Source organism: Eptesicus fuscus, chromosome 21 (genome assembly GCF_027574615.1).
Source record: "Eptesicus fuscus isolate TK198812 chromosome 21, DD_ASM_mEF_20220401, whole genome shotgun sequence".
Lineage (NCBI taxonomy): Eukaryota > Metazoa > Chordata > Mammalia > Chiroptera > Vespertilionidae > Eptesicus > Eptesicus fuscus.
Window position 1 is genome coordinate 3611372 of NC_072493.1, and position 72089 is coordinate 3683460.

The following is a 72089-nucleotide window of genomic DNA, read 5'->3' on the forward strand; positions in this document are numbered from 1 at the left end:
AATCCCTATCCTTGTTTCTTACATCTTCATGGTTTATTATTATTCCCAGTTGACAAAGGGAGAAACTCACCCAAGGTCACCTGGCCAGCGACTGGCACTGCCCGTGCTCTCCATCCTCTGCCACACAGGCGCCTACGTCCCCAGGCTGCCTTCAGAGAGGGTGCCAGAGCCGGGTCTTGTCCCCATTTCACTGATGGGTACAGTGAGGCTCAGAGGCTCTTAGTGGACCTGGCCAGGCTCACAGGAAGAGCTAGGAGCAAAGCTGGAGCTCCACCTTGGGTTCTGAGCGATGATTAAGTCTTTTCATGGTAACATTCTGCCTCCAGGGCTTAGCACGCTATTAGGAGGAGGGAACCCCTCCCTGCATGGCTCCTAGTGATGATGATGGTGGTGATGACGATGATGATGATGAGGATGAGGCGATGATGATGATGGTGATGACGATGATGATGGTGATGATGACGTCACTTCACATGATTATCTTATTTAATCTTCACTACGCTGTGAATTATGCGGTTATTATTTCCATTTCACAGGTGAGGAAAATGACCCAAAGAGTCATTTTTCCAGGGTCACATGTCTAGGAGACGAGGAGCCAAGGGCTCAGCCAGGTTTCCTGATACAAAGCATGTGAATTCCACTCGAGTATACGAACCTCTATCTTCTCCTCACGCTCGCAGGGAGAGCTGTGGGCATTGGCCCAGAAAAGCACTTTTCTTAATGTAAGAAGCACCTAATTTTTTTTTTTTTTTTTTTACCTGTGTTGTTACAAAACAGGTTCAGAATTGTGGTGAGGAATATCCACTTGCCAGAGCCACTTTGACTAAGTGTTCATTCAGTACACGAGCCAAGATCAGGTGATACTAAAACATAGAAATAAGCAACGTGCCTTTGGCACCGCCTCCTGCCGCACCTTGCTCTTCTAGTTGGAGCAGACTCTTGCCTTGGATCCGGTTTCTGCTTATTTGTAGCCATATTTCCAAAGGATATATTTTTATTGGAGCAGTAATTTCCATCATAAGTTGAATAATTTGGTACTTTGCCTTTTGCATGAAAGGGGAAAGAAAGCCCTGTATTATTTAAATGTGACCTTGTCATGTCCGCCTAAGGAGCTCTTCCATGGGATCACCTTTTCAATGGGCCTCATCCTTAGCGTCGTCATAATCTATGTTAGGAGCAGGGTTTCTCATTCCGATGCTGTTGACATTCGGGGCTAGATGGCTTTTTGTTATGAGGGACTTCTGTGCATTGTGGGATGTGTCACAGCATCCTTGGCCTCTTTCCACTAAATGCCGGTACTGCCACCTCCCCACCCTCCAGCTGTGATAACCAAAATGTCTAGAGACATTGCCAAGTATCCCTGAGGGCTGGGGGTGCAGTCGCCCCTGTTAAGAACCCTGTTACGAGTGTGGGGTAGGAGTCAGAGGGTCTGCATTCTGAACACAGCTTGCGCTCCATGAACTTGGGAAGCGCCCGGTTCCTTTGAGACTAAACTGGGCAATGGAAATGACCGTGATGCCCACCTCATGCCGTTAGCTGTCAGCTGCGATCATGTGAGAAATGTGTGATGGTGGCGCTGGCTATGTGTCCACTAACTTTGTGTCCATCTTATTCCTGGACACAAAGCCCATCTACGTGTCTCAGCCTCCCGTGTAGTTAGGTGAGGTCTAATGACTGTTCTAGCGAATGGGATCTGAGTGGACGTGATGCGGGGCAGGTCCATCAAAGTCCTCGGACGCGGACCGCCCTGATCTTTCCCTGCCGGCCAGCTATTTGTAAGCTCTCCCGGGCTCTAGGGGAGGGGCAGCCACAGGCTAAAGAAAACCCTGTCTCTCTCTGGCTGAATGGGGCATCACCAAACTCTCCACCTGCTATTGCTGACTGTCCTTAAGGAAGCAGAGCATAAGCTTTTATTATGTTAAGCTCTACTGAACTGCCGGGGTTTATTTGTTACAGCAGCTAGGATGACACAAGGACTACATGTGCATAACAATACGTTGGCCCAGAGGACGTCTCACTAGATGTTAGGTGATGCCTTTATGATTGGTAATGGGTGAATCCTAGCGTAGTTTCCTGAACTTGACAATCAGCAAGGGGAAGAGAGGGGAGCTGAGCGGGCTGACATGTGTCACAGTGTGTTTCTCCCTACACCATGACCTGTGATGGACAAATGGGTCAGCATCTGCTCATTTCTGACAGTGATTTTTCAAATGAAGAGGGCTTCTCTTTCTGGAATGAAGAAAAGCATTCTGGGACACTTGCACTCCTGAGATGGCCATCAAAGTCAGGAAAGATTTCGAAAAGTTGCTGATAACACACGTTTTAAGTGCCTGGCTAGAGGCCCCACCGCACCCCTCAGCATTGGTTAAAGCAATGTCTGCATCTCCAGGTTGAATTCCCACCCCTGCTGAAAGGGCCAGGGCTCCCTTGCCTCCCCATTTTGCTGCTCACCCGGTTATATTTGGGCTGAGAACTTCTAAGAATCGACACGGAGCACAGCTCCGTCAGCCCTCTTTGCAAAGATGAGCTCCATGGATGCAATTAATCATGGTGACTAGTTAGTGCTCCTACCGAGGGCGAGTGTCGGGCTCTCCTATGCAGCAGGGCCTGCGCCCTGGTAGCATCTCGTGCCTGGTATGAGCTGTCGGCCCCTAGGCCCTGGCCCTGGCCCTGGCCGCCTCTGCCCAGGCTTACAGCTTATTCGGTTCCCGCGGAGTTGACCTTGAGAGCCAGCCAGGCCATTTCCTTCCGCTGTGCTGTCGGATGGGGAAGATGCCAGCGAGAACCTGCTGGTCCCCTGAAAGTGACTCCGAGAGGGTGTGTCTGACTCGATTCATCTTTCCTAATCCATGCCGACCTGTGATACTGGGACTCAAGGCCTTCCTCCTTGCCTTGCTGTTTAAATGCTCTCTGGTTAAGATGACTCTCCAGCATTCGTGTGGGGGCTGGTGTAGGGGTGTGTGTGTGTGTGTGCGTGCGTGCGTGCGTGTGTGTGTGTGTGTGGTGGTGTGGTGGTTGGGGGGTAGCCTTCCAACTGGGTTAGGAATCTGTACCCCTTGCTCCTCCCCTTTGGAGAGCAGATGTTGACATTAGAAACAGGGTGGGGACATGGAGCCGGCACTGCGGGAAGCTCTAGGCTTCCTGCCTGACACGCTCCGGCTGTGCTAGGCCAGGCTTTGGGACAGGTTTGCGTGTTCACCAGTGGTGCTTGCCCAGCGTTCCCTCCTGCGTGGTCCACATACAGACCCATGTGGCGAGGGAGCTAATGGATGTCATACAGCCAAACGGGTGACCAAGGTGAAATTCCCCCCAGAACTTCTCAGAGCCTTTGTTTTTGCTCCTCTGTGCTGGGATCCTCCAGAAGAAGACACGGCCTGCAGCATGTCTCAAACTTCCGTGGCAATAGGCTAGGTCTGTGTGGCAGCTTTATTCCCTCCTTTTGTGGATGTGTATTTGGTGCTGACTGCATACGAGGCCCTCTGCCATTGTGAGAAGAACAGGCTCAGCTCCCCGTCTCCCTCCACTCGCCTTTCAGGGAACCTCTCTGGGAATGGGCCCTGGCCCTTGCCCTTGTCTCAGGTCACCGGGGTTCCATTGTGGGGGGGGGAGTTTGCCCTATTCTGCTTGCTTCCAGGAACTCATTTGCGCACTGAAATGAAGCCTTTTGAGAGAGAGGACAGCAGATCTTGTGGGGTAGCATCAGGGTCCGTGTGTGCTGGCTAGCGGACCGAGTAGCTATTCTTGGCTCTCTAACTAGGTTTTAAACGCCCTGGAAGTTGAGATCATGGCCTGTTTTATTTGCTATTTTATTTCCCCTTCTTTGTTAGCATACTTTGGTTTGCAAGGAATAGGAACCCAACTATAAATAGATAATTTCTTGCTTTTAGAGCCCAACAAGGAAAGAGCAAAAGTGAAGCTGGCTTTAGGTAGGACAGATCCTGGGAATCAAATGTCCTGGACACATTTTCCCTTCATCTCTCCACCTCTCTCTCATATGTACATAGTAGCATGTGTGTGCGTGTGCATGTACACACACACACACACACACACACACACACACACACACACACACACGGTTCTCTGTGTGTCCCTTTCTCTCCTCTACCTGCTGGGAGGGGGAGCCCTGAGAGCCCAGCGTCTCTGACCAGGGGATAAAGAGAAACCTGGGCATCGTGTCCAGTGAGAACGCCGCCGAGCAGGGCTCTGTCAGGGGTGTCCCTGTGCCTGTCACAGACCATCCCTCCGTCCCTGTGGGCCTGGCACGCTGGGTGGCCCACTGTCCACGCCCGTGGCCACGAGCACAGGCTCCGTCAGCAGAGGGAAATACGCAGTGGGCAGTCCAGACAGCACCCTCCAGTCCCGCACCTTCTCGGATCACTGAGGAGCCCGAGGCACTCAGCACCTGTTGGGTAAAAGGAACAGTGGGACGTGGAGGAGCAAATGGCTCCACAATACTGAACAGCACCAGGGGGATTATTTGTAATTAAAGAATATATTTCTTTTTGAAATATTTTTATTGGTTTCACAGAGGAAGGGAGAGGGAGAGAGAGAAACATCAATGATGAGAATCATTGATCAGCTGCCTCCTGCACGCCCCCTATTGGGGATCGAGCCCACAACCCGGGCATGTGCCCTGACCAGGAATGGAACCATGACCTCCTGGTTCCTAGGTTGATGCTCAACCACTGAGCCATGCCGGCCGGACTTAAAGAATATATTTCTCCCTTCCTAACACAGCCTTGGACTATAGTAGATGCTCAGTAAAAGTTTGCATACCGAGGGGGAGGGCATCTGTTTTGGTTTAACATACTAGAAAGTTCTATTGCATTTGTTTCCTTTTCTTTGAAAGCCTCTGAACTTAACATTGTGATAAAAGTTTGTAGTTTCCTTTTTCTTTTTTTTTTTATTGGCAAATTTTGAGGAGCTTCTAACAAGTTTCTGTTCCCAGTTTCCCTCCTTTTTCCCTGGTGCTGAGAGCGCTTTCTGTTTCTCATTAGCCTCCCGGCTCTCCGGGTATTTGCTTCTTCACGTCTCATACAGAGAGCCAGCCTTCCCTTTATCACTCCCTTTAATGAGGATCCACATGGCGAAACGGGCCTGCATACATTCTCCTAATTGCAGCCCGAGAAGCGTCACGCCATCGTATAGGTGGAGGAAATGCAGGTCAGGAGGGCCCGGTGGTGGCTGAACGGTGACCTGGAACTGGAGAATTCCAGCAGAGGGTCCATGCACTCGGCTCTCCCCACCCCTGTCTTCTGAAACGCAGCTCTGTCCGATCTCCATTGCAACAGCTGTCTTATTAGGGAAGATGGACTTGAACACCTGTGTGTCCACGCACGTGGCCTCGCCCCCCAGCACCAAGGCTGCCTTCTCTTTGCTGGCTTTCTAAGCTGCAGAGGGTTAGGCGGGGTTGGAGCAGAGAACAAGAGTGCAGCAGTCATCCCCATAGCAGGGACTGTTTCTTTGAGCACTCACTGCATCCCAGCCACTGTGTGAGGTCCCGCACACCCACAGCGCCTTCAGTCTTCCGTCATCGGGGTGTTATTTTTTCTAGGCTACAGGTGAAGAAACAGGTTCAGAAAAGTTAATGTTGAGGGACATGCCTAAACTCACAGTTAATAAAAGTCTGAACCAGGTTTGAGCAAAGGAAGTTTGACTTCAGAGCTCCTTCTCCCGCATTCTCTGCCCACCCTGCACCCCCAACGACGTCACTAAACATGCACACCCCATCTTCGTGTGAAGTGAGAAGAGAAGGGGCGTGGATGCTGTGCCAACCAGTGACCTGAGAGCACAGTGCAGGGGAGGGCACGGTTGCTTAGCAGGAGCTGGAAAGATGCTTACATGGCGAAGAGAGCACAGACTGTGGGAAAGATGGGTCTGACTTTAAATCCCACCGCTGCCACCAACCAGAATTTGAGGATTAAGTTAACTCTCCTTTATGACCCTGAATGTCCTCCATGTTAAAGCCTCCTGTTTCTTAGGGTTTGTTGTGAATATAAATGAGACACCATACAGGAGAGCAGCCAGCCTTGTTCTTGGCACATCATAGAGACACTAGGGAATTAGGGATTTTAATCAACCTCCCCTCTCCCCCTTCTCATAATGTCACCCCTCCTGAGGTTGTTTGCATTTTAAGAGGGTGCGAACCTCTAAGCTATAGTACCAGCTTCAGGAAGGAACTTCCAGCCGCTCAGGAGGAGGGTGTGTGGTGTGGAGGCGGAGGGGGGCGGCAGGGGCGGGGTCCAGTTCCTAACATGCATAAATGATGGCTCTTCGTAAGGGCATGGCTCATTTTTGTTAGGGAGCTCCGTCACCTGTTAACCACCAAACTCAGAAATCTTTCTGTCCGGGGGAAAAACCCTCTAGCCCAGGGGAAGCCAGGGAGGGAGCCGGGGTGCACACCCCGCGGCGGCGAGGGCGTGCATTAACATGTTCCCACGGAGGTGACCCTGCACACCGGTCCCCAGCATGTGGGTCCCTCCCAGAGGTGCCTCCATGCTGGGGAGAGGAATAAATTGGCTTGTTCTATTCCTAGATCTAGGAGATAATTCATAAAGGCCTCTTTTCTTTAAAAAAAATTTTTATTGTTGAAAGCATTACAGATGTCCCCTCTTCCCCCCATTGACCTTTTCCAGCCCGCCCCTGCCCCACCCAGGCCTTCCCCACCTACTGTCTGTGTCCATGGGTCATGCATAGGTGCATACGAGGTCTTTGGTTGCTCTCTCTGTAGACTCAGAGACACAGAAGCAGGGAACAGACTGTGAACCTCAGAGGGATGGGGAGGGCGGGGGAGGATGGTGGGTAGAGAGCAACCAAAGACCTCTTTTCTCTTTTCAAGTGCATTCCTGCCGGGCCCCGAGGAAGTGCTCTTCCTGTAATAGCTTTTGGAGGGACCCATCTCGCCCTTCCCACGGCTTCCCATCCTTCAGTGCCCCCCTCCATTCTGGCCCCGCTAGAAACACGCAGGACTCGTGTTCATGAAGCATGTGTTGAATGTTTACGACGCCTCTCCGCATTCCTCAGTCATTGCAGTTACGTCTAATTCCATGAGATTCCGCATTTCCGTGCTCCCTCCACTTCATCAGCCAGCCGCTGTCTCCCACCTGTTGCTAGGACAACCAGCGCCGGCTCTGGCCTGGGCTCGGGGTCCAGGCGCAAGCGGTGTTAATGAACTCCCTGAAATCACAGGCCAGGCGATCAATGCCCAGTGTATGGGCCTGCTGGAATGTTTTAATTAAAGTTACAGTCACTTTCCTTGCAGCTTCGCCTGCAATCTGCAAGGCGGGCCGTGGGTTTCTATTCCCGATACAATGTTCTGTTCGCGAGCTGGGCCATCCCTTCTCCTGCGGGCCTTTCTCTGGCAGCCGAAATGCTGTTAAAGGAGGAGTGGCCACGGCACGTTACCAGTTAACATAATAATGAAAAATAAACTTTAGACTATCAGGAGGGCTGAGCTTCTGCCAATGAAGTCCCCTACCGCCCCTCCCCCGGCTGGATGTGTTTTCTGTGGGATGAACCCAGAAGTCGGGGATCAGTAGGGCCCTGTGGGAGACATCTAGGTAGGGAGGGTAGGAAACAGGGTACTGGGTGTGCACCCTCCTCTGTGCTGCTCAAGGTAAAGACGCAAGCAAACGCCCTTCCCCACCCGTGTTCTTGGGAAAGATGTGTCCCAACAGAATTGAACAGTGTGCTCTGTAGAAGAACTCCCCCAGGCGCGGCCGGCGTGGCTCAGAGGTTGAAAACCGACCTATGAACCAGGAGGTCCCAGTTCGATCCCAGGTCAGGGCACATGCCTGATTGCAGGCTCCATCCCCAGTGTGGGGGATCAGTGATTCTCTCTCATCATTGATGTTTCTACCTCTCTCCCTCTCCCTTCTTCTCTGAAATCAATAAAAAATTTTTTTAAATGATGAAAGAAATCCCAAGTAGGAATTCACTAGATATCAATGCATGAAGGAAGGGAGGTATGAGCAATTTAGGGAGATAACCAGGATTCCAATTGTTCCTTCAAAATGGTGGAGAGGCCGCAAGCCACTTACTCATGTGCTTCCAGAGCCATTTCCCAAGAACGCGGGTGACTCCAACGAAAGCCATTCTTGGCCGTGGGAGCCTGGAATGCCCGTAGGGGATATGAGGGGGATTTTCTTACGGGGAACACCTGCCTGAAAATCCCGCCTCTCTGTCCACATCTCACATTCCCAATAATCCGAAACTGAATGAGAATACATTCATTTCCCTTCAGAGGCAACGGCACAATATTGTATTGGAAGAGCTTCAGCGAATGGGGAAAAAAAAGTGTCCCCCGGAGAAAACAGAGTCGTCATGCTGGAATGTGAGGGTATTTCCCTTGACAATAAAGTTAATATATATATATTATTTTTATTGCTTAAGATGATTTCCTGATGGGAGACACTGTGTCTGTGGAGACACTTTGGCTAATTTATTCGAGTCCAGTTAGAGAATTGAGTCTAGTTCATTGTAGCTCGGGGACGGCTGGCCCTTCACAGCTGCTAATCCTCTAGTTGGGTCATTCGATAAACACTCCCTCCCACTCACAGTGTCTTCACATTTGTCGCGGCTTCTAGACTGACACGTTGGGCAGAAAGTGAAATCTATGAAGGAGAAGTGATGGCTGAGTGACATGAGGCCCGGTTGGCCAACCTTTTCGGTAGAGAGGAAGGAGTGTCACAGGTGAAGAAGGGGTCGAGACCTCATGCCAGAAAACCCCCACCTCAAACCTTACCCCCACCCCCACCTCAGGAGGCCTGGCTCTAGGCTGGGCAAGATTTCTGGAATCTTGGGGAGCTCAGAATTGTCTTAAAAGAACTCTAAGCTGAAAACAAAAATTGTGCAACTTGTTGGTCCTTTGTCTTGTCCTTGCCTTTTCATGCACATACATGGTTTCACATGATTTCCTCTCCCTTTCTTAACTGCCGGAGCACCAGCCCATGTGCATTCGCCAAGTGCACTTGTTGCTCTGTCCTTATGACCCAGTTGAGTGTGGCAGTCAACACCCTAACCGGATTCTCAGATGCAATAGTGACCTGGGAGCGTTTGGGGTGGGCTCAGGGCTCATCTCCACAAACCGGGCAGAATAGATGCAGGGGTAATAAAATAGCACGTGAGGTGGGTATACAGTGCCAACCACGGACAAGGCACTAAGTCCTTGTGAATGTATAGCTGACCCTTGAGTCGACACGGGTTTGGGCTTCCATATCTGTTTATCTGAAGCACTTGAGAACATTTGTTAAAAATAGATTTAAAAAATTATGCAGATTTTGATTGAGCAGGTTTGGGATGGGGCACAAAACCCTGCAAGAGGATGATTCAAAACCCGGACCTAGAGCCCTAGCCGGTTTGGCTCAGTGGGAAGAGCATCAGCCTGGTCAAGGGCACGTACCTCGTTTGCAGGCTCCTCCCCAGCCTGGGCCCTGGTCAGGGCATGTGCAGGAGGCAACCAATCTATGTGCTTCTCTCACATCTTTGTTTCTTTTCTTTTCTTTTCTTTTTTTAAATATATTTTATTGATTTTTTACAGAGAGGAAGGGAGAGGGATAGAGTCAAAAACATCAATGCGAGAAAAACATCCATCAGCTGCCTCCTGCACACCTCCCACTGGGGATGTGCCTGCAACCAAGGTACATGCCCTTGACCGGAATCGAACCTGGGACTTTCAGTCCACAGGCCGACGCTCTATCCACTGAGCCACACCGGTTAGGGCTCACATCCTTGTTTCTCTCTCTCTTTCCCTCTCTCTTCCACTCTCCCTAAAATCAATGGGAAAATATCCTCAGAGGAGGATGAACAACAACAAAAATAACCCACAAAAACCCTGGAGTAAAGCCTCTCTCCTGGGAGCCTGTTAAAGTTCGAGTTCTGCTCTGTGAGCTGGGACGAGGCACAAGACTCTGCATTTCTGACAGGTGCCTCAGCGGGATGCTCCTATGCTCTGGCTGCGAGGAATTAGAACAACCGGGTGACCAGCGAGGCTCCTTCCCCGTCCTGTTCGACTTCTTCTGGAGACATGAACCTCTCAGCCACGCAGGCGGTTCCTACCATTGGAGAGACGTTTCAATGACCAGCAAGGCCTTTCTTTTATCGAGTCACGGTCTCCACATCAGGAACTTCCAGAAGGCAGTGCCGTGGCGTGTGGAAGAGGGAGCTCTGCAGACAGGGGCCTGGTGTGGCTCTGGGCTCTGGCGCTGGCCGGCTTTGTGACTTTGGGTGAACACACGGCCTTCTCGTGTTGATTGCCCCGGGCAATGCCCACCTGGAAGGATCACTGGACATTAAAATAGATTCATCCAGGTTCCGATCGAATAAGGTCAGGGCGATGCTGGGCAGGAGTAAGCACTGGAAGTCTTTGTCAGCGGCGCCCTTGCAGTTCACGCAGAACCGCTCTGACATCAGTTCTCTTTCATTTCCCAACCGGAGCCATTGGCCAGGCAGCAACCCACAAAGCGCTGCGAAGACAGGAGTGGCGGCGTGCCCTGGCCAGCATCCGCCCCCTTTGCCGACCGTCACGCCCTGGTGGGTGGGCGTCCCCATGTGCTCGGCCTAACGTGGCTTAGGACAGACAGACACAAATAAAGCACGCAGTTCGTGGAAGAGGGATTTTCTTCCAGGGACCCAGCAATTTGGTGGCAAGCCATGGTGGTTTCATAGTAAGCCTGGGAATTTCAACCCCCGGACCTGAGCAGAGGAAGCTGAAAGCACTGGGTTTTCTTTTCTTGTTAAAAAATTACCAAATATTTTGGACATACAAAAACAGACAGTGAATATTACAACAAATGCCTACATACCCGCCTCCAGCGTCAGAAATAGAATGTGGCTAATACTTAAAGCTCCCTGTGGGTCCCTCCCTAACTTCTTTTTCAAAGGCAACCGCTATTCAGAATTTAGTATTTCCCATTTTCACATATTTAGATTACTCTTTAACTCTAAACATATGTATTCCTAAACAGTGTGAGGCTTTATTTTACATGCTTAAATTTGTATATTATGTATACTTCTACAGCTTTCTTTTTCCTCCCCTCTGCATTATAGTTGTGAAATGCATTCAGGTAGCTCCCTGTAGCTCTATTACTCATTTCCACTTCGATTTAGTGTTGCATTGTATTTATTTTTCTTTCTTCTGCTTGACAAACTCTTAATCCCTGTGGAGTAGGGCATTTCTCAGTCTATCGTTTATGGCTTGAATTTAGTACTTGGGGTCTTGATTCTGGAATTAAAAAACCTTTGGTTTTCTGGCTCATGTAGTTGAAAAGTGATGGCTCTCAATATTTTTTTTTTGTTTTTGTTTTTGTAGTCTGTCTCTCCCCTCCTTCCATCCCTCTCTCCATCCCTCCCTTTCTCTTCCTTCCCTATACATTTAAAACATGTATTCAAAACTTCAGTTCACTTTCCCCCAGGCTGTGTAAGCCTTCTCTTTCACCCACTAATCAGTTATGTCTCTTGATGAATGAATCAGAAGAGTGATGGATAGGAGGATATGGGAAGAAAGGATTAGATAAGCCCTGGCCAGTGTGCTCAGTGGTTAGAGGGTCAGCCTCACACTAGAGGGTTTCGGGTTTAATTCTTGGTCAAGGGCATGTACCTGGGTTGCAGGTTCCATCCCTGGCCCCAGTTGAGGAGCATGAGGGCGGCAACCAATTGATGTGTCTCTCTCATGTCGATGTTTCTTTCTCTTTCTCCTTTCTCCCTCTCCCTTCCACTCTCTCTAAAAACCACTGGGAAAAAAAATGTCCTTGGGTGAGGATTAAAAAAAAAAAAAAGAAAGGAAAGAAGGATTGGCTGAGAAAAACAACCTCAGCCAATTTTTGGAAATACTATCGGCCACACTGATGAGGACAGATAAACTGGCACCGACGACTCCGGGTGTAATGAGCGGTGGGTAATGTCCCTCACACCTACTGCATGTGCCTGTCACCTAGGGGTCCTGTCGGCCTCTTACCATAGGCCTGGGTGCGAGTTGAGATTCTACATCCTCACCAAGGTCCCAGGCGATGCAGGGCTGCTGGGCCTGGCCCAGGCTTTGAACAGCAAGTGTCTACGGCCCAAGCACACATTTGTCTCCGACCCGAGATTGAATCTTGGCTTGTTGTTTCATTCTCTCAGGGGATCCTGGGACAATTATTTTCCCGGGCAGGGGCTCTGATTCCTGGCTGCACCTTCCAGTCATCTGGATACATTTAAAAATCCAGTACCCAGGTCATACTCCAGCTTAATCACATCAGAGTACCTGGAGATGGGACCCAAGCAGCCATCGTCGTAAAACTGTGCAGGTGACTTCGACGTGCAGCCAAGACTGAGAAGCACTGCTCCAGGCGGGGGTTCTCCTGCTTAGCATCCGTCAGAACCCCCTCAAGGGCTTATCAGAACAGACTTCCCGTCCCTCCCCCAGAGTTCCTGACTCAGTAGGTCTGGGGGCGCCTGGGAGTTTTCCTTTCTAATAAGTTCCCAGGTGACACTGTGTTGCTGGTCCTGCTCTTAGGACTTAAGTTCTCATCAGTAAAATGGGTATAACCCATCTTTTATGACCTATTGGAGGATCAATGAACTAAAGTGCTGAGTATGATGTTTGGTACTTAATAGACAATCAAGGAAGAGTGGTTGCGTTCTATTATTATTATTATCAGTAGTAGTAGTATGTCCGTGCTTCAGTTAGGTGTTTAGGTAATCATTAGATATTTCACCCATCGTGTTGGTGAGGTTACGCTCACTCACATCTTGGTGTCATAACTTCTTAAAGAATGACTCCCAAGTGTGGTTAAATGTGTGCCATCCCCTCTCAGAGGGATTTAACTCGTTCTCTGGTTACAATGATGTTCTTCTCAGGGACTAGCCTTGTGTACGTTTTCCAGACCACGTGGATACATACCCAGGGCTTAAGTAGTACACAACCTGCCCTAGCCGGTTTGGCTCAGTGGATAGAACATCAGTCTGCAGACTGAAGGGCCCCGGGTTCGATTCCAGTCAAGAGCACGTACCTTGGTTGCAAGCTCTGTCCCAGCTTTGGTTGGGGCGCATATAGGAGGCAACCAATAGATCTCTCCTTCCCTCCCTCCCTCCTTCTCTTCCTCCCTTCCACTCTCCCTAAAAAATCAATGGACAAATATACACAGGCAAGGATTAGTAATAATAATAAGAAGTATATAACCTATCTGCATGTGTCTGATAACTCTGTCATGGTCCTTTTTTGGTTCCTTTTCCCAAGAAGAATGCTACAGGCCATGCCCTCCTGGGGGCAGAACCAGAACCCCCAGGACTTGTATTCCAGCTGGTGGCCTCCAGGTGGGCTGCAGAGAGGAATGGGAGGGGACGGAGGAGCCGCCCCAGGCCTGATGCTCGGGAGTGAGCACTGGTCCCTGCAGGAGCTCCATTGTGTTTCTCTCCTGAAAGCTCTGTTTGCAGGAGCTCTTTCCCAGGAAGAATGGTTCCCAGGGGTATCTTCTGGCCCCAAGGCTGCAGCTTCATTATCCTCTTCCTTAACCTGAGAACACCACCCCACCCCCACTAGTTCTGCAGAGGAGCGCACCGTTCTGGCTACATTCACTGTGGGGTGAGCTGCAGCTGCTCATCTTGCCTCAGCATGTGAGTCATGCAGGCAGTATGGTGTCCGGGCGCCTTCTCCGAAGACTGCCCCCCGAGTTTGGACTTGAGCTCCATGCACACGGCACTATAAACATGCCACGCTCGTACTGAAAGCACTTGGGGTAAACATTTGTGTTTGAAAAAAAAAATGTCTTTGAAGAATTGGGGTTGTTTTAAAGCTTTCCTTGACCCAAAAGCATTGGGGTCCTTCGTGTCTCACTTATCCGTTCCTGGTCCATTGCTAACATTAAGCTTCAAAAGGAGAATTGGAGTGAAAAGGTTAATTCTTGTTTCAAATGGACACGTGTCCCCTCTGAAGGATAAGAGTTCCATCGGCAGGATGCTTGACTCTAGACTGGAGGTTTTGGCTTTGATGTGACTGTGGTATCGCAGGTTTGTTGTCTAAGAGAAGATGGTAATTATCACGAAGCAATTGCTGGGTTAATTAGGTTGGTCAATAATTCAGAAGGCACTTGGAGCCAAGTTGAGAGAGGCTTAGAGCCGAGGCGTGTTGCTGTTGTGTGAAACCATCTGAGATAAACGTCGCTGAGGTCACTAACTCCGACGTGGGGGCCATTCCACCTCTGGAGTTCAGGCAGCTGCCCCCGGTAAAAGCTGTGTGTTTATGAGGCTCCGCTTTAATGCCGTAGGACATTAAAGTCTTCACTGTTCTGAGCTGGGAGGAACTGCCCATTAAGGAGAGATTAATGCCGCATATCCATTTGAACACTCGGTCTGTATCTACGTCACAGTAACCAATGTTGTGGCCACGTTTATAAATGGCTTTTTAAAGGGGTGATAGAATGCTGAATGGCATGTACACACCAATACTGATTTTTAAATAATGTACAAGGAGATGCTTTTGTAATAATAATAGTATTAACAATGACCATAACAGTAATAACAGTGATTCTTGTATATTGAGTATCCCCTCTATGCCAGGTCCTTGTATATGTGATGTCCAATGCTCACGATGACTCATGGTGACCAAAATAATAAACGAAATCATCTTGAAAAAAAAATAGTGTTGGAGGACTCACACTTTGATGTTACAGCTGACTACAGAACTACAGTGATCAAGGATGTCACACCACTTCAGCCAGGGAAGAATAGTGTTTGACAAATGGTGCCGGGACAGCTGGATAGTCACATGCAGGAGAATAAATTTAGACCTTTACTTAACAACGTATTCAAAAATTTACTCAAAATGGATCCGAGACCTAAATGTAAAAGCTAAAACTTTAAAATGCTCAGAAGAAAACATGGGGATAAAACTTTCTGGCCTTAAATTAGACATTGCATTTTTTTTTTTTTGACATGCACCAATAGCACAAGCAACAAAAGAGAAAAAAAAATAGATAAATTGGCCTGCTTCAAAATTTTGCTTCAAGGATCACTGTCCAGAAAGTGAAAAGACCACCTACACAATGGGAGAAGATATTTGCAAATCTCATGTCTGATAAGGGGCTTGTATTTAGAATATATACAAACGCCTACAACTCAATAACAAAAAGACACACAACCCAATTGAAAATGGGCAAAGGATCCGAATAGACATTTTTAGCTTCCAATAAACATACAAAGTTCTAAATGATATGATCTAAAGAAAATGTTTCGCCAGACCAGCATGGCTCAGTGGTTGAGCGTCGATCTATGAACCAGGAGGTCAGGGTTCAATTCCCAGTCAGGGCACATGCCCAGGTTGTGGACTTGATCCCCAGTGGGCGGGTGTGCAGGAGGCAGCCAATCAATGAGTCTCTCTCATCATTGATGTTTCTCTCTCTCTCTCTCTCTCTCTCTCTCTCTCTCTCACCCCCCTTCCTCTCTAAAATAAATAAAAAAATATATTTTTAAAAAAGGAAAATGTTTTCATCGCTCAGCGATAGTTTTAAAAATGCACAGGAGAAAGGGAGTCCTTCTCAGTTTTATGGCCCAACACGGGTTCTGTCTTGGTTTCTGAACATCTTCCAAAGTGAGTCACCCTGGGGTGAATTTGATTAAGTAGGCACTGTGCTATATATACATTGTGGAACTGCCGAAATGTAAGTGTCTTGATAGATCACCTCCTTAGTCCTTGAGACAAAAAGTGATGATGAAGAAGAAAGAGTTTTTAAGACTTGTGAAAATCGAGTAAGAAACAGAAAAGGCAGATCTAGCCACTTCATTAAAAAAAGAATGAGTGGCTTTCTTAAGTGAGAAGACTTCCTGAGCTGCCCAGTTAATGCATTTCCACATGGAATAAAGGGCACACACTTATTTTATTCTCACTCAGACCTCGGCCACAGGACAGTCTGGCTGACTCCCTTTTCCCTACATGGCTGGCGGTGGTAATACGTGGCAGTCAGGAACTTCTGAGCTTTTTCATCTGTACATACACACCTAATGAGGGTCTGTCTTCCTTCTTTAATTGCCTCAGCGATAGACATTAGATGGTCCCAAGGGAAAGGCCGTATTTCATTACTGATGCCACGGAGAGCTTTGTGAGGAAACAGTTCCTCGATGGGCCTTATGGATGTCCAGGCTCCGTCCTGAGTATCACTCATGCAGTAAGTGCCCAGGGGACAGAGGGCTGAGCAAGGCCATTCAGTGATGTGGTAGTAACCAGGAATCGAGGCCACTGCCTTATTTCCAAGATAAAGCCCCAGGTAGGACGCCAAGGACAGATGGAGGTCATCCAAGTGTCACCAGGTTGATGACAGGTTGTCCCCTCCCCCACCAGAATGAAGAGGGAGGTGGCAGTGACTTCAGGTTCTCCTGGTACAAAAAGGAAGAAAAAAGGAACGTGGAGGCTTGGAACCCCTCTTAGGATTTTGTTATTATCTTTGTTTAATGTTTTACAAATACTTTAAAAATATACATTTTCATTGATTTCAGGGATGAAAGAAAAGAGAGAGATAGAAACATCAATTATGACAGAGAATCATCGACTGGCTGCCTTCTGCATGTCCCACACTGGGGATCAAGCCCACAACCTGGACATGTGCCCTGACCGGGAATCGAACCGTGACCTCCTGGTTCATAGGTCGACGCTCAACCACTGAGCCACTCGGGCCGGGCAACAAATACTTTTTAAGGATTTGGTTTTTCACATTGTGAAAAACTTGACAACTAGAAAATAGTTGACAATGTAGAAAACCCCTAACACCCTGAGGCAGTCACTGTGTGTGGCATATGTTTCCTTTCAGTCTTTTATTTTTTAAACATGGCTGATTATTTTATATATAATGTGTATCTTCAGTTTCACTTCGCAGTCTTCACAAACATCACCAGAATGCCTACAAAACAGATTCTTTAGATATGGCTTAAGTTAATTATTCATTTCCTTCTCAATGTTCATTTTTCAAGAAAGCGGTAACGAAGGTTTTTTGAGTGCTCATCAAATAGTGATAGCGTACCTCTTTTTTTAAAAAAAATATTTTTATTGATTCCAGAGAGGAAGGGAGAGGGAGAGAGAGTTATAAACATCAATGATAAGAACCACTGATCAACTGCCTCCTGCATGACACCTACTGGGGATAGAGCCTGCAACCCGGGTGTGTGCCCTGACCGGGAATTGAATGGTGACTTCCTGGCTTATGGATTGATGCTCAACCACTGAGCCACATCAGCTGGCCTACACTTCTTCTTTCTATTGCTGAATCTACACTCGTCTAAATACCCAAAACCGTCATTGATGTTTTGTTAAGGGGGGGAGCTTTGCACAAGAGATGCAGCATCCAGAAGGGGAGACCTGGGGTTAATAGTGGACCGAGTTTTATGCATTTTAATTACTGGAAGACACAAATTAGATTCTCAGATAAAACAGCATCAGGTATTAACAGGGGCCAGGAGGTCAAAGGTGCCAGCGCCCTGCCAACTCTCCCAGCCGTCAATGCTCTAATTGATTAAAGCATCACAGGGAATGTTTTCCTAAGTGTGTCCACATTGCTGCTCGTTAGATGCCACATTTTCTTGCTCCTGTAAAACATGCTGAAATAATTGGATTACTGAGGGTCACGGGGAAAAAGAACATCTTCCATGGGTTTGATGTCCAAATATTTTAAAGGAAAACATTCAAGACACTTCTTTAATAGCCTGCAAAGTTTCTGTCTTATTCTTTTCCTTTGTTCACTCTCTACCTCCTCGCTGCATTGCTAACAGGCAGAAAGGAGTCTGATTTCTCTGTGGTGTCAACTGAGCAATACTTGAATGCCGAGGTAGCTGATACGTTTCCCTGGAGGTCTTTAGAGATGGAACAGCTATATGGAGATAGATATGGAATATCAGAGTGCGGAAGCTTGTTCAAGAAACTATAGATGTCACAGCTTTATAGTGGGAGCTGTGGGGATGAGAGAAGGAACCCACGTTGGAGACGGTTGGTTTTAGGGTTCCATTTCCTGCCTATGTTGGTCATCTACCTCCACCAAGCTTTACTTTCTTTATCTGTAAAACTTAGGAAGTTGAATTACGATCTCAACAACCCCTTCTTGGTTCAGTTTGCTGTGAGAAGAAAACTTCTCTCCTGTTGTTGCCTGGAGAGAACAAAAATCTTATACATTAACTAGTAGCCCATTTGCAGGAAAAATCCTGCAAGCGGCCGCATGCGCTGCCGCTGCTGCCGCTGTTGCGGCCGCCACTCCTGCACCCGCATGCCGCTGCCACCCGCCCCCCTCCGCCCTGCTCCACCCTGCCCCGCCCCGCCCGGGCTTTCCCTCTGGCAGCCATCTTGCTTTCTGCTTTTCCTCCGTCTTCCTTCTAAGTTGTCTTCAGTCTTCACTAATCCCTCCCTCAGTGTATGCAAATTAACCGCCATCTTTGTTGAGTAATTTGCATACTCGCCCTGATTGGCTGGCGGGCGTGGCTTTGGCTGGTGGGCGTGGCTTGGGCGTAGTGAAGGTGCGGTCAATTTGCATATTACTATTTTATTAGGTAGAATTAAAAAAACACACACCATGGAACCATAGAGGATGCACAAGTACCTATGGGTGAAGGGAAATACGACCTCAAGAAAGCGAGGAAGCTGGTGGAGGTTGCCTCTTAAAAGGCTTGGTGGTCATTGACTGGTGGGAGGGAATGGAAATTAATTGACTTGCTTGTTGCTCCCAATGGGAGAGCCATGAGCGATTGCCTGTCTTGTTCTTAGGTCTATCTTTTGTTGCAGGAACTATTCTAGGCACTAAAGTTGTCAATACATACATGTTTAGAAATGCACAGGTCGAGGGGCTGAATAATAAGTAGATTTGCCAGTGGGAGAAATTTATAGTATGAGATGCAGGTCTCTCCAATTCCTATCTGTAGAGAGGAAAGGCATCCTTGGCAATGGCCCTCACATTTTAAAAATATATATATATATTTTTATTGATTTTTTACAGAGAGGAAGGGAGAGGGATAGAGAGTTAGAAACATCAATGAGAGAAAGAGACATCAGTCAGCCGCCTCCTACACACCTCCTACTGGGGATGTGCCTGAAACCAAGGTACATGCCCTTGACTGGAATCGAACCTGGGACCCTTCAGTCCACAGGCTGAAGCTCTATCCACTGAGCCAAACCGGTTAGGGCAAGGCCCTCACTTTTTAATTGCCTTCATGCCCAAGGACTGAGGTGGAGGTGGGTCGATGTGATGGTCCATTATGAACTAGTGTTATTTTTTAATTGACTGGATGGCAACTAGATTGACTTTCAGGGATGCAGTCCAGGCATTGAGAAGATTGGCAACACGAAATTGGGTCTACTCTCCATTTTAAGGTTCCTCACCTAAATAAATCCTAAATCGTGTTATTCACATATCTATCTATGCATCCTTTTTTTTTTTAAAAAAAGAGAGTATTTTTTAAGTACAGTTTCAGATTTACAGAAACCTTGAGAAGAGAGTACAGAGGTCCCCATATTCTCCACCTAGTTTCCTGTGATTAACCTCTTACATTAGCATGATGCGTCTGTTGCAACTGATGAACCCATATGGCCACATTAATGAAAGTCCATCGTTTATTCAGATTTCCTTAGTTTACACAGGGTCTTTTCTCATGTCCCAGCATTTCTTCCAGGCGACCACATTACAGTCACTGTTCATGTCTGTAGATTCCTCAGGGCTGTGACACTTTCTCAGACTTTCCTTGTCAGTGACCTGGACAATTTTGAGGGCTCCTGGTCAGACATTCTTCTCGAATGGTCCCCAGGTGGAGTTTATCTGATATTTTCTCATGATTAGACCAGAGCTATGGGTTTGGGGAAAGGAAGACCACAGAGGGAAGTGCTGTTTTCACACACAATATCAAGGGTACATATAACTAACATGACTTAGGGCTGTTGGTGCTGGCCTGATCACCTGGCTGAGGTAGTGTATGGCAGGTGTCTCAGCTGCAAAGTGCCTTCCCTGCCCCCATTTCTTTCTGATTTTTAAAAAATATATATTTTTGTTGATTTCAGAGAGGAAGGGAGAGGGGGAGAGAGATAGAAACACCAGTGATTGGAGAGAATCACCGATCGGCTGCCTCCTGCACGTCCCACACTGGGGATCAAGCCTGCAATCCAGGCATGTAGCCTGACCGGGAATTGAATTGTGACCTGGTTCATAGGTCGATGCTCAACCACTGAGCCACACCGGCTGGGCTGTGCTCCTTTCTTGAGGGCAGAGTAATTACATGAGTGATTTGCAATTTTTCTGAATAAGAAATCTGTCTCTTCTCCCCCATTATTCATGTTGCTCAACCATTTATACCAGTATAGACCAGGGATGTTTATTTTATACTTGGAGTTATAATAATCCCATAGTATTTTATTTATATTGGCTATTGGGAGCTCATTTAGTTGGCTCCCGTGTGCCTTTGATATGCCTCCATCCATGTGGGTTTTTGTTTTGTTGAGCCATTTCTTAGTTTCCGCTATTAGGAGATGCCCTAGCTCAGTGGTCAGCAAACTCATCAGTCAACAGAGCCAAATATGAACAGTACAACGATTGAAATTTCTTTTGAGAGCCAAATTTTTTAAACTTAAACTTCTTCTAACGCCACTTCTTCAAAATAGACTCGCCCAGGCCGTGGTATTTTGTGGAAGAGCCACACTCAAGGGGCCAAAGAGCTGCATGTGGCTCACGAGCCGCAGTTTGCCGACCACTGCCCTAGCTTGTCGTGTATATTTCCTAACACCCCCTCTCTCCCATCCCACCCTCTTCCTTGAATCAGTTACTTCTCCAAAAATGGACGTCCTTTAAAAAGTCTACTTTTTTTTTTCCTTCCTAGGGAATGTTTTGGGTTTTATTTTCAGCCCTAAAGCTGTGCTCAAAACCCTTTTATTGTTCACGTCTCTGTGTCAGTGCAGAGGCGCAGGCCTGAGAAGGAAGTTTTCAGGTTCCATCACTGAACAAAGAGTTTAGAAATAGACTTGCGACTTCTCTTCTGAGGCTCCTCGATCAGCCGTGGCAAACGCCGTAGCTTGTTAACAAGAACGCGGCTGCCCGGAGAGGGCTTAGAAACGCCAATTAGAGTCAGATCATTTATTTATAAGTGGACGCATCCATTTCCCGGTGTATCATGGGGCAGAGCCTGCCTGGCCCCTTTCACAGAGGAGATTAGTGAGCTGGGCAGACACATGACATCTTCTCCAAATGACATTTCTGGCTTCCACAGTCACTCCCCCCACCCTAGCCCCCCGCCCCCCCATGGCTCCCACCTCTCTTGGATTCACAGAGGGCGGGCTCTTTATTGCATTTAAGGACAGTTTTCCATGGGAAGAAGAATAGCTGGGTTTTCCTTGGTTCGGTGATGGGTGTGAAGAGAGCAGTTTAGGCACATGAGGAGGATCATTTCAACCCTGGGCAAGTTCTTGTGTCGCTTAATTGAGTGATATTTTTAAAAACGTGGCAAAATAGGAACACACATTCTTTCCTAATCATTCTGGGTCTAGGCCTTGGGCGGGAAGCCTTTCCTTGGTCACGTGTAGATTTTGAAAGAGCCAAGATAACCTCCGACGGGATTCTCCGGGGGTCCTGTCCGGCTAGGGAGCAATTTCTTTTGGCCTCGGGCAAAATCATACATCCAGATTGGGGACAAAGAGAGGCCACCTCTGGCGGCCGCCTTGCTTCCGGGGACCTGGGTTATTAGTATCCTCTTCGGTGGCAGCTGGGACTGCACCTCAGTGGACTGGCTAGAAGAAATGTAAATCCTCCCTCTTCACCCCCAAATCAGGCAGCAAGTGAGTTATTCAAGGTGAACTCAATTAACAACACCGACACCTGTCACAGCCTCCTAAACACGCTTGGTGATTGAAACACTGGGAGCAGCGGCAAGACAAACTAGGAAAAGGGAGAGAGAGGTTCCTGGTTCCTACCAAGACATCTGATTGGCTTTTCAGTAGCTGTCACAAGCATGGTTTTAGTTTCATAGACACTTTGAATAAACTTGAACTGTGTGTATATGTGAATGTTCCTTTAAAGAAAAAAAAAAGACGAGATTTTTAAAAAAAGATAAATTGGCCCAGCTGGCATGGCTCAGTGGTTGAGCATTGACCTATGAACCAGGAGGTCAGGCTTCGATTCCCAGCCAAGGCACACGCCCGGGTTGCTGGCTCGATCCCCAGTGTGGGGCGTGCAGGAGGCAGCTGATCAATGATTATTCTCATCGTTGATGTTTCTGTCTCTCTCTTCTTCTCCCTTCCTCTCTGAAATCAATGAAAATATATTAAAATAGTAAAAAAGATAAATTGTTTAAAACACCAGAAAGCTATTGATCTGGGTTGATTGAGATCCGCAAGCTCCACAGTCACGCTGCCTGTAGCATCCTTTAAACACTTCTTTTCGACCTGATGAGTCATCTGCCATAATCTTCCAAGTTTCTCTCCATATACAGAATGAGATGCCATTGCAATGGGAATTGCTAGCTGCCGCTTGATGGGGTAAGCTCCACTGGTCTAATGAGATTCCACTCAAGCTGGGAAGTAATCACTAGCTCTGACCTGGGTTCAGGTGAGCTCACCTTTTTGTGAACAGCCACTTCGTTATGGAGGGCTTGCTTCTCAATGAACCATCCATCAGGGGACATTTCTGGTGACATCAGCTTTCTGGGCTTCCTTCTCGAGAGTTCAAGTTCACGGGTCTCCTCGGCCTTGGGTGTGGGGTGGGTGGATGAGATGTGATGAGCGGCGGGGGTCTCTCACCATTCCCACTGAGTGACCTCGCGGGTGGAGTTCAGTGGCAGGGCTGTTCAATGAAAGGCCTCCCTTACAACCCGCCCATTCCCAGGTAGAGCTTGAGAGTCACCCACATTAAAGCCTTCTCCGGTGGAATGTACATTATGGCACAAGGCAGCGTGTGTGACAGTCTCCTGGCAGGGTTCATCCATCATCCAAACCTTGTTTTTTTGTGGGGATAAAGGGCTCTGCATGACTCGAGTAAGAGTTTATGTCCTGGGAATCTTGGGTTAGTAGAAATATATCCTCTGAGTTATTTTTTATTAATGGCTCTTTGGGGAGAAAAGGTGGTAAGAAAATTCCCCCTCTTGGACCATGGATTTATTACTAAAAGCCCATATCGAATCTCTCGATCCGTTAAGTACTCTGTGTTACTATCAATCATAGGTGACTATCTTTAGGGAAACAGTGACAGAGTGCATAAGACAGACAATACTTTGTGGATTGAAGCCATTTAGTACACTGTACCGGCATCTCATGTTTTGTTTTGTTTTTCACCAAGAATGATCATGCAGTTAAATATTTGGTCAACTGCTGTTTATGAATGTATTTGCTAATATTTTAGCAATTTTCAAAGAGTAAAGAACAATGAAATAGTCACACCTTTAAATGACCCCAAATTTGCAGCATTCCTTATAAGCTAAACGTAGCTAATATTTCCTGGCCGCTCCTTATGCTCTAGACACCCTATTAACTGCTATAGGCACATTATCTCACTGATTGCTCTCCATCTTCCTCCGAGGTAGGTGCACATATTGGTTTCAAGTTAATGAATTGATAATTGAGACTCGGAGGCATTAGGTATTTTGCCCCAAGTTACACAGCTATTCAGTGGTGGGGCCATGATGGGACATCGATGTAAGAGAGACACACCGATTGGTTGCCTCCTGCATGAGCCCCGACCAGGGCCTGGGCCAGGGAGGAGCCTGCCATCTAGGTACGTGCCCTTGACCAGAATCGAACCCGGGACCCTTTAATCCACAGGCCGACACTCTACCCACTGAGCCAAACCAGCTAGGGCTGCCTATGCTTTTGAGTGTTACTCTACACTGTCTGCCAAATGAAATAAATTGCCATGGTGGTCTAGTATAGCCGTTCTCTAATATTGTGGATATGGGCCAGCTTCTGCTTCAACACATCAGACTAGAATCTCTCTGAGTCTGAAGGTAGTCCTTTGTTATAAAACAATCATTTTTTATTATCGAAAAATCTCCCCTCTTGTCACTTTTATCTGGTGCTTCTGGTTTGGTCTCTGAGACTAGTATATATGGAAATCCTTTGGGGACAGGAGAGCCGGGTGTGGGGATTGAGTGGTTTTGTTTTCATCATTATTCTCGGAAAGGCCCATCCTGCTGTGTGGGAGCCCTGCATGCATTTAAGGTCACCATCATGGCCCTTCAGCCCCGCCCCTCACTTATGCAGGCTGAGAATCATCAGTCCCTACAAGGATCTGTCACAGGAAGTCATCGAAATAGTCAATATGAGTCAATATCAGACCTAACAAGCCACTGAGTCCTCATGGAGACACTGTCACAGGGTTTCCAGTTTCCAGTTGGGACGACTGAAGTTCAAATTGAGCAGGTTACCTGCTCGGGCCTGGTATAGTGTAACCGTTCTCTAATATTGTGGATATGGGCCAGTTCAAGACGGCAGACTTGAACTCCAAACACGAGTCCGTCTGACTCCAAGCCTTCACTCCCACTGCGATGCCCCTGCTGGCAGCCCTCTGAAGGTCTCTCTGTTGTTGAGCCCCAGACCCCCTGTCAGGTGCAGGCCCAGGTAGTTACCCTGTGCTGTCCTTTTCCTGCCTGACTGTTGGTCCTAATGCCCCACCCTCCTGACTTCTCATCTGGATAACTACTCATATTCACTGTGTGTCTGTGTGTGTGCGCGTGTGTGTGTGTGTGTGTATAGGCGCACGCGCGCACGCACGCACGCAGAATGGATGCCAGGCTCTTAGCCACTGTACCTTTGCTCTGTCATTCCTACAGGGAACCAATGGGAAATCAAAACAATGCAAGAATATCCTTAGAAGGGTAGTCTTCTGTCTGGGAGGATGGTGACTGATTCATTCCAGTTTTCCTGAGACTGTCCCAGTTTTAGTACTGAGAGACCCGCATCCCAGGACAGCTGGTCACCTGGGAATTGGTCACCTGCACAAGCTCTTAGAGCAGAGGGTCTTTGGATGCGCTGTGGCAGGAAAAGAGTGTAAATGAACTTCTGAAATTGAACAGGGAACTGTGTATTGATTAAAGAGCGGGTCATCGTCATGTTGCCAGTAAGTGGCAGCCCCAGCTTTCCGACCCACGTCAGCCTAAGTCCAAGTTAGGAAAGGTTGTGCCCTCACCACACTGACCCTGGTGAACACTCTCCCACGGCCAGGGGTCAGCAGATTACCAAAGGCATTTGTAACCTAGAAAAGGGAAAGTTTCATGAACCTGTATATCCTTGAGTTAATAACATTTCTTTGCAAGAAAATATTCCCAGAATATAACATTTCAGACATACTCTGAGTAATAAAAGCTATGACTTCTAAATTTGTTCTTCTAGGTACTGTCTTTATCAATGTCCTTAAGTTATAGCCATACCTTTGGGAAGGCAGCCACCTTGCTCGACTATATGAGATCAGCTAACATCTATTTTTTCCCCATTTGAACTAATACTAATCTGGATACCTGTCATTTGTATTGTTCTCCCCACTCTATTATTTTTTAAAAACCCTCATCCAAGGATATTTTTCCATTGATGTTTTAGAGAGAGTGGGAAGGAGGAGAGACACAGAGAAACATTGATGTGAGAGAGATACATCAATTGGTTGCCTACTTCATGCACCTCAAGTAGGGCTGGGGAACAAGCCTGCAAGTGAGGTCCATGCCCTTGACCAGAATCAAACCCAGGACCCTTCAGTCTGCAGGCCAACCCTCTGTCCACTGAGCCAAACTGGCTAGCATTCCACTCTATTATTTTTCAGTGCCTGAAAAAATACTATTGTAATTATTTCAGATTTCTGAGTATTTGTTTGTATTCTAGATTTTCCTATGATTAGCATCCGTCTATGCATGTGGCTAGCGATACTGCAAAATAACAGTTGTTACAGCTAGAAACCAATCACATGTTCCCTAAAATTGTAGGTAATTGCATGGTTTGGAAACTTCTTGCCTTTTGCAATATGACAACTGCAAATGAAATTTAATGTGAATTCCTTAGAAGTTCGATTTTGCCATCAAGAAACATTGATTTTGTTTCTTGCTGCAATAATAACAGTTAAACTACCCAGTTATCCAACCTATTTCAACCTGGGAAAGAGTAACAAGCCGGTATGAGCTCACATGTGTGTGCTAGAGGCAGACTCACATAGGAATGTCATTAAGAAAGATTTCTCACAAGTAATTTTTTTCCATGCAAATAAGAACGTGGCTTAACCCTTTGCATACGTTGTCTTGTTTGTTCTTCACAACAAACCTATACTCATCATTCACATTGGTGGAGTGCTTGCTATGCGTTGTACACTGTTTTAAGTACCTTACTGCATGATCTCAATGATCACAGCACCCTGGGAGGAAAGGTGAGGGATACTTCCTCTCTAAACAGGGCCAAATGTTGCTGAAACTGGTGAGCGTACTCATCATTGGCTTTCTAAAACATCAGGCCTTACCAGAGCTCGGTGATGTCCCGAAGAACTCCTCTCTCTGCCAGCATCAGGGTGTACTCAGTGTATTGACAGATGTCTGCACAGTTCTGAGCATCAGGTCTTCCCACAGAAACACCCGGGCAGGGGGCACCAGAGGAAGTAGCAAAGGGCCGTTTCGCAGTACCGTTCTCTCGTTTTCAGTAAGGAAAAGCCCTCCTAGAGGACCGTTCTCAACTCCTAAGTGAGAGCGAGGTCATACCAACGCCCTCATCTTCGGAAGAGCTGGTATGCAGGGTTGCCTTGACTGGCTCCGAAGAGTGCTTCTCAGTGCTTTGGCCTCAGGGTCTGTTTTCACGGTTAAAAACCATTGAGGACAAGGCATTGCGTTGTTCCTAGCACAGGTCCCGGTACCTCGAGGATGCTCTCCACTGTTTGTTGGGTAGGATTTCACCCACAGTGTTCTGGTGCACAGAGCATGGGGCATCTTCTTGAACGCCTGAAACAATCTATTCTTTCATTGGCCGGACATAACGGAGGAAATTAGGATTGCTTTTCATGCGTAGTCCTCATTAACTTGACACATGTTCTGTCTTCTGAGAGTTGCTGCATATCGGATGTAAGTGGCTAACCATCCATCCCATCTCTTTGATCGTATTTTGATTTTATTTTTTGTGTTCTTGAATATGGTATATTTAATTCACACCAACATGCATGATGAAGTGAGAGATCACTGTTGGATTTGAATTCTCGCTTGACTCAGAGTCTTTGAGGAGGTTGATATGAAAATTCGGCACAGGTGTGATTCTTCTGCTAATTTAAGTTACTGTCTCAAACTCAATGCCGCATGCAAATGAAATATGCTAAATTGAATTTAAGTTACTAAATAAAAAATAAAGCTCTTTCTAGATCGTTCCTCCTAAAGGCTTGATGATGAACCTGTTGAGTAACTTGCACACCTGTAGTAGCAGGGTTGGAAATTGGAGGTGGCAGAGTTAGCTTCACCATGACCCCAAAGAGCATTTATCAAGTACAACTGCCTCACTCGGGATTATACCGGGGAATTTACGGAAGGAGGGAAAACATGAGAGTTAGGGAGTGGCAAACTTGTTCCCAACACGTTATTGAGGTATATTTTATATATGGTGAAACTCATCCTTTTCAGGTACAGTCCTATGAGTTTTGATAAATTTGTCTGGCCACTACCATATTTAAGAAATTCTTCCTAGTGTTGCTCAGTGGTTGAGCGTCTACCTATGACCAGGAGGTCAGGGTTCAATTCTGGGTCAGTGCACATGCCCAGGTTGCAGGCTTGATCCCCAGTAGGGGGCATGCAGGAGGCAGCCGATCAGTGATTCTCATCATTGATGTTTTCTATCTCTTTCTCCCTCTCTGAAATCAATAAAAAATATTTTAAAAAGGAAATAGAACAGATTATCATGCCAAAATACTTCCCCTTGCTTCTTCGTACTTAACCCCTCCTACACCCTGAGCCCTGGGTGTCCACTGATCCATATTTTTGTCTCTATAATTTTGCCTTTTCTAGAGTGTCATATAGATGAGATCACACAGGGTATGGCTTTTTGCCTCTGGCTTGTCTCACTTACCACAAAGCATTTGAATTTCATCCATGTTGAAATGGGTATGAGTGGTTTCTCTCTTTTATTGCTGAGTAGTATGCCATTGTGTAACTAGGCCACAGGTTTTTATTGACTGGCCACTTGGAGGATATTTGTTTTTAGTTTGAGGCAATTATGAATAAAGACACCTGAAACATTTGGGTACAGGTCTTTGTGTGAACATAAGTCTTCATTTCACTTGGGTAAATGCCAAGTGAAATTGGAGTGGGGTTGTTGGGTCATGTGGTATGTTTAAGTTATGGCATGTTTATATTTATATAAGGAAAAGTATATGTATGTATAATAAAAAATGTTCCTTATAAGAAAATTCTAATTATTCATGGCTATTGAAGTAAGCAGAATCATGGATCACCTAAAACAGTAGCTGGTAATGTTGTTGTTTTGTTTGAATAGACATGATGCAGTAGCTTTGCCGGAGATTTATTTTACTTAATTACATTTTGCTCGGAGCTGATGTTTAAATTAGTCACTGTTCCCTGGGCACCCACCAGTGTGGCAGCCACGCAGAAGGCTGCAGGCCAGAGAGGAGGCAACCCATGGAGGCTGTCAGCTTGGCCACAGATAGTCCACAACGCGGATAACAAGCATGGGGACCATCGATGGATGCCTACAGGGTTCTAATAGTTACAGTGACTGTTGCCCTATTTTGCTTCTGCAGGATATTGATTTTCTTTCTCTCAGACTGCACTGTGAGTCAGGACCATCCCCATTCCTTCAAGTGAAAAAGTGAAATTTGATTCTTCCCAAAAGGCCTGTCCCAACTTCCACCTCATCCAAGTCAATCAGCGAGTGTCCACTGAGCGCCACTCTTTTTCTCTACTCTCTGAGGGTTGCCAGGGGAGAGCTAGGCATGTGTAAATTGGTGTTTGTCCCTGTTGAAATGGCCAAAATCTAGAACACCGTTAAACACCAAATACTGGAGAGGACATGGACCAACAAGAACTGTCATTCATTGCTGGTGGGGAGGACAAATGGTCCAGGTACTTTGGAAGATAGTTGGACGATTTCTGACAAAACTCAACAAATTCTTACTATACAATCTAGCGACTGTTCCTTGTTACTTACCCAAAGGAGTTGAAAGTACACCCACACAAAAATCGGCATGTGGTTGTTTATTCTCACATTATAATTGTCAAAAATGGAAGCAACCAAGATATCCCTCACTAGATAAATAAACTGTGGTGCATCCAGACAATGGGATGTTATTCAGTGCTAAAAGCAGACGAGCTACCAAACCATGAAAAGACATGGAGGAAACTTAAGTGCCTATGACTGAGTGAAAGAAGCCAGTCTAAAAGGCTACACACTGCATGATTCCTACTATATGACATTCTGCCAAAGGTGAAATGATGGAGATAATAAAAAGGCCTTTGGCTTCCAAGGGTTGGGCAGGGTATAGCGAGGGAGGGATGAAGAGATGGAGCACAGAGGATTTTTAGGACAGTGGAAATACTTTGTATGAAACTAACTATGCGTTTCATAGTTCTGTAGCCCCAGGTCTTCTCGCTCACCCTTGGGGTTTTCCATTTCTTCTCAAGCACTTACTCTTTTGCAGACCAAGCTCAAATATTTGAGGTTGGTCTTCCTAGCCTTCGTCCATCTTGGAACTTGAAAGAGGAACTTTCAACCATGACCGCACCCCAAAGAACCCTGCTTCTTCAGAGAGGAAGGGGGAGGGAGAGAGAGAGAAACATTGATGATAAGAGAGAACCATTGATCAGCTGCCTCCTGCACACTCCACACTGGGGATCGAGCCTGCAACCCGGGCATGTGCCCTGACTGGGAATCGAACTGTGACTTATTGGTTCATAGGTCAACGCTCAACCACTGAGCCACACTGGCCGGGCAAGCATGAGAATCTTATCCAGTTTGGCTGGCAAAACAATAATTTGGAAGACTTGAAGGTTGGGAGATTTTACGTAAGATTCATAATTGCAGCATCTCTTTGAGAAGACCAGTAGCCGCCAGCACTGGCAGTGCAGTGCATCAGGCACCATTGGCTGGAGCAGAGCGCTGGCTTCCTAGTTGACACGGGGGGAGAGGGGGGAGGGTGCTTTCTCCAGTTCCCCACCATCTCCAGCCTGGAGCCTTCTCCCACACCCACACATGTGGTCCCCATGGTCAGTGAGTTCCTCTTCCTCACTGAAAAGGTTTCCTTTACTGAGAACACGAGCTTGAGTTTTGCCATCATAGAGTTTAGCTTTTTATCATTTCAGATTTTGAATTTCTTCTCCCTTGTCAGAGAAAGGTTTTGTTTTTCCTGCAGCAGGTTTCTCTCCGTGAACAGCTTGCTGGCTCGCAGAAAGGGAAGAAGCAGGGCTCTTTGGGGAGCTGTTAGAAAGAGCAGATGCAGCCCCAGCATGGTGCCCCCATCCCTGCCAGTGGCACCAGAGCACTGTATTTGTAAAGAGGGGGGCAGAGAACTCCTCTCCACCCCATGTCTCTATTTGCATTTCATTAGGCACCCAGTAGGATGGTTTGCATGTCGCCCATCTTCACTCATATCTCTCTCTGTGAAGCCCAGCCTGGCAGAGAGGAAAACACAGGGCTGCTCAAAACAGGAAGGCATTAAAGGGAATCAGAAAATGCAGCTCACACAGTGACTTTATTTTTCTTTCAAAGAGTGCCTTTTGTCTATCAGACTTCTGAGGGAGGGAGGTGGTTGCTAGTATCAGGTAAAAGGAGGCAGGCCATGGTAGGGGAGAGAGGCAGAGGGCCTGGGGTTCTGCACTTAGCACCTCCACTTGCTGGCTGTGTGCTTTGGCACCAGTGACGTCCTGCCTGAGACTCACTTCCCATTTAACCGAGTTGGCCTGGATGCAGTGGAGCACCTCTGACTTCCCTGACCTCCTCCATCTTCTTCTCTCCTTCCTCTTTGCCGTTTCCCCTCTCCAGGGTCTCTCATCCTAAATGCGGCCTCAGGAAGCTCCGGGAAGGCCGTCCCGTCCCAGAGGAGCTTGGCTTTACTTATGAACTCAGTTGATGATATTACCTTGGTCACTAAAGAGAACTCTTGCTCTTTCAACAAGAAAAAAAACACACACACAACGATTTTGTTCCAGAATTTTATGAACTAGAAGGTGGGAAACTACTGCATGCAACCATGCTTACCTTCATCTGGGGAAATCTTTTCAAAAATGGAAGGAAGACCAAGGGTGGATGATCAGAAATTTGGTTGACAGGAGGGGTGAAGGGAAAGTGTGAAGTGGAGGGAGAATAGGTTACGGTAGGCACTTGTTATTTGTCCCTCTCTTCTTCCACCTTCTCACAGCCCCTGACTTTGTGTATGGACCCCATGGTTCTGGAGAAATTGACTCCACTTCTGTTTCCAGGAGTGGATCCCATGACCTAAGTCAGTCATCCCATCCCCCGACCCCTCACCCCCCATCATGGTTATAAATTGAGTCTCTCTTTGATCAGTACCATGTGCAGATGGGAGGCCCAGAAGTGCTGCATGAGAGAAGCCATCTTGAGAATGACGCCCACGTAGAGTGGGACATAGTCAGGGAATTCGAGAAAAATGGTGAAAGAGATCTCCAGATCAAACCACACCGAAGCCCACTCCAACTCCGAATTTCTCGGTCCCGTGGTACACTAGCTGCCCCTCTGAATGGGGCTCTCTGTGCCTTGTGCTGAGATGTGGAGCTGACTGGAGAACGCTGGCCAATCAGAGGGGAGGGTTGGCATTGTTGAGGGAGGGGTGGCGGAGGGCTGGTGTTGACTTGCTGAGGTGATACTCAGTTCTGGAGGGCTGTGAAAGCTAGGCTGAGGCCGGTGTGTGTGGATAGACACCAGTGCCCTTGCTTGATGATAGGAACATTTTGCTGACATTTTATAAAGATGTGAGGATGGTGCTGGCCACTGAAACTCAGGGTCAGGCATCAGATAATGAGCCGGGAAGGCTCTCCTCCTGGCCTTCAGTTCCTCTTTTTCCCCAGAAGGAAGACCCACTGGGGCCAATTAATCCTTCCCCGAGCCTGTATTTTTCCAGATGTCATCTCTAGACCAGGCTGCTAGAACGGCTCCCATAAGTGTAGAAGTTGGTGTGGGTAAATAAATGTGTTTTCTTACATTTGCTCTATTGTTCTGTTTGAAACAAAAATGTGTTTCCGAAATTATAAATATGACGTTTAGAAAATAGCGTATTTCTTGCTAGGGATGTCTTCCCTGAGACATCGTTTGAAGTTTGTTTTCCTTTTTTTTTTTTTTTTTTTTTTTTTTTTATCTCTGTTCCTTCAAAATGGTGTTTGTTTTTTCCATTTTTGCAAGATTTGCAGCAAACCTCTCTATAGTGTTTGTATATTATTCTTTAGTCAGATAAGAAAACATTTGAAGCTTTATCTAGGAACTTTCATAGTGAGTATCATTTTAAAAATTCAAATAACACTGGGAAAGGGACTAACCCTCAATAGGCGTGAGCACTGTTTTTTTTTTTTTTAAATATATTTTTATTGGTTTCAGAGAGATATAGAAACATCAGTGATGAGAGAGAATCACTGATCGACTGCCTCATGCATGCCCCACACTGGGGATGGAGCCCACAATCCAGACATGTGCCCTGATTGGGAATCGAACCGTGACCTCCTGGTTCACATAGGTTGACACTCAACCATTGAGTCACGCCGGCCAGGCAATAGGTGTGAGCACTGTTGTTCATAGAAAAATACAACCTAGAGCAGATAATGGATGGTCGGGGTCACATAATTTCAAACTAAAAGTCTGTGTGATATTTACATTTTCAGGTTATATTGCTTAATAAATAATAAGGAATATGTGTCCTTTGTGACATATTTTAAAACAGACTATTTCCGCTGCACATCATTGCTTTGCAGGGGGCGGGGCACCGGTGTGGTTTCCAAGCACCTGCCACCAGGATGCTACTTAACATGCCTTCCTCTGAAGCGCATCCCAGAGTTTCAGCTCGAGGGCCTCTCAGAGGAGCTATTGACCTTGGAGGGTTTGGGCTGGAGAGCTGAGCATTAAGTTGAGTGGAGCATTTAGTTTAGTTTTCAGGGGCAAAATCAATGATTGAAATTCAATTTTCTGAGTCTTTTTTTTCTAAATAGAATTCTTTTCTATACTTTCTGTAAGGAAACACTAGTGATTTTTTTTTAATGGGGACCAGGGATGGCCTGATGGATCCAATGAGCGGGGTTATCATAAGGAAACATCTGATGAGGGGGCACAGATTGAAAGCAATTCCACCGTTCACTTAATCATTGAGTCACCAGTAACAACATAGATTGAGGGCTTAGTTTGTTTTGAGAATTAAACCATGTCCAGCAGAGCCCCAGAGTCCTAAACTTGGTAGCAATCCAATGCTCAGTTAGACTAGAGTCTGGGGGTCCTCTCAAAGGGGGAACCCTGGAGCCAGAAGTCAACAGAGATGATGTCAGATGAAATGATTCCCTGGGGATAATCTCTCCTTGTCTGCAACAGTATTTTCCAGCTGGTAGGTCATGCATGCAATACCAGTGCGTTAAAAAACACACGAAAACTTGAGTGGTGGAGGAGAGCCCCTGTCCAGTCCCTCCATAGGCTGATAACTTCGTTCAACTTGATAAGCTTGCCATATATTAATATTTATTTGATTTAGCACAGCATTCCTCAAAGTAGGTTTCATAGAACAGGACACCCTGGCTACGCGATGCTCGTCACCTCTCCTTGGGCCTCAGTTTTCTCACCTGTAGGCAGGGAGGGGTAGCCCCTTTGAGATATTTTCTGGTCTTAAGCTAACTGTGATCTTTGTGGTGGACTGTTTAATGAATTACAACCTTTCTTGCCTTGCTCCTGGTCCACCTTTGTTTGAAGACCCTTCAGCGATGGGAGTCCATTGACTCGCTATACTCATAGATGGGAGTTTTCTACTTCCTATAAGTTAAAGTCCATTTTTCTCTAGAGCCCATAGTCTTTGTGGTAGAGTTGAACAAAGAGCTGTTGCAGTATCAGACTGGGGTGATTATTATTCAGAACTTTCCCCTCTGCCATGCTGTGTGGTCTTTTTCATATTTATAGGACTTTACTGTTTTCATTGGACCAAATGCAGTGAACTTAAGGCATTCTTTATTAATTCTGCTTTATACAACTGTAACAAATTCTATCTCCTCTCCACTTGATGGTTTTGCACAGATTACTAAATACTCAGGCTTTTAAAACATGTTTCAGGGCTATTGCCTATTATATTTTAAGTTGGTATGAGTATATTTTAGAAATTACAAAATTGAGAAACTAGAAAAATATAATTAACACATGTATCCACCACCCAGAATGAACTGCTAGTAACATTTTTCTATATTTGTTTAAGGTCGACTTTGAAAAATGTTAATAAAATTATTTCAGATGAATGCAAAATTTTCTTTCATCCTTACCAAAAGCTCAACCTTCTACCGTACACCCATTTCCAAATTTGAAATGCATCCATTTTAACAATATTTACTCAAATTAAAAACATTTAATGTGCATGTGCAATAAGTAGACTTTCATAAATTGTATTCGTATTTGGTGTTTAAAAACTTTTTAATGAATACCAAAAAAATAAGTTTGAGAATTAAACTTCCATCAAAGGGAAACAAGTGAACGAGGATTGAGAAAATGAACCAAGGCCACAAAGTAACAGGAAAAGTGGGGGGAATGGTCTCGTGGCCACGGGATCATTCCACTGGATGTGGCTCCTGGGTTACTTTCAATTGGCTGCTCCTGTTCTAACCTGGATGTTGCCTTGTACCTGTCAACCTAAGCTGCGGGACTCTTTATCTTTCCTTTACCTTCAGCTCAGTGTCCAGGTTGTCATCTCATTGAGAGGGCTACTACTCAGAGGGTGAGATAAGGCTTTGCTTTCCCTATGGAAATGGAGGAGGGGGATTATTTGTTATTGTTTTGTTTCTATCCTCCAGAGCTAGGGAATGACGGACTCGAGTGATTCCATCTAGAGTCTGAATCTTGGGTAAATGTAGAAAGGCTCAGGGACAGTTGAGAAACAATTCATGATTGGGTTTGCAAGAATAATAAGGGTTGATGATTTCTCCAATTTATTTTTAACAGTATGTGCCAGGCACTGTTTCTTGTAGTTTATAGACACTGTCTCATTTGATACTTATGGTAAGTTCATGTATTGAGAACTCCTATCTTGTTTTCCATGTGAGGAAACGGGTGCTGTGATCCTAAGAAATTTGTCTCAGTTTATTAGATACTGGATGGAACCCCAGGCATCTTGACTTCATAACCCAAGCTTAGCACCTCGATCAAGCATCTTTAACGAAAGTCCATAAACAACACACGTCATACTGTTCCTATTGTGTAACCTAAGTCATGTTTTTCATGTCCATTCTCTCTTGGTTTCTTCCCAGAGTCAAAGCTGAGCCCTCCAGCCCCCCGATGGTTTGTTGACCTTCACTGAATTTCTTTCCTCCTCGAGTTAGCTGAAGTTGGACTCCTGTTGGTCTATAGGCTCTGCTTCCAAGCTCTTAATTGTGTAACACTAATCTTGATTCACTTCCATAAAAATGCTTCCACACCGTATTAGGGACCGAGCTCGACATTCCAGGTTAGATTTACGTGGTGTGGTTTTTTAAGCTCTTTCTTCTATTCTGTATACTCTCTTTCTGAGGAATGCCTAATTTCAAAAGAGAAATCAATTCTATTTCCATCTTATTTTGACAAACAACTGCTAGTTGATGTGGTGGGTGGAATGTCACCCTAAGATATTTCTATCTTACTCCCTAGAACCTCTGAGTGGTATTTTATATGGCAAAAGGGCCTTTGCAGATGTGATTAAGTGAAGGATTTTGCAATGGGGAGATGATCCTGGATCATCTGAGTGGATCCTAAATGCAGTCACAAATGTCCTTGGACAAGAGAGACAGAGGGACCTTTGGCTTCCAAAGAAGGGAAGGCAGGGAGATGACAGCAGCAGCGATTAGAGGGGTGTGCTTTACAGGAGGAGGAAGAGCCTGCCTACCAAAGAATGCCAGCATTCTAGACGCCAAGGAAGGCAAGGCCACGGATTCTCCCCTCTGAGCAGCCGGAGGAACCAAGGCTGTCAGCACCTTGGTCTTATCACTACAAGATTCATCTGAGACTTCTGACCTCCAGAGAATAATTGTGTTGTGTGGTTGTTGTTTTTTTTTTTTTTTTTACAAACCACCAAGCTTATAATAATTTGTTACAGCAGCAATCGGAAACTAATCGTTGATAAAATGAGATCATTTTGTAGGCTTATGCTTGGTTTGGAGAACAGCACGTGTTGACTCCATTATGTTTTGGGCCTGGGGAAGATCAATGGCAACTCACACATGTGCTTTGCACAGTGGTCAGGCAGTTAGTGGGCAATTGCATCATGATTTCTGCTGTGGAGAAGGCAGTGCACTTTTATGGGCAATGAATTTTATTTGGGGGAATGATATGAAAAGGCCAACAGGCATAAGCTTGATTAATGGCACAGGTTTCTATCTCAGATAATCTTAGGATTTTTTTTCCATTAAGTGTCATCAACAATGGTTCTCTCCCTAGTGTTTGCAATGTTGGGAGTCACTGAGGGTAGATAGGAGCAGCAGCAGGAATTAAGTTTGGCTGCAGCTCTAACAGAATGTGTCCTACATCTAAAGAAAAATCCGAGGGAAAATATCTTCCCAAAATAAAACTCCTTTTTTATTCTCAGAGCATGGAAAGATCAATTAATCACTGTGGCTGAGTCATTTGAAAGATTACAAGGCTTGTATAGTTCCTGCGAAAGCTATGTCCCTCAAAGATGCTATATACCTGATAAGGTTTTAGAAATTTAATTAAAAATGTTATAAAGATTTTAAATGACTATAGGATCGTTCGTTGGGAGGGAAAAAACACACCACAGAGCCCTGTGATTCTTTTCAACAGGAGAGAGAGAGAGAGTGAGAGTGTGTGTGTGTGTGTGTGTGTGTGTGTGTGTGGTGTTGAGGGTAGTGGGGTGGAGTGAATGAATAACTGTTAGAATTTCTTTGAATAATGTCTCACTACATTGCCATTGTTAATAAAATTATGGTTGGTGCACCAAGCAGAATACATTTGAAATAAATAGCTTCTAAACCGATATTACAGGGATTTCCAATACCAACTTGTTTCATTTTCACAGTGTGTAGATAATAGGAAGGGAGACACATCTAAAGGTCATTGCTTTTGCTGTGGGTATATGTCTTACAATGCCTGACTGATGTTTTTAAAAGAGTGGCTGAATACATATACCATCCAGGATGGCTATTCTCTCGGATGCTGACAGACACATATCTATCTAGATAATGGAACTGATTCTTTTTTTTTTTTAATGTATGTTTGTTTGCATCAGTACAACACAAAGAGCATTCAGCTGTGACTCATGAATAAATCTCAGAGATGCATGAGAAAACACAGCATTCAAATTTTATTTTCAACTAAAAGTAAGGGGATAGGAGAGGGAGATCATTCTATCGGAAAGAACGCTGTTATTGAATTCCTTTGGATCCATTGGGGAGGTAAGGTTGTACATCATGGAGAATTTACAGGTCTTAGATTCAAACCTTGCTCATAAAAACCAACACATTTTGTCATTTTTGCTGGTATTGTTACTCTTGTTACCATCATAATAGCATCATGACCTTTGACACTAGCCAGAGGTCATTTTGCGTAGTCAATTTAATGAATGGATCCACATTGAGCACCTAAAGTATGCTAAGTTTTGTTCTGTAGGATTAGAGAAAAGTAACGGTTTCTTTCCACAAGAAACAAGAGAGGTAGAATAGAAGAGGTATAATTCTTCATTAGATCAGCCAAATGTGGCACACCTACTTGCCCCTTTCCTATCCAGTGTCCATGACATACTTTGCTAATCACTCAGCCTTCTCTCTCTCTCTTTTTTTGAACTTGGATGTTGCTTCTCTTCTCAGCATCACACGCCAAAAAGCCACTACCCATGGATTGAAGATGACATGCTCAGTAAAACTTATTTGCACTGCTTGTTCTCAGCCTTATACAGGTGTCTGTCTTAGTCAGTTTGGGCTACTATGGCAACCACAGACTGGATGGCTTAAACAACAAACACATATTTCTCACAGCTTTGGAGGCTGGAAAGTCCAAGATCAAGGTGCCAGCAGATTTGGTGTCTGGAAAACGCCCCCATCCTGCTTCACAAAGGACCATCTTCTGTTGTAGTCTCACAGGGCAGAGGGTACCGTCTATCAAGGGCATCTGTTGCCTCCATCAGAGTCTGAGTACTTCTGCCCACTGCATCTTGGTAGTAAAGTCACCAGTGAAAACTCAAGGCAGTCAAGTGCAGAATGGAGTAACACCTTACTCACATAGAAAGGGACGGAGCAAGACCAGCTTCAGTGATGGGAGTGGGTTCCCCATGGCCAACGGGTCCCTCCTGGCAGCCAACACAGGGCATTTGGTCTGTTTGCACTCCTCTTGTGCCACAACATGACCTTGGTCACCCTCCAGAGAGGACAGATATAGCTGTGGGTTTGAGCAGGTGGCATATGACACACACTTGAGTCTGAAACAGGGAAAGATATTCCTACATAAGGCAAGGAGTCCAGCACAGGCTGTGAGGACTCTTTATCTCTTGGTAAGGAAAGGTTGCAGTGTGGCTCAGTGGTTGAACATCAACCTATGAACTAGGAGGTCATGGTTCGATTCCTGGTCAGGGCACATACCTGGGTTTTGGGCTTCATCCCCAGTAGGGGGCATGCAGGAGGCAGCTGATCAACAATTCTCTCTCATTATTGATGTTTCTCTCTCTCTCTCCCTCTCCCTTCCTCTCTGAAATCAATAAAAACATTTTTTAAAGAAATATTATAGGTCCAAGGTCCATTTTTATGTGGTCAAGTGAAGGCCAAAAGGCCTCATGGAAGAGAATGCATTTCCCAACAGACACTAAGCCCGTCACAGGGCTCCACCTCATGATCGAATTACCTCACCTTCTGATAGCCTCCCATTGAGGCTGAGATTTCAGTCTGTGAATTTCGGGGGACATAAATGTTCAGTCCATAACAATAGTCAATCCTATCTCATCAGTTAGCCTTATCCATATCCTGGAAAAATGAGGATAACAATCTCTATCCTCAAAAGAGCTAGTGAAATAGAACAGGTCAGAGTTCTGAGAAGTTGAAAGGCCAGACAAAGGTAGAAGCTGGCTGGATGAGATGTGCATATGTGATCTACATAATAGTTAATTATGTATAATATCGTGATCAGTAACAGCTTCTGGTAGGCGTGAAGTTAGTTTTGAGCCCAAATCCTACCATAAAATGGGGAGATTTCCTCTTTATTTGCTCATTCATTCATTCATACATTCATTCGATAACTCAACAAAGAGCTCACCTACAATGGGCCAGCGTCTGTGCCTTCTGAAGAGACTTCAAGCTAGCTGGAGGAGAAACACCCGTGCTGCGCATTATTTTGTGTCTTGGAATTGTCTGCAGCTCTGGGACCAATTAGCATTTAATGTCAATAAATGTGGCAAAAAGCTCTCTGTACTCACTCAGTTTGTTGTAGTCCTAAGCTCACCTGCCTCACAGATCTTCCTAGAAAGAGAAGAAGATGCTGGAAACACCATAGTATTTGCAGCCCAGCTGGGGCACATGCGACTTTGTAGCACAGAAAATTCAGCAATTTTTGTTAAGGCATCGTGACCATTCCTGGGGGGAAGAATTCCTATTGGGCAGATTGGAAATAGCCCTATGTAGCACTTTTTTTTTTTTTTGGCACATGCTAATTATGCAGGGCTCTTGATAAATGAGCATTTTGGAAATGACAAGTTCAGAACAGTAGACACCAAATAGCTTAAGTATTTTCTTGTGTTAGACAGCTGGTGCTTATGGAATCTTGACTGAATGACCAAAATGGTATTGGAATTCATTCTGTGTGCTCACATAGTTTGCTCTCATGATGCAAGAATGGCAATTCCATTACAAATATGCCTGTGAAATGATAAAAATTGTATTTGATATTTTCCGATGGAAGTGGAGATAGGAGACATGAGATAAAGAAAGGGGGAGAGAAAAAAAGCACATGTAAAGAACAGTCATTTAAAAATGACAAAAATTACCAGCTTGCTCTCTCATCAATAGGGATTATAAAATCTGTTTGTTTTGCTGTACAGAATTGTTTTGAGGTGCATATTTGTAAGAGACTTAAAATTCCTTGGTGAGTTAGAAAGCATGGGGTGTGTTCTGTCATCCCAGTTCTAGCTTAAAGTAATGTAAAATAATGTGTTTGTAGTCACAGAAAGCCAAATGGTCTTTAGTTTATCAGGAACATCCTGGTATATTTGGGGGGACCTGAGTCATTATCCAACAGTGCACTTATTTAGATTTACACGGCACAGAATTCCAGACATTACCAGTTTGATACAAGTAGAACACTGATTTTGTGTACTGGATGAATTGAACCTTTGGGAACCACAGTAACTGTAGTACAGTAACTTGGAAAGTTGTGTTTCTTTAACATGACAGCATCTCTCGGTAGATGCTAATTTTCATTTCTGGTAAGTGCTTGCTCAGTCATTTCGGTCCACGTTGGTATTGGATTATTCAGTATCACAAGAGAGCTGTCAGAGAGTTACATGAGAATAAAATGCATACGAATTTCAATAGTTTGCCTCTAAGCAGTCTATTAATATAGTCAGTAAGCCCTTAGAAGTCTTTCTTTGCACCTCAACTTTGTTCAAGCTGTCAAGATTAAAAACTAATTATGCATATGTCATCAGTACCAATATTTGTAATTAATTTGATTTGCAGTACTAAATAATAAACTGGGTTAACATTTTAACAGGCTATGTGAGTAGTCATTAATGGGTTCCTTTTCTATTGCCTTATTCATTTTTAGAAGTATATTAAAGGAGTCTTCAGGGCATGTGCAGCCCAGATAAAGCCCAGTGAATGTGATTAGTTAGCAGCAATGTAGACTGTCCTCGCAGCCTTTTCCTTCAGCCCATTGTGGTGCCCTGTATTTCAAGAGATGAAAAGAACTCTGGAAACAATTAATTTCTGTGAATTGAATTCATCCATTAGGACAGAGGTAGTCCTTGGGAACTATGAATTGTGATGGAAGGGGGAGTTGATAAAGGTACATCTTGGGTCATGTTCCTTCCAGGAGGACACAAAGCAAGGCTGATCTATAACCTCATATGTTAGTGAACAGAGCCAAATTTGGGATGACATATTTAGTCATACTAGTGACACTATAGAGTCCTTACTCCATTTTTAGAACATAAACATTCTTCCCTACCCTCACCAGTTGATGTTGACAACTCCATAATTGTTGATTTGTCCCTTGGCATTGTAGATGTCATGATATGTTCCTTGGCATATATAGATCCAGGTTCTATATATATACACACACATTAGTATATGTATCATAGTACCTAGCAAGGTGCTGGATTCATTTGAGCGGCTACACAAGTAATTGTTGAATGAGGGGTTAGTGAACTAGCATTAGGTAATTCTGTGGTGCACTGCTTCTGATGTTCTAGCTAAAACCAGAACTATCATGTTCTATGGCCCTATTTCCTATTTCTTTGCCTTAAATCGTGCGTGTTTTTATACAGACATGGACTGCCCGTCTTCAGTTCCTGCTTGACCACATCACAGCCATTCACTGTGGTTCAGCTCAGAGGTTTCCTTCTAGTCTAGGCTTTTTGGCCGCAGGAGGGAAGAATTCTCTTCTTCCTCAGCTCTTGGAACAACTTTGTACTGTTTGGCATATGTAATGATGTGGCTTATAGGTGACCATAATACATGTTGCACTTTCAGTACTGAATTTAACAATCTAAAAAATGGCTGTGTTCTCCACAGTGGCTGCACCAGCCTGCATGCCCACCAGCAGTGTACTAGGGTTCCCTTTTTTCCACATCCTCGCCAACACTTGTCATTTGTTTATGATAGCCATTCTGACAGGTGTGAGGTGATACCTCATTGTCGCTTTAATTTGCATCTCTCGGATGATTAGAAACTTGGAGAATTTTTTCATGTCTCTTGGCCTTCTGTATGTCCACTTTGGAGAAGCGTATATTTTAGGTCCTTTGCCCATTTTTAATTGGATTGTGTGTCTTCCTTTTGTTAAATTATATATATGGAATCTAGTGAACAAAATAAACTGATGAACAAAATAGATCCAGAGATAGAGAAGCATGGAAGAGACTGATGAATTTCAGAGGGAAGGCAGGAGTGGGAAGGTGGTGGAGAGAGATTAATGGGGAATTTATATGCATATATACATAGCCCACGAAAACAGACAATAGTGTGGTGAAGGCCTGGGAGGGGCGGGTGTGGGGTGGAGGGGATCAATGGGAAAAAAAGGGGGACATCTGTAATACTTTCAACATAAAGATAAATTTAAAAAAATTTTAAATGGCTTTTGAAGGATAGTAAATAGGGTATAATGCAAACTAAATATGTGTTCTTTGCAAGATTTTATTACAAAGATATACAACTTGCACATATTCAAAGAAAATCAACTAGTATTAGAACTATTACCAAGGAAGGCTGCTCAAGTGCCAAACACGTTTGCCCAAGACTCCAGAACATTTCCCATAATGTGTGAACAGGTTATCATTTTTCATCTGAGCATGCCAGTAGGCAGTTCTTAGGCATGGGGGGATTGCATATCATTCTATAGGGCCTTCACATGAGCAAAGTCTAGGTAGGATTGAAAGAGAGAAAAAGAAAGTAGGGCTTTTGATGCCATAAAGAGCATGAGAATTTAAGTGAGTGCATACAAGCTCCTATGTACCTGCTTCTGTGTCATGAGGCATGCGTGTTGTTTCATGCTGCTCGGCCCTCTCTGTCCCCCCCTTAGCATCACCGTGAGGAAGGCCTCTGTGACTGCCAAATGGGGTGCTCGTGAGCTGACCTGAGATTGTAGGACCCGACAGGCAATTGCTGTGAACAAACTGCCCTCCTGTTCTTTGTGGCCACCAATGAAAAGGCTGCCCTGCTCAGGAGCGGGGAGAGAGGACACCATCAACATTAGCCTATCCGATTCATTGTGTGCATGCAAATAATAAGACAACCACAAGAGGTGCTATTACTTTTCCTTACTGCACGTTTAGCATTTTTCAGAGTTCCAGAAATTAGAACCTCACTTGAAGAAAAATACTTTCTTTAGAAACTAAGTCTCTCATAGCTAATCTGAGGCTGAGTTAGGAGCTGTCCTAGGTCTGTCCTGCTTCTGCCGTAGGTCCATCCTTGGATTCTGACTGCCCCACTCCAAGGCCTCTTCACCTCCACCCCACGTGGCCTGACTGGACATGGGATTCTTGGGGACAGGGTCCTAGTCCATGCATCTTGATGGCTTAGTACAGCGGGCTGACAAGGTAGCTGAAGGAGCGCTCTCCTCTTCCCAAGGGGGATTTTGCTCCCCAGGGGGACAATTTTGCAGCATCTACAGACATACTTTTGATGGTCATGACTGGGGGAGGTACCACATGCGTCTAGTGTAGAGGCCAGGGTTGCTGCTACCACCCTGCACACACAGGACCACCTTTCACGACAAAGGATTATCAGTGAGTAGATGTCTTCTACATGAGCAGGTCTCCCCTCGTCCTTCTGTCACACCAGGGAGGATGTGTGTCCCACTCTGTCCTGACCTGACGCTGTGTCATACACCATGGACCCCTTTATCGTTCTCTCTTCCACATCTGGTTTCCTCACTGAAACTCCGACTCTTGAGGACAAAGCCTGTCTCTTATTGTCTTCAAGGCTCTGATTTCTTCTTCACTTTTGAAATATCTCAGATTCCTCCAAGCCATGAGCCCAACCCTGGGTTCAGAGAGCTGACACCTTCTTTGAAATCTCCTGTGAGGGGTCAAAAGAGCCCTCTAAGAACCATCCCCCCATGCTGACCTGCTCCAAATGTCTCCTATATCTTAGATTCACCGTATTGTGGAGTGGGGTTCTCCTAACGCATTCCCATTAGGTTTTTTTTTCTTTTAAGCCTCCATCACCTTGAAGGAAATGTAAAGCACATGTTCGATATGTTTCATTTCTATAGAACAGAAAAATGTAAATTGATGTTTAAATTCCTTTGGGACTTTTTAATATATAAAACTTTCAAGTTGTTGTTTTCCTCCCCATGGAATTAATACAAAGGAAAATGCCTTTAAACAATAGAAGGTCATGGCTCCATCAACTCGGAGTTGATGCTACTTTAGTAGGTCAAAGCTCTTTTCTGAGAGCCCGGGATGGCAAAGTCCCAGGTGCATATGTTCTCTATCTGCCAGAGGTAGATCAGGGGGTAATGACCTTTTGTTTGTCTCTGCATCTTTAGCCTTGACTCATGCTAGTATCAGGGTGCCATCCTTACTATGCCTGCATCATACATTGGTGGGAGCATCATGTGACAGATGTGGAAGTAAGTGGACATGGTAAAGAGCACTGCTCATAGTCTGCAAGTGGGAGGGCACATGGATGCAGCCACTTTGGAGGGAAATTTGGCAAAGTCGACCTAGAGTTTAAACAGTGCACGTGATCCTTGACTGAAACCCTCTCTGACTGCCCTGTATTTACCCTATCAATATACTCACAAAGCTATGGCAGCATGTAAGCATAAGAATAGTCATTGTACTAAAGATCTTCATTATAAAACAAAAGAATACAGTGTAAATTAACATAGTTGGGAGCAAGCTAAATAACTTAATGGAATATTAAATGGTTGATGAAAACTATACACTGAGTGGCCAGATTATTATGATCTCTGAACGCATAATAATCTGGCCACTCAATGTATATCCTATATAATAAAAGGCTAATATGCAAATTGTCCCCTTGACCAGGAGTTTGACCAGCAGGCAGGCTGGCCAACCGCCCATGTCCCCTCCCCCTGGCCAGGCTGGCCGGACCCCACTCATGCACGAATTCATGCACCGGGCCTCTAATACACACACACACACACACACACACACACACACACACACACACACTGAGTGGCCAGATTATTATGTGTTCAGAGATCATAATAACCTGGCCACTCAGTGTATATGTCTATATACACAAACATATTATTATGGAAAGAGCACTAAGATAGAACATATAAACAATAAATCCAGGTATGGCAGTGTGTGTGGTGGATTGTCCCATGCACGGAGGAGAGCAATATGCAGGAGGAAATGTAGATACTTCACAAGTCAATACAGAAGATGCTTCCCTGGTGGGATCTGTAAGAAAACATACAGGGGCTGCCTTTGGGGCAAAGCCTGGGGAAGCTTTTCATTTTCACGTTGTGCTCTGCCTATGCTTGGATTTTCATGCCGTGTGCATGTGTAAGCAGTGGGCTTACGGGACATTTTGCCTTCTTTTTCATACGTGTTTTAGATACATGCACACATGCATATGCACACTCACAGACTATATTTATGTTTAAAGAAAAAATTGTACAGTGCCTTCCTTAGGCTAGTAATAAGGGCACAGGCTTCAGAGCAGGGAGGTCTGGGTGTGGTTCCTAGTAAGCCCCCATTCTAGTTACATCTCCTTGGGAAAATAAAACTGTCTAAACCCCTGTTTTCCTGGATGAAATTGGAGGGCAAGAACTGACTTTTAAAGGCTATTAGGAGAGTTCCCTGATATAATAAACAATGCATAAAGCGGACTATACCTTTAAACATGGTACAGCCTCATTAAGTTATGTTTATAGTTATTGCTTGTGTTCTTCTTATCACAATAAGAGAGCCAACAACTTGTAACCTCTTTCTTCATTAAAGAGGTGAATTCAAGGCAATTTGGACCTCAACCTTGGTTCAGGCTAGTTTTAGGAAAATGACTGCGAGAGGGGGCTCCTGGTAAGGTCTGGCTGGTGGCACTGGATACACCAAGTACGTGGAAGCAGAAGATTTTATTTGAAACACGTTCCCCACCTTCCGCGTGTGGCCCTGAATGTCGGTGCCACGTCCCTTGGGATTCCCAGCAAAGACATGGCCTCTTAACCACAGTGCTCAGCCCTCCCTTTCCGTAAGAAGCCCCAGAGCCAGAGATACTCTCGGATCCTTGGTCCCCTCCTCAGTGTCCTCCAGGGGACCAGGGTTCAGTGCGTCCCTGGAATAGACGTTTCTAGAGTCTGAGAATGTTGAAAGTGTGTACTCCTGACCCAAAACCATTTCTTAATGCAAAAAAGAAATTGTTCCCGGAAGTGCTTCAGGGGGGAGATTTGGAGGCGCAGCTTTCCATTCTGACTGGAATTGCAAACTCACATTAAAAAACATTAAGGATAATAAACTGGAAATTCAATTACCAGGCTCGAAGCCAGAACACCGCACACTCGATTTGGATTTGCATCTTAACTTATAGCTCCTTCCTGCCAACGTTACTTACAATTCAGACCTTTGCTCGGGGTACGGAAAGCACTTAGCGCACAGATGACTTCTCACCAAGTGCTTTCTGACGGGCCTGCCCACATGTCGACTTGGATATGAGTTTAAATGAGGAGGGGATCGGCAATATTCCTTCCTTTTACCTTTATGTTTTCATGATTGCACTTTGGGAAGCCACCGAGTGACATGACCAGGGTTTGAAATTTCCACACCAGGTGGGATCTCTTCCTGGACACCAGTCGAGTTCCCATTGGGTTTACACATCTAATTTGTTCACATAAACACTCATGTTGAGATGTTAGCTACCTGCCCTTATGAAGATAATTCCTTGCTAACAAAAGCAACTGTAAGGATATAGGTTTTTGGCTTGCCTTTTTTTTTTTTTTTTTTGATAGTTTGAATATCCAGATGAGGACTGATCTATGAATCTGGATAAATGACTCTCAAGATGGGCCTTTGCAATTCCTTTTTAAAGAGTGGCCTGGCTTAGCCGCGAAGGGTCTAGGCAGCACGCATGACGCTGGCCACATTCCAGAGGTGGAGGGAAGCCATGCTTGGCTGTTTGAACCTGCAGCCTTCACTCACCTTCTCAATGCTGATTATATGTCCAAGCGTGTCCTGTGGGTGAGGCTATTCGCCCTGTGAATACCGCGTTGACTTCATGGTATTTGCTGTTATTGCTGCACATGCATGTACACATTTGTACGGGAAGAAAGACACGCTGTACACACGGGCATCTGTGCCGAAGTGTGCAGCCAAGTGTCGGCACTTTATCAGACTGGAAGGAGCTGCCTGGCTCCATGAACAGCCCAGGCTCTCCAGTTTCCAAAATAAAGATCCCAGCACAGCTGGACTGCAACCTGAAACAGAACGGAAGACAACCCGCGCAGTAGGAGCCTTAGTCTGTGAGTGCGAAACGGAGTTTGTAGCTTTGCAGATTGGTGGCACTGCCTATAAAAAAACAACCACCCTTGAAATGCTGAGTGCTTTTTAAAAAACAGCTTAATCTCCAAACAGGGAAAGGCACTGATGATACCTTAATAATCGTGGGAGCTTGCAAACCTCTCTGGCATCGCATTCAAATCCGAAAGCTGAGTTGCATCCAGTAGTAGACAGGGTCCGTGTTGGCCACGTGGTGGAGCGAGAGGACAGCATGAGGGCCTCCGCCCACCGCTGAGGTTTCTCTCCCACCAGGGTGTCTTTTCTGGAATCCCACCATCAAATGCCTGGACGTTTACATTCAGGGCCTGCCACAGTCCAGTCCCATATCCCTTCTCCACTTGCTTCGTGCTGTCCCCTCCATTCCTGCCAGTACCCCTAAGACCTACTGTGTGCTCCCCTCACTGCCCCCTGAACATGCCACACTCAGTGCTTCATTCACTCTGCTGCTTCCTTCATGCTCTCTGCTCAACCCATGTATCCTTCCTTCCTCTACTTATTTTTTCCTATTTTAAAATATATATTTTTTGTTGATAGATAACTTCGATCCCCACCCCCCCACCCCGCTTTCTCCCCCCTCTCCCCAGCCCCCCAGGTCTTCACCACCCTATTGCTCGTGTCCATGGGCTATGCATGTAAGTATTTAAGTTCTTTAGTTGATCTCTTCTCGTCCCCCCAACCCCAGTCTGTCCCATGCCGCTCTGCTTCGGGTCTTATTTTGTTGGTCAATTAATTTTGTTCATTAGATTCCACACATAAGTGAGATCGTGTGGTATTTGTCTACTCACTCTTTAAAGCTCATCTTGAATAACTCTTCCCCATGGCATTTGCAAGACCCTCCCCCTCCTCCTCCTCCTCCTCTTCTTCCTCCTCCTTCCTCCTACCCAGCCAGAATAGATCGTGTCCTCCTGCTGCCCCGATAGCACTTTGTTCTTGATCGATGGGGGAAAGGGTCTGCCCCTCGCTTGAGTGAGCTTCTATTCCTGTGGCCTTCACCTGTGAGCCTGGACCAGCAACATTGGTTTCACCTGGGAGCTTGTCAGAACATCGAATGTTGGACTCTGCCCCAGATTTCCTGTATTAGAAACTCCTTTTCACACTCTCCACCAAATGGGTTCCCATGAACAACGTTTGAGAAGGTCGTCCTCAAGGACAGGGAACATGACCTGGTGAGCCTGCATTCCTTCCCGGCACCTAGCAGGTTAGATATTCACTCAACAGCTAGTGTGAATCACATGCCAGGTGCTGCATTGAGAACCAGGGTCGCAAAGAGATCAGAGTAGTTACCATGTGGCCAGGGTTTAGCATCCCCAGAGATGAGGTGGAAAGGGCCACAACCACGGAAAGCCTGGCGGAGGTCTTACAGTCCAGTCGGTTCTGAGAAACAAAGGACTGGACGGTCTGCAATGGCTCCCTTTCTGGGAGACTTCCCAGAGCCCTGCCATGTACCTGGGTCTCGTGACTGGTCAGGAGGGGTGTGTAGTTAGTGTGCAGCACGCCCAAAGGTACTTGATCATAGAAACTTCACTTATTTGATTACGTGGGGCCCATTTTGTGGGACTGGAGTTTTTGGAGACACACATTGGGGATATTTGGTCTTCTCTCATGAGTTTGGAATTCTTTTGTTGTTGTTGTTTGGCATGGGTACAGTGTTTGTATTGTCTTACCTGGTAGTTTAATGATGGAACATCTCTCTAACTTTCCTTCTCCACTGGGTTGTAAGAGCTGAAGGAAGAATCTTACGCTTCCATGCTTTTTTGTCCTCATTTTCACATTGGCACTCAATCGGTATTTGTTGATGACTGTTCTGGGTTTGACCTGTAACCAAGCACAGGCCGATGGCATGGTGAACGCTGGATACATATTCGATTGACAATAAATTCAAAGGGGATTTGACACAGTGAGGAAGACATTCGATTGGGGATTGTAGTTCTGGCTTGGCCATCACCTGGGCTGGTTTTGAGCCAGTCACTACCCTCTCCAGGCCCATGTGTCCCCTGTATCTGCCAAACATGGCCCCAGGGGACAGCCTTCTTTGAGGTCTGGGTCTGCAAGCTTGTGATTCTGCAAGTAGATGTGCAATACCATCAGAAAAATCCAGAATTTAATGTAAGGGGAAAGGCTATACTCTGTTTTTCTGGAAATAGTATTTGAAAATTTGAGAAAGTCAATATTGCAGAGTAATATAGAGGCGTGTCACCTCCCAGGTCTTGATACAAAGGTTTCTTGAGGGAGGTTTTTCAGGCCTGAAATTCTGTGATCTAGTAAATTAATGGGAACAATAGGTTCCCCTCTATCGTTATTCATTCTGAACTGGAGAAAATCTGAGGATGTTCAGCCTCACTCACTTTAAAAGAAGCTACTAGAAATATAAGTAGATGAAAGCCACCACAACAAAAGAATTTAAACATGCGTTGACTTTTAAAAATATAAATGTATTTTTATTGATTTCAGAGAGGAGGGAGAGGGAGAAAGAGATAGAAACATCAATGATGAGAGGGAATCATTGATTGGCTGCCTTCTGCACACCCCCTACTGGGGATCGAGCCTGCAACCCTGGCATGTGCTCTTGACTGGAATCGAACCCAAGATCCTTCACTCTGCAGGTCGACGCTCTATCCACTGAGCCAAACAAGCTAGGGCTACTTCAAGAGCATTATTAATGCTAGGTTAAAAACCAGTTTCTTATCTTAGAACATAGTTCTCCCAAGCTGCTCAAGGCACATGACACTGGTTACCAGAAATGTGGATATCCTCATTTTATGGGGAGAGGAACGGAAGTCCAGTGGGGAGCTAGCTGTCCCAGACTCCACCCACATCCTCACAGCAGGGCATTGCCCCCAGACTTCATGATCCCCGGGCTGGCCTTTCCCCACCAACAGATACGGAGAGGGTTCCTTTCAGTCTCCAGCCTGGTTAATGAAACCTGTTTTCCCTCTGAAGTATGTGTTTCTTGACTGCATGCTGTGTGTTTATGTGTCCAATACAGAAGCGTGATTTCCTGAAACCCGCAGATAAACAGCAATGATAGGGAATGGACAGTGTGCTTTGGCAGATTTGAAATGCTGGGATACTTAATTTAAGTCTAAATGCTTGATGTGATAAGCACCTTTCACTGACCCAATATCAGGACCCGTGATTCACTGGCCATTGGCCAGTATTAATTAAGAAGCACGTCCTGTAAACCTCTCTGTTGATGGGGCCACCACGGGTCTGAGGACAGCCTGTGGTTGAAAACAGTTGAGAGCCCAGCCAGCGTGGCTCAGTGGTTGAGCGTTGACCTATGAACCAGGAGGTCACAGTTCAATTCCCAGTAAGGGCCCAAGCCTGGGTTGTGGGCTCGATCCCCAATAGGGGGCGTGCGGGAGGCAGCCGGTCATGATTCTCTCTCATCATTGATGTTTCTCTCTCTCTCTCTCTCTCTCTCTCTCTCTCTCTCCCTCTCTCTCTCTCCCCCCCTCTTCCTTCCTCTTTGAAGTCATTAAAAAAAAAAGAAGAAAACAGATGAGACAGTGCTCTTCCCCGCCACCCCAGCCCACATCTGCTTCCCAGCAGCCCGGTTGCATGCATTTCAAACTCTATTTCCATCTCAATGAGGTTATGTCCAATGTGATTGCACCTTCCCCTGGCAGGGGCATCCGCCAGCCAGGCTTTTTCATCCCCTCCCCGGCCTCCGACATGGGACAGCGTGTAGCTCCTTATGATCCACTGAACATTAATATTCACTAACTTGCTCCAGGGAGCTATGCTTCACTGGGCGCATTTTCACCTGAAAGGACTTGTTTAATATAAACATTTGGTTAATATTCGGTACATTCGAAAAGGTTTTATCAGCATCGGTGTAGGACCAAAAGTCATTTCAATTCAATGGGAACTGATTATGCGCCAAGAATCGGTCCTTCCCAAAAGTGTGTGTTCCGACCCCTCTCCCCCCCTGACGATAATGTATACATTGGGAAACTCACTTACACGCTTGATGGGTACACTTTGTGGACAAACCAGCAACCTTGCATTTCATCGACAGAGTATTCATCAGCACTGATGCCACTGTTCAATGTGGGGGAGAGGGGGAATGTTATACAATATTGCTTTAAAAACTGTCTAAATATCATTATCAGCATCTTGGGAGTGAGAATAATTATCATAACAAGAGCTCATCAGAGGAAGCACAGGGTTTGATAAGGATCGGCTGCTCCCCAGTCCCCGCCCCCTTGCAGAAAAGGATGTCCTTCTTCTTAAAGAACCCCAGCTCTCTGGACTCTTCTTGGGGCTCCTCTACAATTTTCCTTTACGTGAGTCTCTGTGAAACTCGTTATCCCAAAGAGTTGTTGGGTAGACCAGGAGCCCCAAGAAAGACTGAAATAGGTGAATGGAGAATGAATTCCTAGGTGGCTACTGAAGTTTGTTTGAATTACATTCCGAAGTTTTGGGTGAAGGAGTCACACAAACAAACTTGTTACTTTTTAGTGGAGGCACCTGTTGGATACTGATTTCTCTTTAAAAATGTTTTTATTGTGAAATATAACTTACCGGAGTGGGAAATGTGTGTGTGTGTACACATATAACAAGCAGAAATCTACAAGGTATGGCAAAAGTAGGTTTACAGTTTTTCACCTGGAAGATAATACAATAATTATTCAATAACACAAGACTAAACTCTGTGTTTCACATACTCACAATTGTAAACCTACCTTTGTCGCAACCTGTATGTGGACATAATATTTGCATTTCACGTCTACTGGATAATACCCAGTGGTTTTCCAAATTGGTGTTACCAAGTTACATTTCTACCGGAAGTATATGGGAGTTCCAGATGTCCCACATATTCATCAATACTTGACGTTGCCAGACTTTCAAATCTGAGCTAGTCTGAGGGGCATGCAGTGTTATCTTACTATCCTTTTTATTTTCATTTTTCTGATTGTGAATGAGATGAAGCACATGTTTGCGTCGCTAGTTGGCCGCCTGGAATTCTTTTGGGAAGCATCTGTTGAAGTACTTTGCTCGTTGGGTTTGTGCCTTGTCTGTCTGCTCCTTATTGATCTGATGCCCTGATAAAGAAATGAAAGTCCTACTATAGTGTCTATGTAGAAAAGTACCCAAAGTCTAGGTAGAAAGTCAATGTAGAAAGATCGGGAGCTTGGCTATCATTGGACCATGGTGAAGACAACAGCTTAGTATAGCTTGCCTAGGGGAGCCTACGATTTCTCATGTTCTTATGGACTCCCACAGTGAATAGAATAGGGTCATTTAAAAAGGCCAGGCAGGTCATGTATAGCAGCGTCAAGAGTCTTGTCCTTGTAGTGGGGTTGTTGGAAGGAACTTGGCTCCTTCAAGGATAATTGCGATTGCCGCAGCAGGGACTTCGTAATGCATACCCTGGAGTTCCAGAAAACAATAAACTCCTTCTCAGCAAATAGCCAACTTACTCACAGGAGCCGGGAAAAATACCAAAAAGCAGTCTCTTGGACATTCAAAATGCTCATCAGTGCCTGACAGTGGAGATAGTCAAGTCCTAATTGGCAACTCACCACATACGTGATTGTTCCATTGAGTCTGACCACGAAGCAGCCCACCTGGCATTTTTAAAGAGAAATCGTTTGGGCAAGAATGTGCCCAACTCACTCTCTGATAGATATTGCTTCAAAGGGTCTAGGCATCTTTAAACTCCAGGACTTGCTAGGATCTATCTCCTGTGATGAAGCACTTCTCAAATCCACTTGCGATCCCAGAATTCACCCATTCCCTCTGTGTAGCTCCACTTCCAGCTCCCTAGGGGAGGGCCTTGGTCTCTCTAGTGACCACCTTAAAGAATGTGTCCCTTTCTGGCTAAACAGCTTTTCTAGATCATCCCATAGTCCATTTGTCGACTTAGAAATGCTTTATTTGGGTTAGGTGCCGATCAGGCTCCTGGAGGAGGTAGCTTATGTGTGAGAATCCCTTACAGGCGTGTTTGCATAGAGGCTAAGGCTGTGGCACATACCCTGTGTCAGGCCTAGGGGAGAGAGATGGCGACTCAGTGCTTGCTCACTGGAATCACGGGCTAGGTGAGGATGCAAGGCCACCCTCTCTGCTGGCTCGTTCTTTTGTGATGGAATCAGTTGACTTGCAGCTGAACATATGGCAACTGCCATCATAACATAGGAACCATTCCCTCTGCCATGGCAACCGGAGAATCAAGGCACATCTACAGCTTGGACTTATTCAACCAACACATACCATATAGGAGGGTTTTAGTCTCTCCCTCCCCGCCTCATTCCCTCCCTCCCTCCCTCCCTCCCTTCCTCCCTCCCTTCTTTTTTAAAAAGAAGCATTTGAAATAGTAGAGAATTAAGACCTTTTCTTCAAGCACACCTCTCAGGTCCTCTGTTGAGGGGGTGCTTGGAATTTCCCACATACCTTGTTCTACTTAATTTCTGCAGCAGCTTCTTAGTCTAACCACATTTCCTTTCCAAGTTACAGGGGGATTATGTCGTTTGTCCCTGAATGCATTGGATCCAAGTTGGTTTTCTCCAAAAGATCTTTGGAATTGATTCATCTGTATATTGTTCCTCAGTTCTACACCTAAGGCCGTGGTCGGCAAACTGCGGTTTGCGAGCCACATGAGGCTCTTTGGCCCCTTGAGTGTGGCTCTTCCACAAAATACCACGGCCTGGGCAAGTCTATTTTGAAGAAGTGGCGTTAGAAGAAGTTTAAGTTAAAAAAATTTGGCTCTCAAAAGAAATTTCAATCGTTGTACTGTTGATATTTGGCTCTGCTGACCAATGAGTTTGCCGACCACTGCCCTAAGGGATGGAGACCTGGGATGAGAACTGCCCTAAAGCACCTGACACCTACAGACAGATAACTTGGCTCAGTATTGAAGACAATACTGGAGGTGTGCATTCTGTCTAGTATTTTAAGGGTACATGTCTTCGTTTTGTTTGTTGTTGTTTTTTTTGGCTCCAGTGTTCATCTTGGTGGTGTGTTCTCTTCTGTTCATCTCCAAAGGGTAATTCCATCTGATTGTCTATATCAGAGTAGCACATCAATGCTTGGAGGGGAAACTAAAAAGAATATTGTCTATGAGAAAGCATTGCCAGGGGCTGTTTCTTCAGACTTGACACAAACTCGTTCCAAGAAAAACCAAGCCAAAGTGTTGAAGGAGCAACACCTGGGCGGCGGCGGCACGGAAGTCGGGTGTCTGCTTCTGTCCGTCCTCCTGGGCTGTCCCCAGGCCCCCAATGGAGCAGGACCGTGGGGCCGGGCTCACAGGGCCTATCTGTGTGAAACACACGCTCCCCTCGCCCTCTGCGGCCTGCTGTTTGCTCTGTGGCCTGCTCACCATTAGCGTTTTAGTTCAGCTTCGTATGGCGCTGTCCTGCAGAGGGAGATGCTCTCTTGCTTTTGTTTATGGGACCAATGACAGCCATGTGGGCATTTGCACCACGTGAAAAAACGATGCCCTGACGTTGAGAAAATGAGGGGACTTCTCCTGCCAGGTTTAGGGGATGTTAGAGCAGAGATGGTGCTGACAAGCAGCCACCGTGTTCCCAGGATTGACACGCTCAAATGGAAGCGAGGAGTTGTGCTGGAGGCCTAGGGATCCAGATGGAACCTTGCACCTCTCTGCTGAGTGGGACGGCTCATCGGCCTCTTCTGAAAGTCACTCTGTCCTTCCTCAGTGGGGACACCTCCTTCTCTAGGTGGGCGTTGCCCAGCCCTTGGAAATCAGGCACATCTGGCTTTGGGGGAACATAGTGCTGAGTAGTTCACTCTTATAAAACGATTTTCAGACCTTGAAGGGCTTCTGTTTTATGAATCCATCACTCCTTCAGGCCTGTACATTCTAAAAGCAAACAACTCCTCACTGGAGGTTTGTAGATAGGAAACTGACAGTTTTAGAGAAACATAAGAAATTGCCATATAAAAGTAGTCTCTTCCCTCTACACTGGGTATTCCTAAGCACTTTCCCTTTTGTTTGACATTTTTTGAGACTTCTTAGAGTGAAGTGTACGGTTTAAGGCAGGGATGGCCAATACTTGTTCAACATCTAATCACCAATCCAGAGTTTATTAAATCAAGTAATCAAGCATCAGTAATCAAGCTTAGAATTATTTCCTGCCAAACCAAGAATACAGTTTCAGCCCAGGTGGCGTGGCTCAGTAGTTGAGCATCAACCTATAAACCAAGAGGTCAAGGTTCAATTCCTGGTCAGGGCACATGGCTGGGTTGCAGGCTCTATCCCCACTGTGGGGCGTGCAGGAGGCAGCCGATCGATGATTCTCTCGCATCACTGATGTTTCTATCTCTCTCTCCCTCTCCATTCCTCTCTGAAATCAATAAAAATGTATTTTTTAAAAGAAATATAGTTTCAGAATTCTTCTCATTACAGACCCACATGCAGACTCTCCTGGTTGATCAGAGTTTCCATGTCAGATGAAACTGACCTACCTTCCTGGTCTGGGCTCAGCCAGTGGTGTGATTCCTCTGAGTGGCCAGATACAGCAGACAACCTTTGTCTGGAAACTGTGAATATTTAGCTCTTCCTACAATCCACCACCTCCCCCCCCCCCCCCGCCTCTAGGGAAGCATTGCCAGTATAGAAGGGGCTCTGTGGGCAGGCAAACACAGTTCCTTCCTTGTCTCATCCCAGATCACCCCTTCCCTATGTCCCCCCATTTATCAGTGGTTTGGCAGGCTTTCTCAGTGTGAATCCTCCAGTCTCTGACCCAGCCCTGATTCCACAAGTGTGGTGGGAAGAATCTGACATAGGCCCCAAGGTCCTGCTTCCTGGAATTCACACCCTTCACTCTCCTAATTGGGTTATATGACATGACAAAGGGGGAGAGATTGTGCAGATATAATTGAGCTCTCAAATCAGCTGATGTTGAGTTAATCAAAAGGGACATCATTATAGGTGGGTCTGAGCTAATAAAGCGAAAAGCTGGGCCCTTGGTGAAGGCAGAAATGGCAGGTGAGCTTGCCACAAGTAACTATGGTAGCGTTTCTTCCCAACGAATAACATGGACCCCCTCTCTCCTTTGGAAAGGTCTTTTTTTAAATTCATATTTGTATTTGGAATTTTCACTTATTCAGAAAAAATGGGTAAGAAGAATGTTACCTATTTCAGAAGGGTTTTGTGAGGATTGTATAAGGTACTACATTGAGAAGTTCTTACTGCTGTAAGGTATATAACACACACTTAATAGGCAGTAGCCACTATTATTGTCATTACCATTAAAAATCTGCCCTGCAATTCGCAGGACCTTAAGGTGTAAAGTGAAAGTCCTGATCTGCCACCTGCCTGTGTCCCAGTAGAGACTCTCAAAATCAGCACCACAGTGGCTCCTGATCACTCGGGAGTGGATCGGGCTTGGAACGAGCATATAAAGGGAGGGGTCTGGGCTGCTAGAACCAGACAGACAAGCTCCATCTATTCAGAGGAGCTTCACCCACAAAGACAGAGTACAGGGGCCGGTCATGGTGGCAAGGAGCGGGGTAGATGAGAAGTGTCTCTGTTTAGGGCTTTTTCTGGACTAATGGTGCTAGAAGGAAAGAGAATTGAGTGGGTGGTTATAAGGTTTCAGAATCCAGAAAGCCCGTTTCTAATCTGGGAGTCACAGTTGATGATGAAGATAATGAGGTGTGGGTATTGGATACCTGGAAGTATGCCAAATCAGAAAGAAGTAGGGTTCCCGTCAGGGCTTCCTCTCTTTCTGGGCACTCGGGAGAACTTAATTTAAATAATTAAGTGGCCATTTTTTTATATAAGTATGTGCATGCATGTGTGTGTAATATACCATAATAGGAGGCAGCTTAGGGGGCCATAGGGTCTGGATGTATGTTTGTGTCCTTACTGTCTGGTCAAAGTCCCTGTAAGATCGACAGAGCTTTCTTTATCCACAGGGAGTTTCAGTTCGTCTGCTGTTGAGCCTGTCTCATCTTTGTGTGTTACCTTTTACAAAATGGCATTCTCCTCCCAGGGTTCTTCTGATCATTGGGCCTCAGAAGCATTCGAGTTTTTGTCATCAGTTGTTTTTCAGCCATGCTAGTACCAGAACTATAAGGAGATCATAATCCCAGAGTGATATACAGACCTATCCAAGGAAGATGAGCTACCCAGAGGCTGTAAAGAAACCGTGTGAAGGATTTGACCATGTAGAAATGAAAAGCTTTGGTTCATCGAAACACCAGAAACAAAGTCAAGAGATAAAATACACGCCTGAGAAGCCCATTCTCTCAACACATCTGACAGTTTACAAAGAGCAGCTGCAGTCCAGCGTGAGAAATGAAATGGTAGGAAGATGGGCAACGGACACTGAGGCAATTCTGTAAGAAGCAATAGGAATGCCCAATGAACCGGCAGAAGGCTGTTCAATCTTAATAAAGATGGAAGAGAAAAGCTTAGTTAAGAGGAGACTTTATTGAAGATTAAAATGGCACTTCTGCCGTAAATTAAAACCCTGTTGGCCAGAGAGTGGGTAATTAGGCATACTCCTGGGGGTGAGGAGGGGCATCCCCGAGGATTGTAAACAGCACCATTGGCTAAAGCCTGTGGTCGGCAAACTGCGGCTCTCGAGCTACATGCGGCTCTTTGGCCCCTTGAGTGTGGCTCTTCCACAAAATACCACGGCGTGGGTGAGTCTATTTTGAAGAAGTGGCATTAGAAGAAGTTTAAGTTTAAAAAATGTGGCTCTCAAAGGAAATTTCAATCGTTGTACTGTTGATATTTGGCTCTGCTGACTAATGAGTTTGCCGACCACTGGCTTAAGCGATGCCTGAGTTTGTGGTCCAGAACCTGAGCCGGGGTCCAGCAGGTGGAAAGTCCCCTGGTGTCATGGGCCACACCCCTAAAGTAAGTCCAAGCAAAGGATGACTAATCTTAGTGACTCACCTCAACTATGGGGACTTTACTTACTTATTTATTTATTTATTTATTATTTATTTATTATTTTTTTTACTCTTTAATATATATTTTTTTCTCTTTAATTTTATTATTTAAGGTATTATAAATAGTAGTACATATGTCTCTTTTTTTTTCCCCCACTGACCTCCCCCCGGCCTCCCCTACCCCCCAGCACTTGGCCTCATCCCCCCGCCCCCAGTGCCTTGAGTCTGTTGGTTGTGCTTATACACATGCATACAAGTCCTTCAGTTAACCTCTTACCGCCCCCCAGCCCTCCCCTACCTTCCAGCTGTAGTTTGACAGTCTGTTCGATGCTTCTTTGCCTTAACTATGGGGACTTTAAAAAACAGTATTCTAGTGTTTATCTAGTTAAATCTGCGGCTAAAATTTTTTTTGTACCTTTTCCTGCCTAGATGCTCTGTTATTTATTTATTTATTTTTCCTTGAAGTTTAGTACCAGAATAACGTGGTGTTTTCCCAGGATACAGACAATTCTTTCCAGCCTCAATCAGGGTTTTCTTTCTTGTAACCCAGCAATGTTCTATGTCGAATTTCTCTCTTACTGTCCTTCCTTCCCACTCCACAGTCTACCGGTGACTGTACATGTCCATCTCTGTGGCCCGGTGGCCTGGATCTCGTTTTTATTATGCCATGTCCACAGCCACTTTTTATTCTGTGTCGGGATGTTGGTCTTTGAGGGAACGTCTGGCAACGTCAAATGCTAGAGACAAGCTACTGATGTCTAACGGGTGGAGGCCAGGGATCTGCGAACATCCTACCACGCACAGGACAGCCGCTGTCACAACACAGAATTGTCTGGTCCAAAATGTTCACAGGCCACGGGTGAGAAACCCCACCCGAGGTCAAGGCTGGATCCCGCTAGGTCTGTAATTTCACATTATTTCAAATGATGGTGGAAGAAACCCAGGACTTCTATGGAAACAGTATGTAGATAACAGTTCCTCCTGTAGATACCATTTTTTGGGACTGATGCTAATGCTGGTAGCATTTGGGAGCATGTCTCTGAATATTTGAAGCTCAAAACCAGAGATATCCTTGCATATCTAGCTTATAATTTCAAGTAACAGATACTACAACAAACCCCAATTAAAACTTGACTATCTAATGTATTTGTGTGGGTTACATTTTCCAGTTAATGGAAACTTTACCTAAAAATATTTTTGTTCCAACCTTTGTTTTTCAAAAAAGATGGATTTTTTTTTTTTTCTGGCCTAGATTCTTGCAGGGTCTCTGGATTATTGAGCAAGTTGAAAACCCTGAAATCCTCTGTAAATATGGGAGATAATTATAGTTATTAATATAATTTCTCCCAGACATGAAATTGCACTAAAATGACAGTGAACACAATATATTTTCTGAAAGTGTGTTTTTTAAAAAAGTCAATATCTACTCATATTAATTTTAGCTATGCAGAGTCTGGTTGGAATTTTATTTAGCGTTTCCATCACATGTTCACCTCACTCTTATCAGGATAGAGAAATTCCAAGAGACTCATGAATTGACCTGGACTCACTTTATCTCTTTTTCCCCCCCATAAATACACATATTGGAGTGCTCCCTGTTCTAATTGTTTGCAAATTCATTTGCATGATTTCTTTCACTATTTCATAGAATCTACATTAGTTGCTTGATTTCTGTGATAATAACCACTCTACCCACTCCCTTTCTGTATTAAGGCTAATTTGAAGGGAGGAATTGAACTCAATTGAGTTTCCTTGTTTACCCAAATTACCCGTGCATAATGAGATCCCGGTAGGAAAGGAAGCCGAATGCTACCTGTGAGACTCAGTCAGTACCTTGGGGCAAGAAAATATGATCGTCTAACCATGTGCTCATTATGAGTTCCCAGATTATAGACTTTGGATAGTCAAACCTGAAGTTTCTAGGGCTCTTCTCATTTCTGAATTTTTTTAAAAAAAGTTTGACGTGAGGTGGGCAAGCACTTCTGGAGGCAGCGATGTCCATTATCATCAGTGCAGTTGGCCTTCCGTCTTCCAGCCACCCCGAGTCAGCGGTTTCACTTCCAGTGGGAAGAAGAGAGCAGAGCAAGGTGGTAAGAGCCACTAAGATTCTGGAGTCTTGCTCGCTGGATGACCTTGAGGAAGATGCTGCCCCTGAGCTGCTCGGGTTGCCTCAAAGTCACAGCAATGAGTCAGCAGGACAATGCAGGTGATGAGCAATTGTTTAAACCACGAAACCCTGTGAGAAATGTTTTAAGTGTTAGCTTTCCACCCAGTGATAGGATTCTTCAGGTTTTGTCCTCACAAATCTAGGCCCTCAGGGACCTGATTATGGGAACGAACCGCTCTTTAGGACTTTATATAACTCAGCAGCAACCGCATTGCTGTGATTGTTATTACATATGGTTTAAATCTCAGCTCGAAGAGAGTCAGTAGTTGAAAAACCTCCGTTCTAGCATTCGCTCCAAGAAACTATCTAAAAATGGGTATTATTTGGTGGATTGAGTGAAATGTGCCAGGAAATGATAAAAAATGTAAATGGCAAGACAGAGAGAGGGAACGGTAATGACTTTGAGTCAGTCTGTCTGGAGGTTTGTGGGAGTCTGACATGGATAGATGACTGCCCATTGGAGCCATTATGGCCAGGTAGGTTCGCGTGCCCAGGCTGGAGATCCTTATCAGTCCAGCGAGGTGGGTGGTACGAGTCCATCCAAACCAGCCTGTCTGCACGCCCTTGGCCAGGAGCAGGCTTGCCGTGTCTCACTCAGGACTGTACTGTCCCCGGGTTTCACTCCAAGTGAGGAAGTGCTCATTGTTCTCATTGCTGTGCGTGTGACTCCCACTCCGTGTTCCCCGGGGAAACCTGCCGATGCCCTGGACATTTCTGTCCTCTCTCATCATTGTTCCACCGCCTCCCTTTGAACTCCTCCTCAGCGCTGGAGCCAGAATGATCTATTTAAAATGCAAATCTATGCGATACTCCTCTTCCCCGGTTCTCCCAGCCTTCTAGAATAAATCCTGAGCTTCTTAGCAAGGACAACAAAGCCCTGTAGGATCTGGTGCCCTGGTCAGGGACACGAACTTCCCTTCTGCCAGGCTCTCACGGGCAACTTCTGCTTTCATAGAGCCAGAGTACTGAAAGCCATGCCCCCTGCCCCTCACCATGACTCTGATTTGTACCTCCACGCCTTCGCAACTGTTCTTTATTGGAACCCTCTTCCATGCTCTCCTTACCTGCCTAGTCTTCCTTGGTCCCCAGTACTTAACCCAGCCATATTTCTAACAACCTTCCTTATAACTCCAGAGTGGGATACAAGGAAGGCTGTGCTTTGTGCTCTCTTGAAACCTTGTGCATGCCTCTCTCATGGTGGTACCTTGAAATGATCTGTTTGTGTGATGTTTTCCTTATTAGATTATGGGTTTTAAAAACTGGTCAGTGTCGCTCAGTGGTTGAGTGACAACCTATGAACCAGGCAGTCACAGTTTAATTCCTGGTCAGAGCACATGCCCCAGTTGTGGGCTTGATCCCCCTCCCCGCCCCCATGTGGGACGAGCAGGAAGCAGCAAATCAATGACTCTCTCATCATTGATGTTTCTATCTCTCATTCCCTCTCCCATCCTCTCCGAAATCAATTAAAAATATTAAAAAAATAATAAACTACAAGGACTATATTTCGTTGATCTCTCATGGACACTTAGCAAGAAACCTGTCAGCCTATCCAGTAAATCTGTGTCAAATTGAACCATTAGCGTATCTCTAGAACATTCTTACAGGGAGGTCCATCTGTTGGCCCATGAATGGAGGTCTACCTCGATTACTGGGCAAAAAGGAGATCTGAAGTGCTTACCAAGCCGATTTGGGTAAGCGGGTTATCGTCTGCATTTCCTACTGAATCGATGTCCCTACGTTTCCGAGGCCATTTTAACACCTCCTCCATTCCTTGCCTGGCAATAGGCATTGTGGGATACAACGATGTTAAAGGAGAGCATCTGCCCCAAAGGGTTTGTTTCCTAGGGGCACGAAGTTGAATGTAAGGGCTGCGAGGAAGTCACAGCCTTGGGGGTTCCGTGACTGGGCAGATCGCAGCTCCCGGAAGAGTCAGGGAAGATCTGTAGGGTAATGAACACACCAGATAACCTAGGGAAGTGGCTGAGAACACACCAGATAACCTGGGAAAGTAGAGATGAGGAAGAAGTCCGAGGGGGAGGGGGAGGTGACGCATTCTAGCCGGAGGAAACAGCCACGGCAAAGAGTGGAACAGACACTGCGAAGGCCTGGGAGAGACGAGCACACGGGATGGTCCCCCGTGTGACCCCCGTGGGACTCATTCTTCACCACTCACCCCTCCTCTGAGCTCCATCCACCCCGACTGCTTTCTCTAGCCCCACGGCTCCCACACTTGAGTGCTGGAATCTTCTGGAGGGCCTGTGACACTCAGGAGAGGGCCTCCGCATTCACCCGCAGCCTGGGCTTGGGGTGGGGAGGTTGGGGGGTGGGGGAGCCACTGCCCCTGGAAACCATAGCGAGTCGCCCCGTGGCAGAGCAGCCACCACCGCTTCAGTGGTGGAGGGGCCGGTGTTTCCCGTCTCCTGGCAAACGGAAGACTGACTAACGGGAGCCGCCGGCTCTGTGACTCCCTCCCAGCCCACCGCTGCAGAGCCGAGCAGAACGGCCAGCGCATCCTCTTCCCTTTTGTCACTAAAGACTGCGCCCGAGGCGGCTGTCGGCTTGTCCTATTTGCAGGCCGTGAACAAAGTCGGAGCAGTTGGTGGTGGCACCTGCAGTGGGGGAGGGCCAGGGGCAGCCGGCCTCCCAGCCTTTTGCTCTGTGCACCCCTCTTCTCGGGGCAGATTCCCTCTAAACTGAGGCCCTGAAACCCCTTTTAAAAGCGGCACCAAAAAGGCGTCCGGATCTCCCCTGGCCCCTCGGCCCTTCCTGCCCCGATGGTTTTGCTTTGCCTTCCGACAGTGAAGAAGCCGTGTCTAGCGTTTCCAACGGCCAGGCCGAGTGTGTACACATTTATTAAGATTAATTAAAAAGTAACAACTTGTAAAGTAATAACATTAACAACCAGTAGCCGAAGTGTGGACATTTTGACAGTCTTTTTGAATTTCATTAAAAGATGGTAGTGACAGAAACCCCAGAGACGATTTCTACTTTACTAAAGAAATAGGTCACAGATTCAATTACAGTCACTGAAGCATGGACTCAATCTATCATGCCAAATTAAGTACATTTTAGCAACCTACTTTCCTCTAAAAATTTTATAGACACTTTCCGTGGAAGAAGAAAGACTATAGAAGGGGGGGGGGGGGGGAAGAAATTGCAAAACCAAGTCCGCCCTTTCACCCCCTCAGCTTTGAGTAAGCATCTGGCTTATTTACTTTGGGCGTAAGACAGAAAATCATTAAATCCCCAGCTCCCTCACAATTATGACTCTCCGCTCATTCCCGCTTCAGTGATGCAGATTTGGAGCTGGGGGTGGGAAATGGCTCCAGATTAGAATCGCTAGTCTTCAAGGGGGGGGGGGGGGCTTTGTTCTCCAGGATGAACCCTTCTTTGAAGAGAGGACTCTTTGTACTTTCCGGCTTTTATGAAATTGCTGCCTTCGACTCTCAGAGCAGACACGTTGTGCTGTTTCTGGAAAGATAAACACGTAAACAAGAAGTGCCCGCTTGGCTTGTGGATGGGGCTTAGCCACGTGCAGACACTGGGCCCACGCAAGACCCTTCCGCCCGCAGCAACACGGGGTTCGTGTTGAAAGCTGGTGTTGATGGAGGCAGGCGCCGCCCTGAAGGCGCAGGAGCAGCCACAGCAGCTTAGAGAACGAGGGGGGAGACCTCATGCCTCCCCCTCCACACGTGAGAAGCTGGGGCGGGACCCGCACCACCCAGAGGGGCGGGAATCCGCTGTCTGGCCGCCCCAAAGCTTCAGAAGCACGGGGTTAGGTCTTGTTCCTACAAAGATCGCGCCACCGAAGCACCTGCTCAGGTCAGCGCCGGTGCTCCTTCTCCCGCACAGCCCCGCCTCTTCCTGGGAACGCGCCCTCGCTGCGCTGTGTGCCGGGTACACACGGGGTAGGCGATCGCGTGTGCTCTGAGACGTGATGCGGGAGCTTCTCGCATCGGCACCATCTCGCTGTTGCCCCGTTACACAAGGGCCTGCCCTGGGTTAGGCAGAAGGCGAGACTCACTGGCAGGAACCCAGAGGGCCCTGCTTCTCATTTTGGTTTCAAAAATTGCAACTTCTTTAGGGACTGGGTTTTATAACGAACTCGCAGCTAAGAGGCGAGCGATCTTCCGACAGCACGCGCTCCTTCAAACCAGAGGTCAGAGATGCGGGCGCGGTGTCTCCCTGGTGTTGTGAAGCGCTGCTCTGTGAGCATGCGGGGTGGGGGGCGCTCATGTGACCATGAATGGTGAAAGGTTGCAACAAACTGAGGCTGTAGGTTCTCCAGGTGAAGGCAGCAAACGCATGTTGGTGTTCACCTGGAGTAGCCATGCTTGGCCTAAGTGGATGGGCGGGCAAAAGTGTGCTCAAGGGGCTGCCTAGCCTCCCAATTCCATCAAAATGGGGTGCGTACCTTCAGCTGACTCAATGCAGGAGTAACGCCTGTTGCATCTCCTGCGTCTGAACCTGTACCTACTGCCATGCTGGTGCAAAAACAACAACAACAACAACAACAACAAAACCCACAAAAAAACAACCAACCCTCAACAGCTAAATATACTTACAATGACAACATAGGCAGTGATGGATAATTTGTAAACATTTTATGTGCAAACTACGATGCCACAGTTTCCTTTCAGTTATACTCAGGGCAGTGAGGGATTCTACTGGGCAAGGTCCCTAGGAGCTGAGGCAGCCGGAGAAGCTGGGCTCGTGGCCCGCTGCCCGCTGAGTGTGGAGGGCCCCTGCCCTGTGCGGTGCTGCGGTTGAACTCGGCGGGATGGGCCAAGTGGTGGGAGTTGTGTCTTAAGATTTGTCAGTTGATCAAATAAATAGCGTTGGTCGAGTATCGTTGATGTGAATTTTTTCCTGCCTCATTATATAGTTCTGAATTTGCATACATTAGAATCACTTTCAACCCTGCTCTTTCCCGTCATGTGGGAAAGCATGGACTTCCGCTCCCATCCTTGTTGGAGAGGTGAACACGGTGCTAAGCCTGGAGGGCCTCCGCTCAGGGCTTCTGACTACACAGGAGCGCAGCTTCCCGAACGGACAAGGCAGAGAGCAGGTGGGGCTGCCCGGAAAGGCAAGCGCTCCGCTTAGCAACCTCCAGCACGGTTTTCAGCCTCTGAGATGAATGCCGACAAGATAGTGTTTGAGAACAGCCATATGAAGTCAGGGACCAGTGGGATCAGCTCTAGGACTATTGTCGGCAATGGCTCAAAACGCTAGATAAAAACAAAACAAAACAATAAAAACCACCTTTCTCCTTTTTGAGCTTTTGAAAGGTATGACCCCATGCTTAGCCTTAGCCTCCTTGGGAGATAGTTAGACCCCGAAGCTGATTTCTCCATATTGAATATGCGTTCTGCAACCTGCTGTGCAATTTGGGGCTTCATCCCTTTGTGCCTCAACTTTCTCATTTGCAAAATGGAGACAATAATCATACCCACCTTGTAGGGTTGTTGGTAAGGATGAAACAACGTAATGCGTGCGTATTGCTTAGCTCCGGGCCTGGCTCAGTGAGGCTACTGAAGAAGTGCAGCCATTGTTGGATGTGCCATCACGGGAATCATGTATGTGGTCATGGTTGCTGAGATGGCCCATTCTGTGCCTTCAATTACATTTTTCCCTAGCTTAAATAGTAGGAGACAAACTGGTATGTTTTCAGAAAAAAATATTGTCTATGGCGAACCATTGCCATAAAACATAGTCAAGTGGGTAAGATGGTACCTTTTTGGAACTTTTTTGAGTCCCAGTTTCATTGAGTGCAAACATGGAAATTCTATACATCTTTCTTTGCATCCTTTAGTGGGATTCTCATTAGTCCTTGTGTTTATGTAGCACTTATTTTACTAGCGCCTTTCCCATGAATCATTGCACTTAAGCCTCACACTAACATTTGGATGTTACCGTTCCCTATTTACAAATGAATAAATGGAGGCCAAGAATTTTCCAAAGCCACCCAACTGTTCGTTAGCAAGTACGTAAGGCTCCCCAGTGCAGCAGGATTTCGAATAAACCAGACATGCATCGTGTTCGATGAATGACATGTGGGGACATACTTGGGGGGTTCTAGTGTGTGATGTAAGTGGGATGTTGTATCATTTGGAGACTCTTCCTTTGATACTATCTAGAGAGAAAGGCAGACAGCGCAGAAGCAACAAACATTAGTTATAAAATTCACTCACATATCACTCGTTCTCAATGAAGTGGGTACCCCAACAGCATCTGAACCCCTATAGCTAGTGTTGACTTAGGAGCGGCATCATCATACTATTATACTATTGATTCCTTATATCATTTACCTTTTTTTTTTTTTTTTTGCTGGTTTTCACTTTGGGGTGACACGTAGCTGGCCTATTAAACAGTCATTTTTGTCCACATGGAAATGAATTAGTTGATCATTGTTTTCAGGGAAAAATAAAAGCACAGTGAATTTGAGCTCAGGAAGTGAAAAGAAGGCTCTGGAAAGTAGACTAACCAGGGTTTCTTGGTTGAGTTATTCCCTCCCACCTGAGTCTCGTTCTGCCTTCCCCTTCCTGTCCCCTGAGCTCAACCATCTCTTGATGAACTTGACATTAGAACCAGGCACAGCCGGGCGGCAGAATGGCCTGAGTAGAAGCACACTAACAGCCTGTGATGTTTGATGAGCTTCAATTTACTCAAACCACTTGTTGTGACTCCAGGCATCGGTGTGAAAAATGAGAAATTTAGTTACCAATATAGATAGTAATAGCAACAGTCAGACCTTGAAATGTTGTAATATTTTTCAAGTTACTATGCACATTCACACCATTTCAGGCAATTTCTACAATGATCTGGTGAAATAGCCAGGATTCTTTTTCTGATTATAGAGTAGACAAGCCTGCGACTTGGGGCATCTTTAACTTGCCCCTCCTCCAGCCCATGTTGTCATCACCCTGCCTCTTCCCTAGGACATGCATGTCTTGCCTGCCCAGGGCCACCTTCCTGAACATAGGTCCCCTTTTATTTGGGGGACTCCTATCCTCCCAACTCTTAAACCTTTGTTTCCAACTACCATGTTCTTATCAGACCTTATTCTCCTCGCCATACTTAATTGATGTAGGGTTGGACATCTGACTCCCTCTAAGTAAATCTTTCCCTAGAATTTCTCAAATTGGAACTAGGAGATAGAGCCAGGAAGTTTCCCATACAGGGGACTTAGACGGGCATGGTTTTTATTCTGTAGATAACACAGGCTTGAGAGGAAAGAAGTCGACAAAGAGAGAAACAGAACTAGAGGGAAGTGAGAGACTCTGGTAGCACTGAAGTCCCTGGGTGCAGGTGTTCCTAAAACTTCATCCCTTGGGAAAATAATCCTTCAATAAGTTACTTCTTTTTCCTGAAGTTCAGCCTGCCCTCATATTGCTAAGTGAAGGGATACCCTTAAAAATCACCGTGATCTGTGTCAGAGAGATGACTCGGTTTTCATGTTTGCCCTTGCCCCATCGCTTCTCATCCATCCGATCCACACAGTTGTGGACGTAATAAACATGACACAGAGACTCCAACAAGATTGTAATTCGTTAAGCAGACCACACACATTTCAGATCTCACTGTCAAAATTGGCTCAGATACAGATAAATGTTTTCTCCGTTCCTGCCAAATCAGTATCACTCAAAACCATGAGGAAAATTAGCGTTAACTTGATATAAGCAGATAATTACACCGCTGGCATATCCGTGGCATATCCTTTCCCGCCTTTCGAATCAAGGTTCTAAATTCTTAATGCCATAGGAATATTTTTTATTGGTTTAGAGTCCATAATATGGAGCCACATTGCCAGGTTAAAATCTCGACTCTGGCATTTACCCTCTGGGTAACCTGGGGCAAGTTTCCTTATACCTCAGCTGTGTCCGCTGTGAAATGGGAGGCCATCATAGCGATACGTCCTATGGTGTAACAATCCAGGCTGAGTAAGTCACTATCTGTGAAGTGCTTAGAATAAAGCTTGGGCACAATACATGCTATATAACATAAGCTATTATTGTTACTCGAAGAATTTTTATTTTTTAATACCTTTCACTATAATTATTACAAGCTAGAGGCCCGGCACACAAAATTCATGGGCGGGTACGGTCCCTAGGCCTGGCCTGCAATCAGGGCCTTCTTCCCGGGCTGCCCACAGCTGGCCCCGCCCCCTGCCACCACCCACTCTGGTTCCCCGTTCGCCATTGGGCAATCGGAGCCTGATGGCCGGGGGAAGGGACCCAGAGGTCTGCTGTTCACATGGCGATGGATCCCAGTAAAATAATTTAGTGCAAAGAAGGCATCATTGTGTCTCATCTAGAATCTCCTCCCAAAGTGAGGCGATGTTTCACCTGGTGCGTTTGCCAGAGACCCTTTTAGCTCCCTGAGGCTGGGAGATTAGGGGCTGGGATGGTAGGGGCTGGGAGGGTAGGGGCTGGGAGGGTAGGGGCTGGGATGGTAGGGGCTGGGAGATTAGGGGCTGGGATGGTAGGGGCTGAGAGATTAGGGGCTGGGAGATTAGGGTCTGGGATGGTAGGGGCTGGGATGGTAGGGGCTGAGAGATTAGGGGCTGGGAGATTAGGGGCTGGGATGGTAGGGGCTGGGATGGTAGGGGCTGAGAGATTAGGGGCTGGGAGATTAGGGGCTGGGATGGTAGGGGCTGGGAGGATAAGGGCTGGGAGGGTAGGAGCTGGGATGGTAGGGGCTGGGATGGTAGGGGCTGGGATGGTAGGGGCTGGGAGGATAAGGGCTGGGAGGGTAGGGGCTGGGATGGTAGGGGCTGGGATGGTAGGGGATGGGATGGTAGGGGCTGGGATGGTAGGGGCTGGGATGGTAGGGGCTGGGATGGTAGGGGCTGGGATGGTAGGGGCTGGGATGGTAGGGGCTGGGATGATAGGGGCTGGGATGATAGGGGCTGGGATGATAGGGGCTGGGATGGTAGGGGCTGGGATGGTAGGGGCTGGGATGGTAGGGGCTGGGATGGTAGGGGCTGGGAGGATAAGGGCTGGGAGGGTAGGGGCTGGGATGGTAGGGGCTGGGATGGTAGGGGCTGGGATGGTAGGGGCTGGGATGGTAGGGGCTGGGATGGTAGGGGCTGGGATGGTAGGGGCTGGGAGGGTAGGGGCTGGGATGGTAGGGGCTGGGATGGTAGGGGCTGGGATGGTAGGGGCTGGGATGATAGGGGCTGGGATGGTAGGGGCTGGGATGGTAGGAGCTGGAAGCTGGGCAGTGTCCCTTTGACCTCACCATACAGTGGGCATGTGCCCTCGGCGCTGGTGCTCCAGTCTTCACTGTTGCCTGCCCCAGGCCTAAGTTCGGAACTGGCTCGTTTTTCTGGTCTCACTGAATCCAGCCGTTTAAACATGGAAAAGGCATTCCTTAGAGTGGCCCCCTTCGAAGCTGAATTTGTTCCAATTGCCCCATCTTGTGGAAGAAAGGGAAATAGCAGGTTCCTTTTCCCTGAGATGGCCTGAAGCCCCAGAACAAATTCAGCCCCTCTCTTTCACAGAATACATTTCAAAAAATTCATTTTGAAGAAAGACCAGGATTCCTTCTATATTTGCAACCTGACCTTTTATTTTTTTACTAACGGGACCAGTACTTGCTAACTGCATTTGCAAATGGACAGACGTCTGTTGCTGCAGGACGGGCTCAAGCCCTGCTTCTGTCAGGTAGGCCCAAGCCCGGTTGCATTTCTGCAGGTCTCTCAGCCGCCAAGTCACAGGATCCTGGGAACATGGTGGCCATCACACCTCCAGCTACCTGAGATGCCTCCCCTACTTCCAGCCGACCTTTGGTGCCTTCCTTGGTGCATGGAAGCCTTTTCAGAGGAAGAGTGGATGGAATCAATTCACTTACTCACCAGTTTGCTCATTTATTCATTCATTTATCCACTTAGCATTTATTTATGGAGGACCTTCTCTATGCCAATCACTATGGTCGGTAACAGGAGAAAGGGGGTGCGCATCCTCTGATGGAGTTTATGCCTCGGTTGCAGTTGACTACATGGATATTCGTCAACAAGTCAGACAAATATAAAATTGCAAATTGTGGCAAGTCTATGAGCGGAAGTTAAGGGGCACTGGGAGGCCATGGAAGAAGAAACCTGCCCTACCGACCTCACCTTGGCTGGTGAAGGAACATGTGAACCGAGAGCTGAAGAAATGGGAGCTGAGGGAGTGGCCATGGGGTGTGGCAAGAACACTATAAGCAGAGCCCTTGAGTCTCAGGGGAGCATAGTGCCTGGAGGAGAGCGAGGCCCATGGCTGGGAGAGTGAGAAAGCAGAGTGGCTCCCAGGAGGCTGCAGAAGCAGACAGGGCCAGATGCTGCAGGGCCACCGGACGTGGTGGGAGTGTGGCCATCTGAACACGTGGCTTGCAACTGTGAAGCGGTGCCCATTAGTCAAACAGGACTGACGGGCCTGACTTTCCTCTGCTTCAGCTCACAGCAGTTGTGACAGAGGTGTCTCACCAGTGCTTTCTGAAGGTCTCCTTCTCATTCTGGGCCGGGAGAATGCTGCGGGCCTCCCGCCCCCCCTGTGCCACTCAGCCCGGGCCGTGACTCCCAGTTGCATCTGTAGAAGGTGCTGTGTGATTTCCCAAATTACAGTTTCTTTGCTACTGAGAAACGTGGGCCACTGAGCTTTGTCCAGCACCCAGAGGAGTTCGTGTTTGTGTGTATAGACTGCAGCTTCTGTCTGGAAGTGCCGAAGACCAGCTTGCTTCCTCAGGCAGTCAGCTTGAAAGTTGCCCAACACTGACATCTGGTGTTGGTGTGGGGTTTCAGATTGCACAAGGTCAGAAGGAGGCCCCTGAGAGGAGTCCACACTGCAAACCCAGCAAGAATAAGTATTTGAAAATGTTGGGCAGATGCCGTTTCCACCCACCCACCAACACACACACACACACACACACACACACACACACACACACACACACACACACGCACCCTCTGCAGTCTTTTGTTTTGAACGTCCTCGGCCTTTCCAATAATGTGCATGATAGAAAGCTAATTTCAATCGGATGTCTTCTTCTCAATATTTGCCAATTGGACGTGAGGTTCACGTGATGGAAGGTTAGGTTCTGCCTGGTTTTGGGAGGAAAAACAATTGACAAAAAAGTGAATCAATGTTTACTTAGCATATACTACCACAAAGCATAGAATTAAGTGGGAAAAGGCTGTCACCTCGGAACAACTCAATAATGGTGATTTCATGGATGAAAAAGAATATTTGCATAGTCATTTATAATTCCTAAAGCATTTTAGCATGGAGTCCCACAGTCCCACCATCACTCATCCATGCATCCCTTCATGGAAAAATGATCCTTGAGTGCCTGCTGTATGTGAGTGATTGGTCTAGGCCCGTGGTCGGCAAACTGCAGCTCGCGAGCCACATGCTCTTGGGCCCCTTGAGTGTGGCTCTTCCACAAAATACCACGGCCTGGGCGAGTCTATTTTGAAGAAGTGGCGTTAGAAGAAGTTTAAGTTAAAAAAATTTGGCTCTCAAAAGAAATTTCAATCTTTGTAAGGTTGGTATTTGGCTCTGTTGACTAATGAGTTTGCCGACCACTGGGCTAGGCGGCAAGGAATCTCTTGATGTGGCAGGGCAATTAAAAGAGAATTCTTAACCAACTATGCTTTGGATTCAGACTTAGCTGCTCTAAGCATCCGGGTCCTTGAGTGTTAACTGGCCAGTGATAATAACAGTGCCTATCTTATTGAAAGGTTGTGAAGATTAAAGACAAAAAAAAAAAAGTAAATGTAATACATTATGTAGAGGGCC